This window comes from Prinia subflava, chromosome 3, assembly GCF_021018805.1.
Source record: "Prinia subflava isolate CZ2003 ecotype Zambia chromosome 3, Cam_Psub_1.2, whole genome shotgun sequence".
In the NCBI taxonomy this organism is placed as follows: Eukaryota; Metazoa; Chordata; class Aves; order Passeriformes; family Cisticolidae; genus Prinia; species Prinia subflava.
In genome coordinates this window covers 43,851,345-43,923,433 of record NC_086249.1, presented here as the reverse complement: position 1 = coordinate 43,923,433, position 72,089 = coordinate 43,851,345, and the positions used below count along the sequence as shown (strand labels likewise).

The 72,089-nt window shown below is 40.1% G+C and overlaps 1 protein-coding gene across 4 annotated transcripts; it reads left to right on the top strand.

Moving 5' to 3' along the window:
• The first annotated feature begins 24,753 nt into the window (after nucleotides 1-24,753).
• RNASEH2B (ribonuclease H2 subunit B) lies at nucleotides 24,754-68,191 on the top strand. 4 transcript variants are annotated; one of them, XM_063392049.1, is made up of 11 exons: nucleotides 24,754-24,927; nucleotides 35,983-36,054; nucleotides 38,944-39,051; nucleotides 41,350-41,426; nucleotides 43,961-44,078; nucleotides 50,481-50,545; nucleotides 51,765-51,870; nucleotides 54,969-55,047; nucleotides 55,840-55,882; nucleotides 60,864-60,944; nucleotides 62,902-63,801. In XM_063392049.1, exons 1-11 carry the CDS (start codon nucleotides 24,846-24,848, stop codon nucleotides 63,007-63,009), a joined length of 939 nt encoding a protein of 312 aa, XP_063248119.1. In that variant the 5' UTR covers nucleotides 24,754-24,845; the 3' UTR covers nucleotides 63,010-63,801. The 4 variants fall into 4 exon arrangements, with proteins under 4 accessions (XP_063248119.1, XP_063248121.1, XP_063248120.1 ...); XM_063392048.1 differs by having other exon boundaries at nucleotides 24,755-24,927; nucleotides 43,958-44,078; nucleotides 62,902-63,791; XM_063392051.1 differs by lacking the exons at nucleotides 60,864-60,944; nucleotides 62,902-63,801 and adding an exon at nucleotides 66,215-68,191 and having other exon boundaries at nucleotides 43,958-44,078.
• The last annotated feature ends 3,898 nt before the right edge of the window (nucleotides 68,192-72,089 follow it).

The window sequence follows — 72,089 nt, the reverse complement described above, 5'->3', positions numbered from 1 at the left end:
ACTGATGGACGTGATACCCCGGTGGATAACTTCCTCCCCCCACCTGCAATCACAGTTTGAGGTACATGGTGAATTGCTGTGTCCCTCCACCCCTGCTCCTGCTGCTGGAGAGCCTCTCAGCTGGGAGGGCAGCACAGGGCACTCAGTGGGCAGTACAAACTCCCTTCACACCTGTGTACAAGCAGCACAGCTTAAATCCAGCACTGATGTGGAACATGTGGCCCAATGTGGCTTAAAGGCAGACTGTCCTTGCCTGCTGATATTAATTGCAGGCAGCATACGCAGCTATACAAAGCCACTTTTGAGTATTTCTGTGGTGCCAAGGAAAGGAGAACCAGGAATAAATTCCACTACTGGATCCTTTATTTACCCACACTGCTTACTGGTTTAGTTTCTCCTTGGCTTTATTTTGGACCCCAAATAGCTCTGTCCAAGATAGTGCCCAATCATGGTTTTAGTCAAGTCTGTGCCATCTTTTCTTCACCCCATTTATACCACTCCTTAATGCTATTCCAGCAGACTTTTCATTGTCAAACTCCCCCATATGCTTTTATCTCACAATCTAGGGCATAAAACCTGACCTCACAGTCTTGCTTTAAAAACATCACTTGCAGGCTTGGCCTGTACATTTTTGGAAAGGTTCAGCTGAAAATGTTACACAGAATAATACTGACACCTGAGGGCAAGGTGCGCTGCATGAGGTCTGCAAGAAATCCTGAGCCAAGGTGGCATGGATGCAGTTTGCTTGGGAGAAGGCTTGTCCCATGCAGTGTAGACTAAAGCCAGTTGGTGCTTGCTGAATGGACACTCTTAATCCTGTTTGACCTTTTTCTGGTGTCCAGATTAACAAAAACCAGAGATTCTATCTGCTGCAACTTTCACATGATGACCAGACTCCCCTTTAGCTTAAGGTGCTTTTCAAATGAACCCAAATTTTTCTTGGCGTAGTGGTTGATGTCACTGCCAGGAACATATCACAGACCCTACAGCTGGGGCCATGCTGGTACCTACACATGGGGTATGGAGATCCACAGCCCATTCTGGTGAAGCTCCAGAAAAGGCAGTCCCTAAATCCCCAGGCCTCACCATTGCTTAACCAGAGAAGAAGGAAGACTGCACCTTTTACAAAAGGCTGGAAGAATCCACGATGAAGTGACAAGGCAAAAATAGGGTCAGTCTGGAAGAAAAATCTTATATGTGCAGTTGCTTTTCAGTATAGGAAGAAGTGATGACAGCCTGTTTGCTTCCATCCAAATCCCTCTGTCATCTGGTCTTGGAGAGGACTACGGTCTCTACATGGGGCACACTATATTTTTAATCCAATTATATTATGGCTCAGTCCCTTTCCTACAGCTCAAGCTAAAGCACTAATACAATTAGACAGCAACTGAATTTAACAACCATAGCCATAAACTTGATGGTTTGCATAATTTAGTTGTGAGTTTCCTTGGAGATTTGCTGAAAATACTGAACTTTGGGTTTTGTTTTTCTTCCAAAGGTAAAAATGGAGACTATTACAAAGGCTATAAATACAAACCTAATTTCTCTAGAAAGAGGGGTCTGTGCAGTTCATGTTCATATTTTGTGAACATGGTCATGAACTGCTATTAAGTTCAGCGTGGCTTTGTGTCTTAGGTAAGAGCCTGCAGTTTGCAAGATTGGGCTTAGATCCATGGAAGTGCATGCCAACCCTTCCACAAATACAGCAGTATCTGTTTTCATATTGTATTTTTCAATCAGAGGTGTGACAATCAAATGTGCAATTTCTATAGACAAATTGAGGAATGTGAATAGAAAAGAAAAAAGAAAAGGGAATCCCCCCCAAAACAGAAGTCAGGGATGGGCTTACAACAAAAGGTGAAAATTGTATGGCTGTCCTGTTAACATTATCACCAGCCAGAGGAGTAACATGACATGGGAGCACCTGAGTAGCTCCATTGCAGCCCCCCCTCCCTGATCAGAGCTATAGCTGACCCTGAAAGTACCTCACAACATAGTCCGTGCAATAGGAGAAAACCACCTCAATTACTGGCAACATCCTGGTGTTTGCTTTAGGTGATTTGCTTTTCAATGTCATAAATTAGCATCCCATGACCATAATACAAAAACCAAACCAGATTTAATTTTATTTTTACTGTATTTTTAATTTAATGTAATATGGTTTGGACAGGTAAGCATTTAAAAATCATAATTGAATTAAATTGCCACTGCTAAGGTTTGTCCCTGACCCAAGAGCAGAGTTCCTTAGAGTGGAAATTTAGACAAAAAACAATGTCTCCTTTTTATTCTATTAAGGCAATGTGCCTAAAAGGGATCAGATTCTATTAGATGTGTTAACAGGATTGTAAAACAGATATGCATGTTTTGGTGCTGTTCATATAAGGCAAGATGCTGTCATTTTCTTGAATAGTTGGAGGAAGTGGTTAATTTTCTTGTGTAGATCTTCATTCATGCATGTTTGAAATCGTAATGGGCTATTGGACATTTTACAATGAATCACCTGTATCTTCACTCGCCTGAATGCCCCATGGTCATACTGAAAGTTAATTGGAAGATGTAAAAAGTCCAGGGGTATAATTTTCTAGTTTCCATTACAAACCAACAAAAGGGGTGGTGGGGGGGGCGGGAAAGAAAAAGAAGAAAACTTTAGGTTCTGGAAGACTTCATTTGAACCATTTCAAATTTTACTTACCTATAGATTCATACCATGTGGTGGGTTATTTAGAGTTTATATTATGGATGGTTATAGTTACTCAGTATAAAGAACATTTGTAAAAAAGACATGCACTGGATACAATACATACTCTATCTCTTCTCAAGTAGAAAAAACTTGCAGAAATCTTCTCCCTCACCCCTCCCAAAGGTCTGGGACTCTCTCCAGGTATCTGTCTGCTTTTTCTCTGCATTTTCTACCCAGAAATAAATTGTGAAATAAATGTAAAGCTATTTCTGTAGGTCATACTCATGGCAGAGCTAGAACCAGTTAAACAGGACTCTCAAACCAGACCTAGCAGTCTGCTCAGCAGGTGAGTGGGGAACCAGACAGAACAGCCAGATGGAGGTCAGATTTCTGTGACTTCATCTTTGGCTTCCACAGAACATGCACTGGTGAATGAGTTTCAGTTTTGGGCCTGAAAAAAGCAGCAAGGAAGAAATGGTCTGGGTCAGGTGCAGCCTCTAAGGAGAGTGGGGTGCTGTATAGGATCCAAAGACATCCCCAGAGGGCTGACAGATGAGACACAAGGCTGTGGCAGACCATCACCTCTAGGGCAGCTGCTGGAAAGCAGGAGAGGTACAGCAACACATCTCAGTCACTCTTGTATGGTGACCTCTAAGCAACAATGTACAGTCTTTAATGTTTTCTTACAGTGCCTTGCAATATGATATTTCAAGTGATTTTAAATAACTTTTAACTGGCTAAATAACCTCAAATGAAATATTTAATTAGATTTTTTCAAACAAAAACAACAAAAACTTTTTTTTTTCTTTAACTTCAACAAAACCAGTGCTTTCCAGGGTAGGTTTTTGAAGAGAGCACTGTTTCTTGTCTGGAAGGTCAGCCCAAACAAAAAATTTCCAACAAGCTCTATACTAAAAAAATGGTGGGGTTTTTTCAGCCTCTGAGACCCTAAAAATACAGTCAGAGCTGCTGTGGCTTTTCACAGCGTTTCATACTCGCTCATACACTTGTGTAGATAGGGAGATGCTAAGCAGTCTTTTCTTGACCTTCCCATCTCAGATGTCTGGGACACTTTTTGCTCCTTCATTTTGAAATCAGAGTGAAATAATCTTTTCTCCTCTCTTTTCTCTTTCTTTTCATCGTGCCAAAAGCTGTCTTGAATTATGCCGCTTTTTTAAAACTCCTTGAAATATGTTTATATAAGAACAAACCATAAAAATTGAAGTGAAAGGACCAAATCCTGTGCTGCACTTAGTCTCCATTGATGAGGTGCTCAGGGAAAGACTGAATGGCAGCATGTGAAAAAGGGCAGAAGAGAGATTAAATTATACTCTAGGGGAGATGAGGCACCATGGGCAGGCAGTGCAGATTCCGAACATACTCCCAAGGGATCGCATATGTAAAGGTGGGCGGTTCATTCACGACACTGACACAAAATAGAGTTTCTTACCCACTTTGCATGGCAATCTCATGAGGTAGCTGACAGCTCTTTCTGTGGCAACCATACATGGGAAGTTTGTACACTGCCAAAGAAAACACAGCTCGTCTTCTCTTTTAACTGGTTTCCTCGTGGCTGGTGCATTGGTACTGCCCAGCATGGCATGCGTGCTGGGCCATGGCTGGGGAAGGCACTGTGTGAGAGAACGGTCCCCAGGCTCTGTGGCCCCCAACATAGGAAAGATGTGGACCTGCTGGAGTGGGTGACAGGACGGCCACGAAGATGATCAGAGAGCTGAAGCACCTCTCTTACAAACACAGACTGAGAAAGTGGGGGAATGTTCAGCCTGGAGAAATCTTCGAGGAGACCTTACACCTCCCTTCCAATACCTAAAAGGGGGCTCAGGAAACCTGGAAAAGGACTTTTACAAGGAAGTGTAGTGCTAGGACAAGGGAGAATGGCCTTAAATTGAAATAGAGTAGGTTTAGATTAGATATTATGAAGAAACTCTTTACTGTGAGGGTGGTACGGCCGTGGCACAGGTTGCCCAGAGAGAAACTGTGGATGCCCCATCCCTGGAAATGTTTAAGGCCAGGCTTGATGGGGCTTTGAGCAACCTGATCTAGTGAAAAGTGTCCTTGCCCATGGCATAGGAGCTGGAACTAGATGATCATTTCCAACCAAACCATCCTATGACTCTATGATTCTTTATCCTCCTGGCAGAGAAGTTTGCAGGCTTACAAATGTCCTCCACAACTATGTCTTGAAGGCCACACTCTCTGGCAATGTAATTGCCAACCAAGTTATAATCATATTTTAATGGTGTTTTTGTTTTTTTTTAACTAAGGTGAAATTACTAGAATTGACCTATTACAATAGTTCAAATAGTACAAATATTACAAACACTGCTTTCTGACCAGTCCCCGAGCCCCCTCCTCTTTTGCCAGTGAATGGATACAGAGTTTCTAGGTGTTGAAAACATATCAACTCCAGCGACTTAGGATCTCTCCAGAGAATACAGATAATCTAATTGTTCAAAAATTAAAACTTATGCTTTAAATTGCCAGGAGCAGAACCACAATTTATGGAAGCAAATGTGCTTGCATAGGCATCTGCGAGAATTCATACCAGAGGAGGAACTGGGTCTAGAATTTGATTCATTTTTAAAAGCTCCTTAACAAAACAGATCTCAGTTTATGCTTCTGGGCAAGAAAAAACATATACATTTAATTTTAAAAATGCATTTAATTTATTATCATATCAGAAGTAAGCCAGTAGCATTTTTGGGGGGTGGGTTTTTAGTCATATTCATTCTGTTTATTCCAAAGAAACTGTGAGGTCACCTTTGTAGGAGACCTCTACTGGAAAGCATAAATATGCCACAGCAGAAGTCATGAAGTTAAATTAGCCCATCCTCTGATTCTCCCCACTGAAATGACAGCTCAGTCATACCATTTACAGTACTCTGAGAGTGTCCAGGCATTTTGAAGCAAGACACAACTCTGTGTCTCACTTGAATTTACTGCCCAAAATAAATCACAATGACCAAATCTCTGTGTTCCCACTCCACGTGGCAGCTGTCCTGTTGAGGAGACCGAAGAACTAGCTGGCTCTAAGAGCCTCCCTTGTAGCAAGCATGAAGGGTACCTGGGAGACACAGCATTCCCACACCTGGCTGCTCTTAATCACTCCCACCCCAAAGCCACTCTACGGGGACTCTAAGGGACCTCAGCCTTCTGCTGGGGAAGAGACTGGAGCAGAAAAGGATTTCATGACTTTCTTGTGCTCCCACGATCTGCTCACCCCCACCATGTCACTACAATACCTTACCAGCACAGGACTGACCCTGTCTGGAACACCCCCCCTCCTGCCCAGGGCTGCTCTGTGAAGTGATAAGAAGCTTCCCTACCCTTTACTGCCTTGTAAACACAGGATAATGCTTGGCTTTATGCATGTAACTTTGCCTGATTTTTGATATACTGACACAATGCATATTTGCAAAGACTGTTCCTTCCTCTGGCCATCTGAGCACAGTGTTTGAGAGAGTATTTATGTTTATATGTGAGATCAAAGACTTAAGCAAACAAAGGCTTCAACAGAAAAATAACAAATAGAAGACACTTGTAAGAGCTGAACACAGTTGAAAGCACAATGAATATGAGGATAAATACAGGTTCCTGTGCAGCTGTATGCTTGAAAGAGGAGATCAGCTACAGACACAAGTCAGGCACAAAGACAGAGTGCTACAAAGTGTTTACAAAATCATGTTTGCCATGGAGTGCCTGAACTAGGATCTGAATGGGGTACTGGGAAAATCTGTGCATAGATGATCTCAGCCAGCACCAGAAAAGGCAATGACCATTCCCACTGAGGTCTGGAAGGACCTAGAACAAGCCCCAGGGATTGTATTTTCCCAACCTGTCAGAGCACAGAGTTGGCAGCTGTGTTTTGCCAGTGTGCTGGCCAGCACAGCCTTCCCCCTTCTGGTACCAGGGGACTGTTACTTTTCAACCTGCTTCTGGCTGACAGGCAAGAGATTTCAAAGGACCACTTTTCTGCAAGACAAAAGGGCACATGGAGGTACTGAGAGATGATGTCGGTGGATTTGCAGCTAATACTTGCATGCTGTCTTTTCCCCATGGTAGCTTACCTCTGTCCCAGCGGAGTCTAGCTGCAAGAAAAAGTCACAATACAATTAAATCACTTAGGGGAGAAATCTCCCCCAGACCCCTACACAGGCTACAGTGGCCCTCAGCTACCTCTCAACATAGATTCTATTGTTTCATTCTTTCTGAAAAAAATAGCCTAGCAGTTTGATTCTTACATTTTGTTTCCTGCCAAACCTTCCAATTCATTTGCCCAGAAAGAAAAGAAAAGGAAAAAAACCCCAACAAAACCAACCAACCAACCAACAAACAAACAAAAAACACCACAAATAAAACAAAACCCAAAAAAAAAAAAAACAAAAAACAAAACAAAAAAAAACCCCAAACAAACAAAAACTAGCAAAGAAAACTTCTTTCCTTTAGATCTAAGTAAATATTTTGGAACTACATGCACCCTAAACCTGTTCTCTGAGTTCTCTGCTGGCATAAGTACTGGTAAGATGTAGAGTATGGCATAATTTGGTAATAAATTAGAAAGACATGTAGATAAATGCCTCACTTTGTGCACTTTTAAGCTCATAAAGATCAGAGATGGACAATTCTACCAGAACTCATGTTGCAAACAGCAGTAACTGTGTCCACAGAACAAAACAGTGGAAATAAAGGGAAAAGGCACACACACATGCTGAGAAATCATTGCTGAAAACAATGCTGAACACAGCAAATTAGGCATCTTCAAGTAAGACACACAGAAAAATTGAAATTAGCAGAAAACAGAGGAACTGACATATTTCAGGAATTGTATATTTTTCCCATGCAGGTCACATACCTAGGAGCTATGTGCTTTACAGGAATCTGTCAGTTTAGTGCCTTGATGCTGATGGTTCTTATCTACACACTGCCCAAAGGTCTGGTGGTTCTGGTTTGCAGTTCATAAAAGCAGTTATTCTGAGACCAACATTTTATTTGTGACCCATTGTGTGACCCATTGTGTTTCCAATTTCCATTGTTTTCCCACTGAAAACCCCTAAAAATACATTACGTCATTTTTTTGAGGGTGAAACTGTAATAGCTCATCTTTTTTTATGCATGTTCACTATCTTTTCTTATTGTTTCTCTCAGGGGTCTTCTGTTAAATGAAAAATAACAACATAATACAATTGAATAGATACTATTAAATGCTTTTTACTAAATACTCAAATTTTTACATTCAAGTGTTAGCACAAAAACCTTGCAGAATATGTGAGAGAAGCAAGGATGGTTTAGTGCATACACTTACACAGCATGGCCTCCTCAGTATTTCATTTAGAACACAAAGGACATGGAATATGTACTTCCACAATGAAGATGGTTGATGAACATATTGTTCTTCAAAACAGGGTCCAAAATTCTCCTTCCAGAAACCTCCTACTTTGCCACTCTAGGTAGGATCTGGATATTTATCTGTGAGCATGTTGTGTAAGCTCCCGATGCAGTGAGCTGAAATCAATTTACTACTGACAATGGAGTTCCTAAAAATAGGTGTCTAGTTGAGATTCCCTGGTTCCATAAAGAGGCATCTATACAGGCTGGCAGATGTGACAGAGAATTAGGATAGGAATTTTGGCAAATCAGAACCCTGCAGCAGCAGCAGGATGCTACAAAGATACCCTTTACTATCTGACTCTTGACTGTGTTTCGACAACTCTGTGAAACCCAGTAACTTCTGGTTTTGGCTTTATTGTGACCATAATAATTGCACTTTTTAATGTATTGTGCCTTTACTGAGTGACCTGGTCCTGATCCTGACATGCAGGACAATTCTGAAGAAGCTATACATGACAGTTTCAATGGGTAATGATACCCTATGATGCACAGCAATGAAAAAAATTCCCAACATACTTTCAGACTAAGGGCTGCTCTAGCACTGGTGGCAATCCTGCTTTGGGAGGAGGCTACACCTCATGACCAGGAAATCTTTAGGCATCTCTTCCAACCAACATATCTATGAGGATACAGGCCTGGCTTACTCATTTCTACAAAAGAGAACACCTTCATAATCTCCTCATGAGATCTGTTCCTTTCTTGAGTGGAACCTGAAATCAGTATTTACATTTTTCATTACTTTTTTTTGAGTCTGAGTTGGTTCAACAATTCCCCTGCCCATGGGCTGTGACTCTACGTTTGTAAAGGGTCTAGCACACCCTCTGTCATGCAAATAATAGTGTCTCAAGATACTGCAAGTATTCTTCAACTAATTGTCTAATTATATGGAGGCCTTACATGGAGAAATACCTCACCAACTTAAGGAAAAGCTAAATATATGATCATCTTTAACTTCATACTTAAGTGGTTTTCAGAACACAGGTAATCAAGAAAATAGCAAGAATTGATTTTAGCCAGACACACTCTTGTTCCATGAGCAGCAAATTCTTCCCAATTGTGACAACTCATTTTATTTATATGATCTTTTGACAAGTTTGAGCTGTTAGGAAGTGTGAAGGTGTGCTGCCACAAATGGAAGGAGATAAAGCTGACCTTGAGCACAAGGTCCAGTTGTCCCCACTTCTTTATTGTTAGCTCCTTTTCTGCCTTAGCTCCAAATAGTTCTCCCCAAAGCAAACATAAGAGAGAGAGGAGCTGTAAGCAGGGTAAATGGGGGCACTGATTGCTTCTAACCCTCTTTTATTTTGTAGTAGAAGCAGCACTGTTGAGACAAGCCTGGAGCAGCTTGGGCTTAGAGATTTCACAGATTTACCCAGAAACTGCAGGCAGCAGGGGAAAGGGGGAAGGAAGGGTGGATAACACCAGTACAGTATCAGATAATATCAGGTGTGTTAGTTAGAAAGCACCTCAGGGCTCTCCAGCTTTGGGGGGCTCTATTGCACAGTGTCGTGGTGAGTACTCGTGCAGTTAGAACAGCTGCATCCGCAGTAATGCAACAAAAAGGCCCAGAATAGGACATTTATACTACACTTATCCTTTTCACCTAAGAAACTGATTTCAGAACAGAATGAAATAGCTAGATGTAATTGAACAGACACCCAGCTTAATACTTGTGTTTGTAACATTTGATAACTATGTATTTTTTTGGAGAATATGGCGTTGGATTCTCAGTTGAATCATTCATTGTGCAAGTATCCACTAGATTTCCAACCACTGAGATTTATTTCTTTTCATTAAAAGTACACATTATTATTTATATGGTCAAGAACATAAGTAATGTTGGAAAAAATAAATATTAAAGTCTAAGAAAAAATATTCAAATCAATAATAACAGAAGAAAAGAAAAATATGTAGTACATATTAAAAATGAAAACAATTGTTATAAATATAATGGCCTTAAATGTTTGCTTTTATGTGACAGATGTTTTTAACAAAATGTCTATGTTGGCAGTTTGAGCACACTTATGATTTTAATTTGTGTAATATTCCCTTTTAGTATTGATGTCTATTTACAACATCTGTGAAGGGTCTGTAACCTGAATGTGACAGGGAAAAACTAACAGACTGCTATTGGAATCTTTCCACTGGGTCCATGTAACAGACTATTAACAAAAATCTTAAATAGCTATTCTAATCATCAACAGCAATCTTACACAAATTATATCAGACCCAAAGGACCCGATTAACTTTAAAATGCCTTACAGACCTGAAACATAAATTTTGCTCCTCCTACCTTCCTCTGTAGAGTAAAATCAGATCATATCACAGGCACTGGTTTTAGCTAGGCACACACAAAATCAGTTTGCAAGGCAGGCTGCAGACACACAGGCAGGGTTCCACTTTCATGACAAGGAAAGCACATTTCTGAGTATTAAAATTAAATGTAATCCTCTTTTTTTTTCCTGTTGCTATTCTATAAATCTCCAACTGGAATTCCCATTCTGTAACAACTCTTTCAAACAGCTGGAACTTGGACAACATCCTGGCATGGGGAGACATTAATATGTCATTGAAGTGATACCACTGATAGAGGCAGATACAGGATTTCTGCTGGAGGAAAGCCAAGTCTTACCAAGATGATTTTACATAATAGGAAAGTGTAAATGAAAGAACATGAGTTGGATTTTTTTACTAATTATTTCTTAATATTTGCACCAAAATTTGAAATGCTAACTGTTATTGTTATGTCCCAGAGGTCTTTTCCACAGAGTTCATGCTTGTTCATGCCTTCTAAGTCAGGAGCCAAGATTCCCCCAACTTTTGCCACTTAGGCCCTCTCTTTCCCTCCCCTCCCACACATACCCTTTGTTTGACCCCATCTATACTACAATAACTATTTAATTAACAACAGTTGTTAAATTTGTTTATGGCCTGACCTTGTAAGTTTGGCTGGCCAGTTAAGATGGAGCCAAACTGTTTTATATCTCGGTTACAAAAAAAAAGCCTAGGTAGAGACCTCAGCTAAAGAGCTTTTTTTAAATAAAAACTTAAAATCAAAATGCAGTGAAAGAAGGTCATTCCATTTGTATCTCCCGTTGGCCTCATCCACCGTGGCTGTCCAAGCTGCATTATAACCAAGTCCTTGACAAAAGAGCCCAACAGCCACTGACTGCTAAAGTTTTCTATTTCTCATGCAGTAGAGGAGAAGGGGGGCAGTTCTTTGAAAGTTTTTATTTAAGGCAAAAAGGTTTTCTTCATCTCTAACCCTGTTTTGCTTGGCATTTGGAAGTTGGGTCTAGTTTCTGTCAAGACAGCCCTAGGGTCTCTGACAAATCTGGGTCTCTGCTGAGCACAGCAGCTTCTGTCTGAGCTGCTGATATGCTCCCATGGGTAGGAAATTTCTGGTGTTCCCTGCAGTTATTCCTTTCTCTCTCACTAGACATATTTCACCTCTCTGTTTCTATCTTTTTATCCTTCTTTGCCAAAATCCTCCTTATTTCTTGTGGGTTTATTTACAATTGCTCTTTCCTTTTTCTTCTTTTTGTACCTCAGAATTTCCACATTAAATCATGTAAGAGTTGAGCATAGAAGTCTTAGTTTAACCAAAAAAAAAAAAAAAAAAAGGTGTTAGCTTTGGTTTACCTTTCTGCTCCTAAGTGTATTAAATGTGGAAATCCTGCAAGGCAGAACTGAGATAGACCCCAAGGACTTATAGTGTCCTTGATGTGTTCTATGTAATTCATAAATTATATATTGCACAAATAAACCCAGTGAGTTTTTCTATATTTCTTAGACTTTTTTCTTGTTCCGAAATATTTAGATAATAGTTTTAGCACTTTTGTATTTTTAATACCTCAGTGGAAATACCTCTCCCTGAGTCCAAAATGGTTCCCCAAGCATTCTGCTGCTTAAGCAAAACTGACTTGTAAAATTTTATTTCAGCTCTGTGAAAAAAAATGTGACTGCAGATGGGTCTAGGGCCAGACCATAGAAGGCTTAGAGAGTATTTGCATGGTGCAGAAGAAAAGAAGCAAAGCCTGGCTGCAAGTGAAGGAAATCACTCATTTGTCCTCTGAAGGCGGGCTGGTTGTTGGTGCCAAGGAGAACTGCTCTTCCTTGTGCCAATGTCACTGCTCACAGAAGAGTACACAGCCCTCCTGTGGGTGCTGTCTATGAAACAAAGCCAGCCCAGGTGATCAGAGATTTATTAGCGCTTTTCATGAATGCATACCTTGGCCAAACTGGCACTTAATTAAAAAAAAACAACAAAAAAACAAACAACCAAAAAAAAACCCAAAAAAACAAACCACCATGGGTGGACATTCCATACTGTGAATGTCAAGGTCGTACAGTAAAGTCTTCAGGCACTCACTGAAGAAAACTAGATATTCTTACTGCTAAACAGCTCAATTCTTCTGTTGTGCAACTGAAAACAGGTTTCCTGTGAGACCTCATCTACTTCCCAGTCACACTTGTGGCTGAGCTAAGACAGTAGAACTGCCATCAGAGTATCTCCTCTGCCATCAGAGTATCTCCTCACTCTGGCCCTCACTTCACCCCAAGAGGACAAGAAGGCACAAACCTTCATTTTATAGTGTGTTCTTTGTTATCCAAATGTGCAAAAGATTTCAGCTTTAAATCAGTCATTTCAAATTCTGTTACTATCCCTTTGAATCAGCAGTTCTCCTGCTCTTTTTGTGTAATGAGCTGTACATGTTCCAAAACAGTCGAAGAGAATTAAATCATAAAACAGCAGATCTCTGATCCACCTGAGTGTAAAGGAAAAATTAAAAACATATTTTGGAGAAAGATTAAGGAATCACATCATCCACTGGTCTGGGTACTTTCAGAAGACACAGGTATATCAGAAAAGCTGAGTTCAGCTGGTGATGCATGGCTTTTCTACAGGAGTTTTCATTGTCTTTTCAACTCATTAACAATGTATGTTGCAGAATCAGTCTCCTTACCTGAAATGAAATTTTGGACTGAACTCTTCTACATTTTTGAATTAAATTGTTCCAGATAGATACAAGATTTGGACTTGTATTCAACTATTGAAAAGAAATTTTAATGAAATTAATGAAAGTTTATTCTATTTTTGTAGTATTTTTCTACATTATCTAGAGCAATATTAAAGCACATAAACCACTTTATTAAATACACATGCCTCCTAATTGCTATTACTTTTAGCATAGTTTCTCATAATTCCCACAATGGGGTAATCTGTCTGTCTTCCTCTGCTGACCTCCATGGCCAGTTTCAATCATATTAAAAAAAAAAAGGCTCAAATTGGAGTCTTACCTTAGGTTTTTAACTCGACCAAACATTTCAGAAAACTGAAGAATAAGCTCTCCTGGAGCAAAGTTTCCCTCTACAGTCAGCAGAGACAGGTGAATACCTTTAGAACTCTCTGAAGGCAGACCTTGTCTGCAAAAATTAGATGCCTTGTCTCAGAAAGGCAGGGCTGATTTATTGTTGCTTTGGTAGGGCAGAAACACTGAAATAAGGCTGTCTCTCTGGCTTTCTCGAATTTAAGCTCAAGTTAGGTCCCTCAGTTTGGCAGGCTGGAAGCCCTCTCAGGCATCTATAAAATGAAGTTTTTCTGGAGGGCAGAGGTCCCCAGACAACCTGCCCTCCCTGAGACAGAGACACTGAGCTCAGCTATGGCAGGGCCTGGGGGCCAACAGCACACCCCAGCTGTGAGTAAGCTGCAGCATGTGATGAGTCTCAGCTGGCTCAAAAAGTGCAGAGGACCTGGGCAGGGGAGCTGGGGTTATGATGAGGGAGGCTGAGGAACAAAGACAGAATTCCATAAGGAACAATTTGTTCCTTTTAGAATTTGTTTGCATTCATTAGTTCTGCTGCGCACAAAACAACTTATTCAAGTGTGTCAGTTGCTTTTGTTTACTCTCATAAATGCCAAATGCATTCCAAATTCAACTGTTGGAGTAATGGGTAAGCCTGTCCTTACCGTATCAATTGCTTTTCCAGGACATCAAATGAAAATCCTCTGTTGTAGGAATATATCTTTTGTGGGTGGATTTGCTGATATTGCAGTCCAAATGCCTAACTCTTACAGGAACAACCATTGCACTGACTCTTGCTTACATTTTTAATCTTTCTTTGGCCCCTGGCCATGTTCTAAATAAATGAAACATGCCTGTATTGTTCCATCCAGCAGACAGATGATAAAAGGTCTGTTTCAGACTATGGGCAAGCCAGTCTTCAGCCAGTCAATTCTAAAGATATGGAACAAGTACAGCAGTCTTTAGGTTTAATACAACCCTTTCACGTTTTAAATCAATTTACAATCTTTCTTTGTAATCAGTTTGGTTACTTCCCAAATCCAGTACAGGGGATGTTTTATTGCCAATTCTTCATTTCTGGTATGATGTTCTTGATAAGGGTTATGTCAAAGACAACAATTCTTGATTTGTACAGAATCTTTGAAACAGCATCTCACACAGGACCTTTGTTTCAATAAAGCTATGTATGGTACATAAACCTTAAGTTATTCTTCTATTTATCTGCCTTGAAGGTCACAAAATACTGTTAATGATGTTCCAAGTAACAAGGACCCTTTGCCTCCTAGAATTTCCCTTGAGAACATACTTGGCTGAAACTAAATTTTATGTATATTAACAATATAATCTTTTTGCAGCGCTCACAAAATAAGACTTACTTGCATAAGAGAAGACACAACACTTCATAAGCCAATGTATAATTCAACTGAGAATACTGATTTTCAGTCTGAATTAAAAGTAACCTGATAGTATAGCTAGTTTCAATATGATTAACACATGCAGCAAGCTAAGAATTCACCAAATACCTAATAACGAGTAAGACTTATTTTGCACATTAATTCAGGAGACCTTTAAAAGATAAATGAAAAACTGTGGTGAAGTGAAAAGTTTTATATGGTATAGGAGCTAAAACCATTACCTCAGAAACAACTGAAAATCCTAAATTCTTCAATATATCTTCACATTTCCACAGAAAAGACTCCTTTTTCTTCCTGAAAATTTCTACTGTCAGAAAAAAAAAAACATGGTCAAGGATTCCTGCATGTCTGGCTGTCCATTTGGAGCCATGGCAATCACTTTGCCTGGGTTGGTAGTTCTGGGTAAATGAATACTGTGCATGCACCAGTACCTGCACTGATCTGCAGTCATTATACAGTCTATTTCACACAGATGCAGATCTACAGGAAGTTTTCTTCATGTGCAGTAAGTCTTACACTTCCAGAAAAAGCTCACAGTGCATGAACTAGCCATGCCTATGAAATCTTCACCCACAACTCACAGAAACAGGTGAGCCTTACAAGATTTATTTGGCTACTGACCTCTTGTGCCTGCTTGCAGTGGTCTTGTTTGGCAAAAATTCTCACAGGGCATGTCATGAGCCACATTGAAGCATGGCTGTGTCTAAACTAGTAAATACAACAACCCAGAGTGCCTTCCATGGACCCACGGGAAGAACCATGATGCTGACACTGTACTCTTCCCCCAAAACAGGGTGGCCCTGTGTGACCCTGGTTGAATGCCAGATGTCCACCAAAGCCACTTTGTCACTCCCCTCGTCACCTGGGCAGAGGAAAGCAAATATAAGAAAAGACTTGTGGATAGAGATAGGGGCATGGAAAAATCTCTCAACAATTACTGTCATGAGCGAAACAGATTCACCTTGGGGGAATTAATTTATTGCAAATCAAAACAGAGCAGGGTAATGAGAAATAAACACGAATCTTAAAACACACTCTCCTCGCCCTCCCTTCTGCCAGGCAGGGCTCAACTTCACTCGCAGTCTCTCTACCTCTGCACTGCCAGTGGTGCAGGGGGATGGTGAATGGGGGCTGCGGTCAGTTCATCACACATTGTCATCACACATCCTCAGCAGGATGACTCACTCTTTCCCTGCTCCAGCACAATGTCCCTCCCACAGGAAACAGTCCTTCACAAACTTCTTCAACATGAATCCTTCCCACAGGCTGCAGCTCTTTCTTCACAAATTGTTCCTGTGTGAGTCCTTTTCATGGGATGCAGTCCTTCAGGAACAGGCTGCTCCAGTGTGAGTCCCCACGGAGGCACAGGTTCTGCCAGGAGCCTGCTGTGGCTCAAGCTTCTCGTGCAGTAACAGCCTCCTTCGGGGCATCCACCTGCTCTGGGTGCGGTCCTTCACAGGCTGAGATGGATCTCTGCATCCCCATGAACATCCACAGGCCACAGGGGCACAGTTGCCTCACCATGGGCTGCACCAGGGGCTGCAGGGGAATCCCAGCTCTGGTGCCTGGAGCACCTCCTGCCTCTCCTGCACTGACCTTGGTGTCTGTGGGGCTGTTGTTCTCACGTAGTCTCACTCCTCTTTCTGTCTGCAATGGTGCAGACAAGTTTTCTCCCCCTTCTTAACTGTGCTATCCCAGAGGCACTACCACTGTCACTGCTGGGCTCAGCCTTGGCTAGCAGGGGGTCTGTCCTGAAGCCAGCTGGCATTGGATCTCTCAGATATGGGGAAAGCTTCTGGCAGCTTCTCACAAGAGTGACCCCTGTAGCCCCTCCTGCTACCTTGCCATGCAAACCCAGCTCATACTGCTCACATTACTTACTGGGCAAAGTCTTGCTGTCCCTGGCATTGTGTTGGTGCAGTGTCTGGGAAGTTTACTACTTGGCACAGGACTAAGCCTGGAGTTGCTACCAATTAGAGAGTACAGATGGTTTCTGGACAGTGTTTGAGGCCGTGCTCTAACCCAGTTTATTTTACTTCTCCTGATATCACTCACAGTTACTGTAAAGAAGCCACAACCAGGAATAATGCAAAAAGCAGGAGAAGTCATCTGTGTTCTGTGGGAACTTCCACTCTAACAGTGGAAGAACCAAACACTTGTCTTAAATACCTTTCTTCATCTGTGACGACAGTGTTTGTATTCTGTGTTAAATGAGGCTTCTTGGACTTAAAACTCAGGTGTCTCAAACTGCTCTAGACCTGCCTGTTCTTTCTAACCCCACCTGTACCTTCGGCTTACAGCTCACCCTGCTTTCACTTTTAGGCAAAGTTCAGTTCTCACACACCCGCTACGCAGCCCACGTGGAGGGATTTCTGTGCATGACCACAGACGGGCATAGGCAGATAACCCCTACTAACATCTTTGGGGTTTAGAATAACATCAGCAAAACACTGTTCCGAATTCACCAGTGAAGCTCATTTTCTAATGAATTTGAGTTCTATAGGTGATTGAATTTTCCTTTGAACTGTGGCATAAGCTCAAGTTCTTGTTAGACATCACATAAGCCATGCACATGTTGGCCATTTTACAAATGCTATTATTCAAAGCTGGGAAGCCTTCAGGAATATTCACACCTACATGTGCTGTGGTTTAACCCCAGCTGGCAGCTGAGCACCATTGCAGCTGCTCACCCACTCCCACCCCCCCCTGGTCAGGAGGAGAATCAGAAAATCTTCAGCCTCGTGGGCTAAGGTGGCAACAGTTTAAAAATTCAAACAAAATAAAATATGTTAATAATACTAATAGTATTAATTATAATAATAACAATATTCATAATGAAAAAGGAGAGGGAAAGAAATAACCCCCCCCAAAACTCAAGCAATGCTCAACACATTTGCTCACCACACACTGACTGATGCCCAGCGTGTCCTCAGGGAGTGATCTGCCTCTTCTGGCCAACTCCCCACGGTTTAAACACTGGCCATGATGTTCTCCAGTATGGAATACCCCTTTGGCCAGTTTAGATCAGCTGTCCTGACCATGTTTCCTCCCAGGTTCTTGTGCAGCTGCTGGCTGACAGAGCATGGGAAACTGAAAAGCCCTTGATTCAGAGTAAGCACTACTTAGCAACAACTAAAACGTCAATGTGTTGTCAGCATTGAGATATATTCTCATACCAACTTCAAAACACATCACTGTACCAGCTACTCAGAAGAAAATTAACTCTATCCCAGCTGAAAGCGTGACAACAAAAAGAAATAATTAAGAGAGAGAAGTCTTGGCTATGATACTGATACTCAATTGCCCTACAGCATTTGAATATCAAAATAGTCACGACTAAGGCATTTAGATTTTGTGGTTCTTTATCTCACAATCCTCTTCTTCCCTAGAAAGGTCACTAATGTTTCCTGAGATACCCTAAGGCATCTGACACAAGTACATGCAACTAGAGGTTATAAAAAAGACCCATGGGAGACAGTGTCCTACTGGACCAGAAGTGGTTGGCCAGGTGTTCCCACTTTGCAACCAAATTGAGCCTACAGTCAACAACTGGCATGGGTTTTAGAAAGCTGATGGGCTGTCCAGAGATGGGCATCTGTTTTAGGGGGAGCTGAATGTCACCTGAAAGATGTTTCTTTCCTCAGCCTGGGTGTGCACTCTCATAAAATATGAACCTCCATCAAATGTGTCTGAAGTCAGTGACCACTTACTGAGGGAGGACTCAGACATTAATAAAAACAAACAATGTTCCCCCCTAAGCCCTACTTCCTTAGGAGACTGGGCTATAAACACTGCTCAGAGTTTCCATAATTATTTTACATTTGCTGTTGATTCTCTGTCCTACTCTATTGATGGTAGAGAACGAGACATTTTATGGCAGCCCAAATGACAGAAATTCAGTGGGTCTGCTGCAAGACTAAGTCTGGGTTTGAAGTGCTCAAATGACCATCATTGGTGCACAAATTGCCCATCATTTGTGCTTCCCAGATTGGCACACAGTATTTGCTAGAAATGAAATTAAGTCTGCATGGAATTATCTGTCTGAAGACAGCATTACAAACAGTTCTCTTCTTTGAGACTCCACCTGGTGGGTTTTCTGCAAGAGCATAAATGTGTTCATTTAGGCTTGTATGTCTGAAATCAGAAGTTAACTATTTTAAATTTCTTAATTAACCATAAGGGATCTCTGTAATGCTGTCTTAGTTGTTGCTGGATAAAACAATTATGAACGTGTTACGTTAACAATAGAATTGTTGTTAGTATACAGCAGGGAGGGGAAAATGGCAGAAATAAAACTATTAATCACATGGTGGTTGTTCAGAAAGAATTCCCCAGTGAGAAGAAATAGGAATGCCACATATCAACAGAAATTATAGATGTTTAAATATGTTTGAGGAGAACAAGTGGCATTTTCTGAACTATATGGATAGTATCTTAGGATACGTAGGATACTCTAGCATAAATAGTATTCTCACAAATGTCTGAAAAACACTTTTGTTCCTCAGTATCAAAGGAATGACGCCTCAATAGAACAACACACAAACATATGCATATTCATATTTTATATGAAATATATATTTAAATGGTTGTGTCAGTATACACAGATACACGTACAGTGTATGTATCCATGTATATACCCTATGGTGGAAAGGTATTGCTAACATTTTTTTTTACATTATTTTATTTACATATGTTACAGATATTACATTTCTAACCATTGATACTCTGGAAGCAAAATTGCAGCATCAAGACTGTCAAAGTACTTTTGGCTAATAATAATAACAACAACAATGATAACACCAGCAAAAATAACAATAATAATGCCATCACAAGGCACTTACAAGGTTACTGTAACATTCAATCTCAAGTGTTACCTTCTTTCTTACCAACATGGACAGTTTATTTCAGAGCTTTCATGTTCTGCTTTTCAAGTGAACATTTGCTTCCTGAGAATGTCCTAATGGGGCTGAGAAATCTGTTGAAATACATAGTAAAGGAAGGCAGGGTTAATATGGCTACTATAATGCTTTTGATGCAACTTTTAATCTGAAAATATTAAAAAAGCCTCATATGTTTGGCGATTTTAAAAAAAATATATTTCAGGGGCTTTGTAGGCTTTTAGGGGGTTTTTTTGAATGTGGGTTTTGTTTGTTTGTTTGTTTGTTTGTTTTTTTGTTGGTTGGTTAGTTTGGGGAGGGGGTCTTGTTTTTGGTTTGGGAATTTTTTGTGTGTGTGTGTTTTGAGTTTTTTTCCCAGTGTCTGAGTCATAATGAGGATATTTTGCATAACTTACTGCTGAGGATAAATGTACCAAGCACATTAAAAAAAGTGTTGCTACTGTTCATTTCAAGCCAGCTCACAATCTGTATACTCATTCAACTTTTTTCTCTAAACAGTATACATCATTCTGAGCAGCTTCTATAAACAGACCAAGGTCTGCTTGCTATAGCAACACACCTCCAATAAGTGAATTTTCTGGTTGATTAAACGGGGGAACAATAACATTTCTTAGATCCAGCATACTTGTGTCAATAAATATCCGCTTGTGCTAACCCCACAATAAGGTCCTCATCCATTCTTAAGGTGCAATGGATGCACCAGTAACAGGGGGAAAGGAAGATGATAACAATGATCACCACTTATGTAAACTGGGGCCTCTCCCAGAGCAGACAAAAAAAACCAAAAACAAAAACAAAAACAAACAAACAAACAAACAAAAAACCCAAAAAAAACCCCCACCAAAACAAACCAACCAACCAAAAAAACCCCCCAACCCCTCCACACACAAAAAAAATTCATCTGAGGTATCTTCAGTTTGGATATCTACCTCTAGATAGGTGGGCTAACTCTGACATAAGCGTATGAAGTGGGCCAGATGGAATGGATGCCACTCTGTTTCTCTGCATTTAGTATAAAAAGACACCATATAATCAGATGAAAACTACACATTTACAGTATAAAATTAGGCAATATGAATCCCATGGTTTCTGTGGGTGTGCCTACATCTTCCCATCTAATTCTGCTTTCTTCCTTTTCTTGCTCTTACTGTTATTTGACCTGACATATTGGCAAACTTTGGAACTCAGTAGGTTATTTCTATTAAGGCAAAAAACTATTATTGTTAGCTATAGGTGCACAAGGTGATGCAACCTTGTTTAGTGCAAAGGACAAGATGATTTCTGCTCAGAGCTGATTAGAATATTTTTCACCATTGCTTGAGTGCTTTTAAATAATTTTTTTCCCATAAAATGGACTATTTTCAATAAGAGAAGCACTTGCTTAGACAAATGTTGTCATGAACAACCATTTAAAATAATTATTTTTCATCTTGACAGATCGACTTGAAATTTCAGTTCGAAATTCAAATTATGTTTTACAGTTTTGCAATGCCAGTATCTGTTCTTTCAGGTCAATGCCATCTCTGTGTCTGGCCTCCACATTTTCAATTTGTTTCACTACCACACATGCTTTGTTTTTGATAAAAACAAACAAAATAGTCATTTGGCCTGTGATTAACTTAGAACAGTATTTTAAACTAGATAACATCAGCTAAAGTTACATGTATCACTAGACCTTTTACTGGGTTTAAATGTAACCCTTGCATCCCTATTGGTGACACTTAAATGTGCTGAGCAATGGATTTAAAGAAATGCATGTAAATGCCTGAACCACTGAAGCATAAAGTAGATAAACTTGGCCCATATTTGTTGATACAGTGTAAAATGAAACATAATTGTGGTAATATTTTTTTCTTTTAAACAAGAATCTTTACTTAACAGTGAATCACACTTTTTTCTATACAGTCTTCTGTTTCTTGCTCTGAACAAAGTTTAAAACTGCCTTCACTTAAAACTACTGTAGGGGAGGAGGGAGGAGTACATTCTGCAGCTGAAGGTGGACAAGAGGTAACATTTCTTTGGCATCAAAAGTAAGTAACTTTTGTTTGGCAAAAAGGGATGCTTACATTTGCACAAATATTTGCATTATAAGAAGCAGGCCTAGGAAAAATGAATGAAAAGACAGCATGCAGGTGAAGTCTGAATGTAAATCAAATGGCTCTGAAATGTGGAAACCAACTGTCCTCAGATTGGGTTAGGGTTAGTCCCATACTGGATGTATTTAACTTTCTGGACTTAATGAGTCATATGGACCCAAATGAGAATACCCATGTGCATGAACTTAAGATTTGAGTATTTAAAATGATACCACCACTGCAGTTCAGATCAGTCTGGTGTTTTAAATGTCAGCATTTCCTTTCAGGGAGACACCACTACAGTTTAAAAGTGTTGGCAAGCCTGAAGGTAAAGTATTTAATTCTTAAGCAAATAAGATTTTAGTATCATCAGCTCTTGACAGAAATCCCTAATTAGTTTATCTTTTGCTTATAATGATATAGTATATCCTCTCTTTATAAAGGGAAATAGTATATATCAAGCGTGCATGAGTAACAACAGAAAGTTTTAAATATTTAATATGTATAAATTACTGCATTATTTTTATTCCAAAACTGATGTCATTCTAGAGCCTTGTCCAGGCCTATTTGAGAATTTCCGTTTGGGGCATTTCAAAGTATCTGAAAAAAACATTTCTATCTGAAAGTTCCTGGAAAAGGACATTATAGATCCCAGGGTCAATATACATGTAGAGATTGTGGGAGATGCCCGTAAATCAAAAGAAATGAGCAGCTGTAATGTCCATTCTGCTCAGTTGATGGTAGGAGTACTCAGCACCTCTGAAAATTAGCTTGCTTACCAGGTGCCTAAATAAGGATGGATTGGTGCTTTGAAAAATGTGAGCTTAATAAGTCAGTTTTGTAAACATACAGCAATGTTTGCTACAACACATCCATCACACCTGACAGCCAGGCAAGAAATAGGAGCTCTGGAAAAACAGCAGCTTATGCTTCTAGACTTGATCCTGATACATGTTGTATCTGGAAGCTTGCAGACTTGGATTCCTGACTTTTCCAGAGCTTTGCTAAGCTCAGTGGGGTACAACATGCTAAGACTCATCATTTTCATGACTAGAAGCCAAATCTTACAGAGAACCCTTTTATTCCACATAGAAGGCTTTCCTTCTAGGAAGGTTTCAAACACAGCAATCAGCTCTGTTCTGTTCTTCCACTGGTATTGTACAAATTACAGTGGAACTGGTGAGCTTCTCTCTCTCTTTGCTAGCACAAATAGTGAGGAGAGTTTTACAAGACCCATCAATGAGTCTTGCAGTCCAGACATACACCACGGCAAATTGCAATCACTCTGAGAGCAAGTGATTTCTCTGGGGACTTCAAAACACATGGTGCAGTGCAGTCTTTGGCACTTAAATCTTGCCTTACTTCAAATCAGTGGAAAAAAGTCAGAAAAATGAAAATAAAACAAATTTAGATTAATGTAATCTCAGTGATGAAGGTATATGATCAAACTTCAGGAAATTAATTTTTTCAGCCTTACATCAGCTCAGCTGTTTTGCATATGCTGGCTTTGGTTGGTTCTGCTCTGTTTTGGGGAATAGATGCTAGTATGTTTTCAATATTTGTTTCATATCTCTGAGATTTACAATTGATATGTATACTTTAATACTTTTGATAACATAATATTTATTCCTAAATCTCTGGGAAGGTGGCCATCAATCCAGTCTTGTGTGGGTAAAGCCCATTTTACGTACATATATATACATGCACATGAAAATATGCGTTTTGTGTTGTGGCTACGGCTCCTCAGTGCTATCTGGAGGCAAAGAACCCACTTAGCAGGATCATGTACACTGGGTAGGAGGACAGCTAGGAGAGAACTGTGGCTCTGCCCCTGACCAGCCTTGTAGGACTGAGGTTCCATTGAATGGCCAAGGCTGGCAGGCTCCTCTGGAGAGGGTCTAGTCCAGCCACCTTCTCAGGGCTGGGCCAGCTACAGCAGCTGCTCAGAGCAACACCCAGCCTGGTGTTGCTCTTTTAATACCTCCACTGATAGAGACGCCACGGTCATTCATGACAATCTGCTCCACTATAGACACATTTTCTTATGTTCAAATGGAATTTCCTTCAGTTTGCACCACTTGTGTCGAGCCCTGTCACATTGTTAGAAAGATCTACTACAGTACTGACATGTCATGACATAGAACAAGATGTGGCTGGACAAGGGGGCCATGCAGAGGTAGGGCAGCGCTTTTCCTGCACCAAGGCCCTTGTTCTAGTTCCTGGAGATGAGAACACAGTTATAGTACATATATAACATAGTACAGTTTAAGCAGGGGTATGATGGAGTCAGGAAGTGGGCATGGACTGTAAAGGGGGATCAAGACCACCCAAGCCCCCCAAAGCTCTCCAACCCATTTCCAGAAAGATCTGAAAGATCGGACTGCGCTTGGTAACTAATTTACATGGAAAGTGAGAAACCTGTCTTCAGGGTGAAGAAAACCTACCCATAGCAAGGTACCCCTCCGAAACCTGGGAACCCCCTAGGACCATGAGCTGGATCAGTGCTGGAATCAGGACTAGTGATCTCTTTTCCTCTTTCTTCCTCTCTCTCATTCTCTGTTCTCCTCTTTAACTCGTCTCTTCCTTTCTCTTTTCCCTTTCACCCTACCCTATATCCAAAACCCACTGCCATGTGCTTTACATAGTAGGTCAGGGACTAACAGAACAATTTCCACGCCAAGTGTGCAAATCACTAATAAAACTTTCTGATAGATTGCGGACCCTGTGGCTTTTGTCGCTCCTTTGGACCACCAGCCTTTAAGAACCTCGGGCGCCCCCTTCTCCCTGCTGGTGGGACATCCCGCCCCGTGGGCCGGGGACAGGAGAGGCTTCGCCGCCGGCGCTCCCGCCCGCCGCGGCTGCAACGCCGCTCGCCGCGGGCGCCGGGAAGGGGAAGAGGTGGAGCGGGGGCGCACTCCGAGCGATCGCGGTGCAGCCCGAGCCATCGCCGCGCCCCGCTCCGCCCGGCCCCTTCCCTTCCCTCACGGCCCGCCCCCCCGCCATGTTGCGGCGGCGGCGGGAGCGGGAGCGGCGGGATCTCGGCACCGCGGGGCGCTCGGAGCATGCGGGGCGCACGGAGCGGGCCGGGCGCGGAGCGGCGTCCCGCGGGCGCGGCCCCCGCGCAGTGGGTGCTCATTGCCCCAGGTAACGCGGCGGGGCCGCTCCGCGGACGGGCGGCTCTGCCGCAGCGCCGGGCTCGCCCGCCCCGGCCGGCTCGGGCACAGGCGGGCGCTCGGCCCCGGGGGCTGGGGCGGCTGCCGGGGCTGCTGCGTGCGGCCCGCCCCGCCCGGCTGTGCTGAGGCCGGGTTGAGACACGGCCCCCGCACCAGGCCCCGCTCGGTACCCGCCCTCCCCTCTCCGGGACCCCGTTTCCCTCGCTGGATCAGTGCGTTTAATTTATGTGTGGCATTAGGGGCTTGCCAAGGGCTCTTGCCACCGATGTCCCTGGTGGGGTCTCGCTGTCCCTCCCCGGAGCTGGCGGCCCGCTTTGCCTCCGTCCCCGCAGTCCCTTCCTGTGTTTTTTGAAGGAACCGGTTTAGCGCCCTAAGCCACAGCTGTCAAACAGACTCCAGTCCTAAGCCGGAGTGAGAACTCCTCAGCTCTTGATTCTGAAGCGGCAGAGCTCCGCACGGCAGCTCTGCAGGTGCAATATCCACTGTGTTCGGGAGGCTTACTCTCTCCCGTGCAGCCCTGGATCAATGGAAGGATGCCTTTGCACCATTACATGTATTTCTGCCTGGTATCAGGTTTAAACAAAGAGATCACAGAATGTTTTGCTGTTAAAGAGGCTGACTGAAACAGGATGTGTTCAAATGCCAAGACATTAAGAGGAAGGAGACATAACTGTCTTTTTCTAGTTTGATTTTTATGGAAATGCGACTTCCGTGATTATCCGTGGGCCAGCTTTGTACTGTGGCTATTTCTTCGCTCGCCCATAGCTGAAAAGTGTTAATAACCAAACCTGATAAAAAGGAGGAGTTCTTTGGAGTAGTTTCCTGGGCTTTGCCTGTGATGATGTGAGAAATGCTGTAAATGGCACCACTGAGGGAAAAGTATAGCAAGAGCTTTTTTTAGCAAAGGTTGAAAGTACGGCAGGAGCTCAATCTTGAGACATGCACCCATAAAGAAACCAGGCTTCTCTAGTTACATAAGAGACAGAACGAATTGTTATGATTTCACTGATTCCTCTCTTCCTCTAGTTTTAAATTTCGGTTCCACTCTTTGGTATCTGACATCCTTGATGCCTAAGAAAGGAATTTATAAAGTGAGGAATTCCTTTTTTTAATATTGACTCTAGGCAGACTAGGATTTGAAGCTGAATCTTGTATTAGATGACTGGCTATGCCAACAGATGTCCATACTGTGCAAATATTTACAAATATGCTTAGCTTATGCATGAGTAGTCAGTTCTGTGCAGTAAGTTAAATTCTTCAGTAAGTGTTTGCAGGATTGGAGCCAGAGCTTGTAACTTCATGAAGCCAGACAGTTTGTATTACCAGTTATGCCAGCACAGCTCTGACAAAATTTATATAGTACTCCAGACCTGTAAGAAAGTTTATTAAGCCTTAGTTGAACTTCAAAGCACATAGTGATTTTTAACAAAAGTCTGTGGCTGATAAATTCAAAACTCCACAGCTGATGAGACTTGCCAGCCAAATGAAGCATTTCACGATTTTAGTTTTGTTTTAGCTTTATTTTCAGAAAAGCTTTTTTAAGTTAATGTGTTGCCGTTTTTCAGAATTTTGCATTTCATAACTGCTCTGTTGAATGAATTGCAGAAGTTTTTCATTGGCTGTTTAGTAGAATGTGTAGTAGGAAGACCTGATTACTTTAAGAAATGAGGATGGCTGCAGTTGGGTGTATGTATCATAATGCCATACATAAAACCAACTGGTGCAGATAAGTACAGGATCTGTTTTTGGATGTGAGTTCAATGCCATTTGTTCCTGAGTCTACTAAAAAAAAGCTTGTCTGATTTAGTATTTAAGGTTATGAAATTACTGCTAACTTCCTTGTTTAAGTACACATTCATATTCTGTTACTTTGCGTGGACAATAAATCGCTGCTCTGCCATGCAGAGCATGTGAGATGGCTGAGGAGACAAATTTCAGTTTTATTTCTTATTTCGTAGTTTTTATATTGGTTTCAGTGTTCTGGAAACAGTTCAGAAACAAGAATTCTCTTCTGTCAGGTAGAACTGCGCATGTTCTTTGTTGAGATCATGATTCTGGCTAGAGGAATGCAGTCAGAGTGGATTTTTTACCAATGGTGTGGACTGGTTTTAGAGGGACAGACTGTCACTTTCTGTAGCAAGTGATTAATTCTGCCCTGTTTCCAGTACTGTAAAAGTTTGGTGATTAGTGGTCCTCTCGTGCCTGTGTATCACAGGACAGAGCTACAAACCAAATGCTCAGCAGTTACTTTGCATGGTTTGTAGAGGTGGGTGAAGGTGGGGAGGGGAAGCACAGTTGACGGAGGCAGTCTTTACCCTCACCAGCCCTTCTGCCACACCAAGACACTCGGGCTGTTTGGCATGGGAGAATTGCACAAAGGGAAGTCTGAGAAGGAAGGGAAAAGGAGAGCCTCAGACAGCTGTATCTGAGCTGACTGCTAAGCAACTTCTGGTTGAGATAGCAAATTTTACCTTTGGAGATGGTAGCCTGCCCTTGGCCTGGAGACAGGTCTTGTGATGGTGGTTTTTTTCCATAAAGATAGGACAATTTGACATGCAAATACAATCATTTTTTTGTTTTTATAAGTGTAATGGTTCCCTGGTTAGGGATTGAATCACCAAGGGCAGGACTAAGAGGGAAGCCAGAACTGGTGGGAGGGGAATTAGGACGTGCTGCTCAGGCAAGGTGAGAAGAGGGTGGTAACCATGTTAATCACTCCAGAAAGGCTGGAAGTTGCTGATGTGCACTGTGCAGCCTTACTGGGGATGTGTAGTGAGAGGCTGAGAAATGGATGTGGGTGGCCAGGAGAGAAAACAATGAACAAACAGTAAGAGGATAGATGGAGGGACTGGTTGTTGTGGAGGAAGGTGAAAGGACAGAAAACTTGGTGATGTTGGTGGCGGTAGAGCTGTGCATGCTGGGCTGGAAACAGAGTCAACCCTTTGGGCCATTTCTGCAGTTGCAGATTAACTGTGCAGTGGATATACAGGCACCAGATTTAGCCTGGGGCAGGCTCGGCTCAGAACTAGCAGTTTATTAGTTCAAGTGCTGTGCCATGTTAACACATCTCTGCTGTTTCCAGAACCAGCTTTGCAGTGCAGCTGCTTTCAGACAGTGTCTGAACTAATAAGTCCTGATGGACCAAGCTGGCTCTGTGTAAACCCACTTGGGTGTTTCTGTGCTGTGCTCTATGTTCCAGGGGATTTTATTAGCTTGGCTGGGAACCTGGGTCTGAGCTTGCTTTGTGCAGAGTAGTTGACGTCGATGGTTAAGAAGACCTCCCAAATCTGGAGCTCTGGAGGAGTCACGGTGCAGAGACACCAAAGTGCAAACAAGGCCTGAAGGACCACACAGGCTTCATTGGTGATGGCTGAGTTTCCAGATAGTGCTTTCCTGCATTTCTAGTGGTAGTTGGGTAATTAAGGCTATTACATTGCACATGTATCCAAGCTCTTTACCTGTGAGGATGTAGAAATTCCTGTACTGGCGTTCTGTTGTTGGTCTAGCTACTGAACAGGTACAAGAGAAAAGTAGTAGCTCTTAGGGATTAAACCTTGGTTCTCTCACGGCTACAAAGTTACTGTAGATGTGCTTTAATAGAGCAGATTCTGTCTGTATTTACTGAGTATCCATGTACTTAAAAAAAAATCCTGCTACTTTTTAATGTGAATGTAGCAAATTCGACCTACCTTTTGAGCTGAGAAATCCTGCTGAGACCCAGCAGTATTTTAAGACTATCTAAACCTAAAGGCAGGGCTTTGGAAAACTCTCAAATACTGTGGTAAAGTCACAATGTCTGACATAGATGTGATCTGGGCTCTCTATAACAAATAAACATTCTTACGTAATGGCTTCGAACTGGTCTTCTCAAAATCACACTATCTGCTTAACAGGAATGGTGTGAAGGACAGTCTCTTTTTCAGTATTCCTCAGGGACAGGTGTTATGTCAGAACTGGAACTATTTATATCCTTCACTGGTTTTAGCAAAGAGGTCAGGAATTGAAGGCAGTTTTCTAAGTGTGGTGTTCCACTCTACACCCAAAGTTAAGACTGATGTATTTAATATGTTCTGTCTTTGTCTGTGTTAGGAAAATAAGTAGGGGTTAGCTGCATGCTGAAAATTATTCTCAACTTTTAATTTTCTGAGCTAAACAAGTTTAGCTGAGCATATTTTTTCAGTCTGCTGTTTTCTTAAACAGTACATTGATTAGCTCTTTCATTGTTTTATGGGAACTGCCATATGAATAGAACTGGAAGGGTTGCAGTGGGGGAGGGAAGTTTAACAATCCTATTATTTTTAGGAATTACTTATTCAAAAATAAAAGGAGCAGTTTCACATTAGACTTGGCAAATTGTTTGAACAAATCTCACGTATGCCAAAAGTCAAATGGAGGCAGAAATAAATGGACTGTGATGCTAAACCGTGGGGCATCAGCACACATTAAATTAATCCTCCATCCTTTCAATTGAGACTGAGGAACTTTTGTCTCCGTGCAGTAACCGAGGAAGTATTTGACTTGAAAATTTTGAGTCATAGTGAGAGAAGGTGTCATAGCAAAAGAAGCTGTAGAATACTTAATTCGTAAGAGTAGTTGGCTTTAAAAACAGAAGTAGGCAGGTTTTGCATTAATTTTTTTCCATCCTTGCACTTTGATACGTGCTTTCATTTAGTGTTTTAAAAAAAGTTCAGTTTATCTGCTACTAAATAGATCACACTGCTAGACTGTTAGGGTGCTTGAATCAAAAATTGTAATGAGTGTCAAAATTGAGCAGAATAATCGAACATTCATACTTCCCAGAATAATCTAGGTAAAGAACTTGGAAATAGTGTTTGCAATAAACAAATATGTATTTTTTTAACAGCTGAGTGAAAACATCAGAAAGCCTATATAAAATATGTGCACATGTTTATATACCTTTTTAATAAGGTGAATGTGAACATGCTTATTTTAGAAGTTAGCACTCTGTGGGCATATTTTACTAAACCTCCCCTTAAACTGGCATTTGCATCTCCTGAACAAAGCCTTTTGCCTGCAGGTAATTTGCACTATTTCTTACATGTCATCTCCTGAAAGGCATACTGAGCTCTGCTGTGAATAAAGCAGATATAACGGGCAAGTGAAGGAGCCAGAAGGAAGCATAGCAAATAAAATAACTGAAAAGAGATGTTTTAATGTGTAACACCATCTCCCACTTCTGCTTTCTGCCATCTGGCTTGGAAGAGACCAACTTATGCCAACTTAGGCCTCTCTGCATATGGGAATAGGGCTGATTCAGCCATTAATACAGCTGCACCAGCACTGACCCTATAAATATTGAGAAGGGAAGTCTGTAGTTTTTATCCTTTCAAGTGATAACCAGTTCTTGAACTTCTCAGGACTGACCTCCCTCAAACTACTAATGTTCTGCCAAGCATCTAAACTTCAGTAATGGATGAATTAGTACTGTCCAAAAACATGAACATGGGGGTTTTTTTGGCTAAGAAGTGAATTGTGCCAGCATAAGAGGAAGCCAAAAGATGCGCTCAGGCTTAAGTCTTAAAATTGAGCTGTATTGCCTAGCTGTGTCCAGGAGAAAAAGACCATTCAAACTGTCAAGTAGCATTTCTTTATGAAGGTGTGGTCAAGGTAGTAGACAGTATTTAGACATTTTTAGATATTGTGTTTTATTGTAGAATGTTCTAAATTATGTCACATTGAACATTGTTGCCTTAGAGCACCAAACAATAAATGCCACGATTACCAAGCTGATAATCCTTCTGTCTTTTACAGTAGGCTTGACAAAAGACCCCTTATTGAAGTAAGTACTATGTACAGTCAAAGGAGTAAGGTGGGGAGGTAACATCAAGTTTACGTAACTGAACAACAATTAAGATTATTTCCAAAAATCAAGTGTGGGCAAGTACATACCCATACCCTCTGTGTAAGCACCTGCAAAATATTGCCTGTTTAAGAGATGAATCGAGCTGTGTTCTGTCAATGCTCCCCAGAATATTGTGAGCCAAGGAAACAACAATGTAGACCTGTGGCTTATCTCCTGCTTTCTCAACTCTGTAAATTCATGTATGATCTGATTTTCTAATTTGTGTGCAGTTGTCAAAGACACCTGTGTCACATGTGGAGTAGGATGTATTCCATACCATGTGCTCCTGACGTGGGTGCTGTCTCTTGTTCCAGTGGGCTTACTGGTGGGATTGAAAGTTACTTACTTCTTCATAGTGGCTGGTTACTTCTCAGCTGAGTGAGTGAACTGAGCTGCCTTGCTGTGAGGCCATGAGATTGCTAGTTTGGGTGGAAAAAAGCAGCAGAGATGCAAAACAAGAAGGGAGCAGAGGTGGAGACCCCTAGGACTGCACTTTTCTGTGGCCTGTGATCTTTGGTCATTTGAAGCTGTTTATGAAACTCTATCCTCAGTCTGTGCATACCTGAATTCATTTATTATTTGCCTGCAATTAATTACCATGTAACTTAGAAAAAAATATGAAAAAATTCAAATGATACAAAGTACTGGATTTATTAGTTATTTTTCCCTGGGCTTTTTTCAGGGCATGCTGCACAACAAAGGACATGGACACTGAATTAAAGCCAGTTTCATGAGGGTTGAGAGTCTAAAAAGAGCACAAATAAAATGTTTATTAGATCTAACCTATCTGTACCCTTAAGCTACATAGTTTAAAGTCTTCCATAAAATGTCTATTTAATGGGCTCCATCATAATGTCTCCATCTGACACACCTTTCATGCACAGTTAGAAGTTAAGAAGGCAATGGAAAAGACTTGTGTAGGTGACGTGTGGTTTAATATCTGTGTTTAAATGAAATCTTAACTTTATATTTCCAGACTTAAATAGTCCTTTTTCTTTGCAGGGTGGTGATGGTTGGGAAATTTGTGCTCTCAGAGGGTTTTTTCCTCTTACGCATTTGACAGATATTTACAGCCTTTTTGCTTGCTTGGCTGGCAGCTTTTTGCATGGGAATTCCATATAACTTGATATTAGTCTGTTATATACAGTATTCTATAAGCATTTGTTAAAAAAGGTGAACAGAGTTTGCATCATCCATATCAGTTTCATAGCTCTTAGTGGGAGTTTTACGCTGGTTTTCAATTTATTTATCTTGTTGTACCAGGTAATGCTTTTTTATGTTACTGACCAGATTCATTAGTGCCTCATCTCTATCCATTGTGGAAGAAATGATTGCTAGAAATCCTTTGAAAGCTGGTTCATTTTCACTTTGTTGTGTTTATCTGTTTTATGGATTTTCCTGGTTGTATGTCTGACTTCCATGAACCACAACAATCTTTTCTCCTTTTCTTCAGCTGCCTCCTGGAACTGTCTGTGTTCTGTCTTCCCAGACAGTTTAAAGAGTGGCTTGCTAGCTGAGATGCCTCCTTGAGACAGGATTAATTGAGCCCCTCTGTACCCTTCTATCAGTTTTTCTATATCACTTTCATGTATGTTGTCCTAGGAGGAAATCATGCTGTAATGACATGTGTTAGTAAGCTGACCTGACTGAGGGTCACTGTTGGCAGAGAGTGTACTGTTCAGAAAAGTCTTACCTTTCTCCCCCCAGGTATTCTTGTAGATGAACAAATTTCCCAGGGCTGAGCTATGGGAACTGTTACAATAAGCATGGTGGAAATAATCTGATGTTTTCCTTTAGAATTTCAAGAAACAGCTCTTCCTGTAATGTTACTTTTTTCTGTTTATTTTCTGTAAGGTGATTTATTATCTGGAGGTGAACCTTAAAATTGAAAAAAAAAATCCCAGCCTAGTTTAACTCTCAGTTTTGCTTGAAAATAGCTACAGTGCTGCTTTCTAAGAAGTCTGTATTTACTTAGCTATAAGAGATCCTTGCTGAAATACAAGGACTGATAAATGTAATGGCATTAAAGAAATCCAGTTACCTTTCCTGGCTAAAGTCCAGAACACAAATAAGTTAGGTTTGGACACCTAACATCAAAAATCCCTTGCTCAGCATTTTCCTAGTCCTGAAGTATTTAAATTCAGATAAATAGGGCCTTCTTTGCCCTTAAGGCCGTATTAATACTGCCTCCAGTTTTCCAAGCAGGCATTCTCCCAATTGCCTCTTTTTTTTGTCTGCCAACTTGACATATAGTAAAGCCAATCTATAACAAAAATATACTTCAGATGCCCCTGGAAATGGAGTGGAATATTGCCTGCATTTCGAGGAAATTGAATGTTAAAGAAACTCAAAGAAACCACTTTTGCCTTTGCCCGGTCCTTCCCCTTCTCCTTGTGTGTGTGCATGTCCCTTCAGGCAAACTATTTTCCGTGGCAGCTGTGTGGAGAGTGTGATGTACACTCTGATCCCATCCCCATGAGATACTGGGACAGGAGCCTGCAACTCAGACTGCTTTGTTAGGGTTTGATCCCTGCTGCCCTCTGTGTGGGGGTGAACCCCTTGGAACCTGTGGAGCACCAAAGAACTCCGTGGGCAGAGCTGGGCTGCTCCTCGTGTGGGGAAGAGCTCCTGGCAGGGCCAGAGGGGTGGAGAAGAGGGTGCTGAGCCTGGGATAGCATGGGGCAGGCCTGGCTGGAGGAGGGTGGTTATCTGGGTTGGGAAGGTAGAGGATTGGTGAGGGAGAGAAGGGGCACGGTATCCCTTGGGTTTGTTAGTGCTCCCTACCTATAGGTGTCTCCCAGGCTTAGCAGAGATGGATAAATTCAGTGTGTTACTAGCAGGTTAGGAAGAGAACATCTCAACCCAGTAAAGATGCAAATGTCATTAAAAACAGCAAAAAATGAGGAAGGATTGTCGACTTCATTGCTGACAAGATGCAACTTCAGGCTCAGCTGGACTCGTTCCCAGGGTTCATCAGTCTATGCATGAAGAAAGCAGAGCAAGTGAGCGCTGAAAGTTCCTTTGGGGTTTTTTTGTTTTGCTTTTTGTTTTAAATTTTGAAACTCACATTTACTGTGTATATTTTAACATGTTCATGTGAAACACATCAAAGTAAACACATGCAGTGTGTTTCTTTCACTATCATTAATCACTTCAGTGTTTTAAAAAGTAACAAAAAATACACTAATGTTAAACTGTGGTCAAGAATTGAAATATACACAGCTCTAGAAACTGGAATGTTGCCTTTGCCAGGGCAAATGTAGCTTGACAACCACGCGTTCATGTATCAGCATATGAGGCAAGTCTGGTTAGCAAATACGGACTTTTTCCATTTAAAGCCTTCAACTTATATTGAAACTTTTTGAAGCACTTTTTCAAGCCACCTGAAGACTCAGTTAAGTATTAAAAGGAAGAAAATGACTTACAATTCTCTGAACATCTCTGAGAATTATTACCCTCCCACACTTCTATCACTAAACACAGTTGTTTTTTGTGTCCTGCATATGTTTTTAACTGGGCAACCTCTGTTGGTGACACAACTGAATAACAAGGAGTGGATATGAAGGTTGAGAGTTATTTGGGCCTTCTTTTTTCTTTTTTCTTTTTTCTTTTTTCTTTTTTCTTTTTTCTTTTTTCTTTTTTCTTTTTTCTTTTTTCTTTTTTCTTTTTTCTTTTTTCTTTTTTCTTTTTTCTTTTTTCTTTTTTCTTTTTTCTTTTTTCTTTTTTCTTTTTTCTTTTTTCTTTTTTCTTTTTTCTTTTTTCTTTTTTCTTTTTTCTTTTTTCTTTTTTCTTTTTCCTTTTTCCTTTTTCCTTTTTTCTTTTTCCTTTTTCCTTTTTTCTTTTTTCTTTTCTTTTTTTCTTTTTTTCTTTTTTTTTTTTGCCCACGAGGTGTTAGTGAACAAGCCAAGTGTGAGAAGTCACTTGTCCTTTAAAGATATGTTGGGCTTTCAGCCAGAGTGGAGGACAGCTAGTTTTAGTTGTTCCTACTTCCCTGTTTGCCAAAGAATTGTGCCAGCTCCCTCTTCCCAAACCTGCTGGATGTTACTGAAAGGGGAAGGACAATATGGCACTTATGCTTCTTTGAATAATCATGCAGTCTGCCTCTACTGCTCCTCTCTGCTTTCCTCAGCAGCACCATAACACAAACGTCAGCCTGATCTCTCTCAGTCCATCCTCTGGGGTCTGGATACTCATTATATATGTGAAATGTTTTAGTAATTTTCCTTGTTCTGATGTGTGCCTGTATGAAAGGAATTGGGGCAGAACTGGCAGTGTGCAGGCTAAGAAAGATGATGCTGTCATGGTGCTCTTTACTGAGATGTGGGAAGTTGTTTTCATAAATATAAGTTAGACTTCCCCTACAAAGAGAAGTTGGCTAGAATATAATTAACTGGGGATACTTATAGAAGTGGTTTTTTTGTACTTGAGTCAGCATCCTTGTGGTAGCTGTTTCCTTACTTTTTCAGTTTCACAGAAAAAATTATACTTTTGTGGCTCTGCTTTTTGTCTTCTGTTTGTTCAAAGATACAGGAAAGAGAATAACTGTAAGGGACTTCAGCCAGAGGTGCTGCATTCTCTCAGCTTTTTTTTCTTGTGAGGGGAATTAAAAGCAGTCTTTATTTTTCAGGTTTATACATAACAGATAAATAAGTGTGCATGTTTTTTGCAGATGTAAGAACTAGAATAGGCTAATTCCTGCATAATCTGACTTTGTGAAAGCTCTAAAGGATAGTTCTTCCCACGTTCGTTTTACCTTTTGCAATTTCTTAATGTCCATGTTGTGCTTGGCCTAACTAACCAAAGCATTCTCATTGTCTTTGTGACTAATCAGGGCAGCATATCAGTTCATCTTACTTAACTGGGATGTCAAATTTAGGAGCTCTCTTGCCTGAAGGCTCTCTAGGGGGAAGTGGTTTTCAAAATCTAAATATCCCCAGGTGCATATCTTTCCTGTGACAGATAGAGAGTGCCAGGAAGTCTGGAATCATAATTTAAGTGCCTCGATCAGGTACAATGAATTTGGGCTGAGGCATATAATTTCTAGGCAGATGTGTGTGTGTTTTCAAAAAGTGTCAATCCAATTAATTCTGAATGTCTTGGAGAAGCAGATGTGAAATACTTCACAGTTTTACCAGTTTGTAACTTTTTCCTCTCCCCCTGCAGAGGCTGCTATTGACCCCCCCAAGACACCTGACAGCGAACCCGTGTTTACAAAACTGCGCAACCCAAGCACAGGCAAGTTCTGGAGCTGTGACATGAGCCTCCAAAAATTCTGGTTGATTTTTCTCCACCACCAAAAGATTCATATTTCGCAAAGCTGAAATAATGATGATAGGTACAAGTTTTAAGTGCCAACGAGACTGCTGGTTTGGCCAGATGGTTAATGCTGTGTGAACATTTAGGATTTCTTTTATAATTTTAATTGGTTGAACTGTTTATTCATCAGGAATATTGGCAGCACAAAAAAGGGGTGTAATTTGAATTCTGTTTTTAAGTGCATTCGTTTTGGGGAGCTTACAGTGTTGGGTGTTGAGTTCAAGTTTTTTTTAAATCCAAATTTAGGCTTCTTAGCATTCATCTTATGCTATAAAATAAATAGAGTTAGAAGAAGTGATTCAGTTGTACTTACCAAGCTTTTTGGGTCTTTTCAGTTTTAAATCTAATTTTCTTTTCCTGGCCCAGATCGAGGTGTCTCTTTTGTTCCTAACAGAGGATGAGGCACTTTGAATTCAAAATACATTGGAAAGACCAGCAAATGCTGGCAATACAATGATACCACTATCCCATGGCTTCTTTCTTCTAGTCAGATTGTTCTTTTTGTCGAGGATTTGTAATTGTTCTATGATTAATTGATACTTGGAATATGTAATACTGCAACAGAAACTTGCAGTAAGCCTTTATTAGGGTTAACATTCTGTTTGAAAAACATTTTTCATGCTGGTTTTTTTCTTTGCGTAAGCTTGTTTCTCTTCCATAGATTACAGTTTTATAGTTTTGGTCTGAAATTGACTGTTTGTATTTATATATATTTACATATATGTGTGTATCTGAGTCTTCAGATGCGTTTTAGTGTCACAATATAGGAACCGTACTTGTTCTTGAAAGAGGGAAATGGTCAAAAATAATAATACAGAATGTAAAATCACTTACTCATCATGTTACCTGTTTCTTGATGGCTCAGTTTTACAGTGGGAATATAAAGCCAAATGTATTTTCCTCCTGTGTTATTATTTCCTGCTGTAGCATATTGACTTTGTAGTTTGTTATGTTTTTAAAAGCATAGATGTTAATTTGTTTTTCTCTGTGTAAGAAGAGATCTGTTTACCTTGTAGAAGCAGAGATCTTGGGAAAGTTTGCTGGGGAAAACCTAAAGTGCAATGATTGCCTGGGTGTGTTCCTGTAGAATTTACTGGACCTTATTTATAGGCCTGCATAGACTTTCAGTTATGTAGCCTGTTATAAATACAAAGTCTGAAAATGGAAGAACTGAGAACACACTATTAATGTATTTTCCTTACCTTTGGGTCTAACAGATGAATTGTTGATGCCAGATGCTGTGTAAGTAGGCACTGAAGGACTCAGCACACTATAGAATTCATACTAATCACTTTATTGAATAAAAGCATGCTTCATCCTTTATATAGACAGGTGAAAAGGACAAAATTTCTATCCCTTACAAAGACTATAAAGTAGGATCAGGCTGCAATTCGGAAGCATCGGTGAGCAAAGCTGCCTGGGTTCTCTCTCCATCTCCTGGAGTTCCTGTGTCACATTACTGTAGGGAACCTGTGGTGACTGTCCTATAGCATAATGACATAAATTAAGGAGCTGTACTTAGGTAATAAGAAGAGTCCTTTTCCCAGGATTTCGTGGCTCACCACTGGATTTGGCTACCACACTCACTGGTAGGAGTCTTGAGTTTTTCAGTCAGCACTTCTGTGAGTAGTTTGATATGGTGCTGATCAAACTGTGGTGTAGACCCTTGTTGAGGGTGCACATGGTAATGGTTTAAACCTCTGCTCCCCCTTATGACTACTCGTTGCTCCTCTCCTCCCCTACCCAAAAGGAAAATTATCATAGTACTGAAATTATATCCTTAAGTGAGCTTAAACATCTGGTCAGCCTTTTGGATAAAGGGGAAAAAATGCATTATCAGTCATTTTTGGGAATTCGTGTGTCTGCCCATTTTCGCTGACCTCCCTCCACACCTGGGGGTGTCTGCAGACTGAGAAGAGCAGTGCTGATGTCAGCTTTCAGGGCTTACACTGAGGCTTCTCTGAGCCAGCCCATGATCTGCAAGTCACTGCAGCTTTACAATTTATGTGCTCTGAGCAGGCAGCCCTCCTGTAGCTGCTCTTGTTTCTTGAAGATGGATTGATAACCAAGATAGAAGCTGTCCAACCAACAGACTCAGCTGACCACATTTCAGTGGCCCCTTCTGCAGCTGTGGCAACTTCCCATTTCAGATGTGGAAAATGCCAGTCCTGTTTGCAATGTGTTTGTCACCCTTTCATTGTAACCCAAAACTAATGTGAAATGGTAGAGCTGTGTTATGGGATGACGTAAAATAAAGCTTTCCTTTTCTTTCCCAACTATTAAGGTTCTGATGGGCACTTCAAACCAACTTCTTCTACCTTCCTTGTTTACTTCATGTGTCTTCCCATACAGAGTCATCACAATTCCTTTTGGTGCATAAAAAAAAGAGTATTTCAGATTCTCCATGAAAGGTTTGAGACTTTTGTTCCCGTAACCCAGATATCCTCAAGACAAACATGATGGAAGGAGAGGGAATTCTCTTGTTTTCCACCTTCCCCCTTCACTGCAGAAAAAAGCTGATTTCTTGAGTGATTTTGATTTGGGTTTGGATCAAAGGCTTTGTGTTGTAAGATGAACTATTCACACATCTTATTTATTGATTCAAATTCAGTTTAGTTTATAGAGCTGGTAAATGAACATCTGTATATAATAGTGTTTTTTGTCTGAGCTCTCTTTGTAGTGAGTTTATGTAGACTGTGTGTATGTTTGTGTGTCTGTATGTATATAAGGCACATTCTTCAAACATATTGGGTATTCTTTTGATTTTTCTGAAAGCTTACAAACACAAACCAGATTTCTTTTCAACAGGGGAAGCAACCCTTTACTTATTCAATAGTGGTGCACAGCAGCTGTTTGAAGTAAAAGCTTTTCACGAGGAACGTCGTTCCTGGTTTATAGGTCAGACTGTTCAACAAGGTGAGTTGGATAATGTGTCTTTCCCCTATCTTTAACCAATGTTTGTGTACACACCTTCCCTCTCTCTTCTAGTAAATTTGCAGGTGTTTTTCTTAGTTGTTTTGAGACATGCTGCATCATATCCCCACCTTCTGATAGACTCATTTGCCATATGGATTTAGCCAGGGCTGGAGGCTTTGTTATTTCTCTTTAAAAGGTTGCCTTTGGCAGCCTCAATTAGACAGATGTTCATTTGTCATTTTTTGAAGGGGGAAGGAGGGGTAAGTAATTCAATTGTGTTTAAACTGAAGTGCCATAAAATAGTTAGCTTTCCTTGTCAATCACACCAGCAAGTCCTCTGTGTACGTTAATATGTATTATCCTGAGGGAAGGAAAGAAAGGGCTGGAGGGCCCTAGCTAGCTGAGCAAAGTGGTGTTAGAGCTCCAAGCACTGGAATGTACGGCCTTGCGTTCTTTACATTACCTCTGCAGGCCCCAGCCCAAGTGCTGGGTTCTCAGGAGAGGCCTGCTCTCTGGAGCTGCCATTTCAGTGTTTTCCCCTAAGGGAGCTGGTCTGTACTACCCTGGACATTCCCTGATCCTGCTCACCTTTCTGATAGTGAGGAGGAGACTTGTGTAACTTGCTTGTGACGGCTTTCACAATCCCTTTTCAGTAAGGATGGTTTTGTAGCAGTGTTTCTCTGCCAGCATGTCCACAGACCAGTCCATATCCATAAGTATTAATTCAGGAGATTAAGGTATATTTATTTTATTCCTTTTCATTAGAGAAAAGTCCATTTATAGTAATAAATAAAAGCAGCCCTTCCAGACATATGCCTTCTTTAACAGTAATATCCCAAAGTGTGTGCTAACTTTTAAACATCCTCTGCAGGCACATAAAGCAATGCAAGCAGTATGTCTCTGAGCTTTTCCCTGCTCTGTCTTGGGGGTGAGCCAACAGCCTGGGTCTGCTCCCTGCTCCCAATTAGGTCCACGTTGTATTCTCTCTCTCCCTTTCTAACCTTTATTTTGCCCCTTGGAAAACAGTTGCCTTAAGAAATCATACCCTCAGTTTTCTTTAAAAAATACGGTGGAAAAATGGTTCCTAAATGTTAGGGCTGCTGTATCTCTGAACTGGTCAGAAGAAGAACAACACAAAAAAAATCCGTGTGTTTGCAGTTAAAACAAATTACCTAGTTATCTGCAGAGAGGCGCAGAGGTCTTTATACACCTCTGCTGAGTCTGAATCTTTATAACAAACAAAAACAAACCTCCTGGAGATTTGGTGGAAAGCATTTAAAGGGAAGCTTTGGGAAAGTGACTAGTGGGTTTTTTTCCCTTCCGATTTCAGTTTCAAAGCTTTTGTGTTTGTAAGTAGTCCTGATGCTTGCTTTGCCTCACAAGGGAGCATCATGTTGGTAATACACATGGTAGGTTGCATATCAGCTCTGCCCAAACCACATTCTTCTCACATGATCTTTTGTTAGTTTTAGGGCCATCATAATAGGATTTACTTTTCTTTAATTATCTTAATCATGTGATTTAAAACAAAAAAACCTACATTTATTTGCTTTTGGTTTGCTAATTACTGTCAAATTGTCATCAATTATTTGGTCTCATTAGTGAATTTCCTTGATGTTACATTGTTTCCAATTATGTGCAGTTATACAAAAAGCCTGACTAAGCCATTGTCCTTACAATGAACTCCAGATGGGCAGAGGTGTCTGTTTCAATGGGAGACCAAGTTTTTCCTTTGTGTGTAACCTTGAATGCAACACACCGAGCCATGTTTTCTGATCTAAGTTTATTTTGTTCCATTAGGAGACTGCATCAGATTCTCCCTTCACAGATGAAGGCAGCTCTCACTTAACTGGCCCTTGAAATTCTTTCTTGTCCTGCCTATGGCTTCTGCCAGCTCAGTGTTGCCTTGCCCAGTGTTAGAGGTGGAGTATTGCTGAGAGGTTTAGATTTAGATTGCTGATACTAGGGATCTGGGATCTCTAGTATCCCAAACCAAATTCTGTTGCCCCCAAATCTGCCAATAGAGGGCACCTTCAATTTTGCTGGTTTTAATACAATCCAGAAAAAAGGCAAAACTCAAGAGTACATGAAGCAGAGGTCCTGAAGTGGGGCTTGTGCTTTGGTTTGGCAGGGTATAGAGAACTGAGTTATCTCTGTATTTTTAATATAAAATTACAAATACAATTTTTCTGTTTGTTTTATTAAAACATTGGGATATTTAAAAAAATTGTTCACACTCCTAAAGCCCCCAAAAGTCAGTATATTGTGTAAGCTTACTTTTGCATGTCTGTCACCTAGATGGGCGCCTGCTGTTCGTTACACCAATGGACCCCTTATTTCTGATACTTTACTACCTCATAAAGGCAGACAAAGAGGTAAGCCTGCTTTATTTTTTCCTCTGGAATTCTCAGGAGAAAACATTTCTGACTTCCGTTCTGCAGAAGTTATGTTAATTTTACAAAGAGTGGCTTCCATAATAGTGGAAATTTAATTTGCATTTAAAGCAGAGTTGTCTTAATACCTAGAAGTATTTTTGTTTGCATCAAGGTTTTTGGTCGGTAAATTATGTTACAAGAGTCAGCTTTCAATCTCAACAAGCACTAATCACCTACTTTTTTACAAGAAGAGAATCTCTTCTGTCTTTTTGTGAGAGCCTGTCCCAGAACTATTGAATTTAAAATGCTGTCATGTTATCAGATCAAAACAAACTAGTGCCCTTTCTGAGGCATCAGTAAAATGGTTATTTTGGGAAAGAAGGGAAAAAGAGAGAAAAATTTAGATGCTAGGGAGGAGGAAGGAGAAACATTTCTGTGGCAGTTTGAACTTGAAAGGAAACAACATTTGTAGAAATGCCATATCATAGAACAGCAATGGGATGATCAAGTAGCCAAGAGCTGTGTAATTTAAAAATGGTTTCATTAATTTATTGTGGGTATAGCAAAACCTCACCTAAATTTCTGAAATATGTCAAAAGTCATAGGCAAATTTACTGATTTTTTTATAAGCAGCCTGTGAAAAAAGGGGCACAAAATAAAATGGAAATGTTGGGGGATTTTGGGGGGTTTTTTTGCTTGCTTTTTTGTTTTTTTGGAGAAAATGGTTTCACTTTATGCATCCTGGGAATTTTTGTTTTAAAAGAATTTCTACAAGGTTGCTTGCTATTTTCTGGTTTGCACTGCACGTGGAGAATGCAAGAGAACAATTTTCTTATTGTGAAGAAATAAAGTCTTCCTATAACTTTGTAATAATTACTTACTGTTCTGTAATGATTTTTTAACTATTTAAGGTATAGGATGTGCAGATGTATTCTGTATTTCTGTAGTCAGGATGGTCCATCAGAAGAGGTCATTCCACAAGCAGTTCAGCTTGTTCCCTGGGCACTGCACTCTGAATTCATCATCCCTTTGAAAGCTTTATACCAAACTTAAATTAGGGAAGTAGTAAATCTCCTCTCTTTATGTGGAGGGGTGTTGAGGTAGCCTGAGTAAAGGACAGGTACTGCTGCTGTTTCTGTGCTTGGGAAGAGTCCTGTGCTGCCCTTCACTTTTTTGGTACATTGTTTTCTGGTTTTCTAGGCCAGGCATGATGTCAGATAACTGCAGTTCTGGGTCCTAAAAAAGGGCAAATGTATTCCTGGAGGGTCTTGCCTAAGTTAGTGTATTCTACAGTCTTGTGGCAAGGTTAGCCTGAATGCAGCACAATCACTTCCAGCTTGAACTCATGGACATCACTGGATATCACAGAATCATCCTTTGCTCTGTCCTTTGGTTTTGCCAGTGTGATGCAGGATTGCTTGGCGTGTCTCTGAGCACAGCCATCTCCTATACAGCACCTTGCTTGGCTTAAGCTCTGTGCCCGTGCATCATGTAAATGTAGCTGTAGGGACACAAGCAGGTAAATTATCTATAAGAAAGAGCTTATTGCAGTTTTATTTTTGTGTCTCCTAACTTCTTTTTGCCACAGTTATTGTGCCTTTTCCCTTTTAAGGAGAAAAAACCCTCCCAATACTTTCTTGGTTCTGCTTTTTGTGTGTTTGTTTGGGATTCTTTTCTTGTTTTTCTTGTGATTTAACAATAGATGGTTACTTTTATTAAGCCTTTGAGCGTCTAGCAAGAGAATTAATTAATGATGAAAGCAGTGTACCCCAAGTGGGTTTTTTCATGCTGACCAGTATAATGAGTTCAGCCTTGGCTCCAGAGACCACGCACTCTCTAAGCATGAGAAGTTCACAGAGTCTTTGTACTGATGCACTAAAAGATCTTTCCAAAGGGAAGGTTGCCAGTTGTGCCAAACCATGCTGAATGATTATGCATTGTTTGGCAATGGCAAAATTTGTTTGATGGTTCTGTCATGTGTGGGGCTATTTAAGTAGTGCCAAAATCACTTTATATCCCTACTCTGGCCAAACTGGAATTGACTTTGCAGAGGTGAAAGGTTAATACTGTGTTCCAGAAGCTGCCCTGCTCCTTCGAGATTTATCTTCGTGGAAGGAAAACCAAAATTTGAATGGAAGTTATGACACTGGGTTTAATCCAACAGGTTTTGGTCTAAAACACTATTGGCACACACTGACTGCTGTGTCTTATGTCATCTTCCAAAAAATCCCGCTGTACTTCACATTAGTTTCTCCCCATGTTGTTTTAAATTTGGCTTTTTAAGTGCTGTGTTTGAAGAGTTCAGCATTTTGCAGGTATTTACTGGTCTGAAATAAATATTTATAGCTTGCTTTGTAATCAGTTTCTGAATGTGTCATGTGTTACCATTCAAAATACGATCTTCTTTAAATCCTTTATTTTAAAACTATGGCTGTTGCATGCATATATATTTATATACATATGTGTAGTGTGTATTATATGTGTCTTAACATTTTAGTAATGCTTTTGTAATCCCTTTGATGTATTTTCAGCAGCAAGGAAAGTTCCAGCCACTTGATCAAGTTGTGCTAGACTCAGAATACCCTAACTGCCCATTGCTGCTGAAGTGTGCAGATGTTAAACAGTATATACAGCACGTAACAGAAGAAAAAGGTGAAAAAAAGGGGCGGGGGGCAGGGAGGACTCAAAAAAGACTCAATTTGTTAGTGTCACCTCATTACAAGATAGATTTAAATATTGTTCTTTGCTTTACCAAACAACCAAAGTGCTGGACACAGCTGTACTTCAAAAACAGAAGCTCAGGCTTAGAGCTTGTCATTGCGGTCTTGTGAATAGAAATGTGTGGATCTCAGATTATCTGCTGCAACTCTGAAAAACTCATGCAGTCTTGTTGCTAGGTGTCATACAAATGATAAGCCAATCAGAGGTTCTTGACATTATTGGATGTGTTGTGAACTCTCTTTGACTTGGATCAGAATTTTACATCTCTCTAAATTCTTTATTTAGTGTAGGATGGTCTGGTGTGGAAGTGGTCCATTTTACTTTTTTTCATCCTATATCACAAAGCGTTGAAAAAAAGAGTAGAAAAAAGCTGGAGAAGAATGAATATGCTGCTGAGAAAGGAGAATACAAATTTTCTGGCTTTTCATAATTTAGTGTTGTAGCTTAAAGCTAAAGACTTAATTGTTTTAAAAGACAAAAATTGGGATGCATAAGTATATGAGAGAGAAAATCTAAATGGAAAAAGTTACTAAGCTGTCAATTCTGTACATAGTTTCCTCAACCTTTTCTCAAAATTCCCTTTGGTGTGGGGGCTTTCATTTTATTTGAGGACAATATATGCTTTCTAGGGAAGGGACAGGAGCATAACATTACTTTTGCATGTTTGCAGATATGCAAAATGTGCAAGACCTCAATTTTTATTGTTGATCCTTTAAATAGCATTCTACTTAGGCTTCCTAATTCCCTGATAGAGAAGGGAAATATCCCTAAATGCACATGGAGATCTTCAGGAGAACATACAGGAATCTTTTGCACCACCAAGTGCAAAACTAGTAAGCTGTCTGATTCTTATGCACTAGAGCTCCTCCAAATGTTGAGAGTAAAATTAAAAGATAGATTGAAAGCTACAAACATTAAGAGTTTGCTTTCACAAAGCAAGCTGATCCTTTTCATTGATGTGTATGTGTGAAGAAATACTTTGATGAGCTACAGATAATTGGGAAGTGGCTAAGGAAAGGTGATGAAAAAATAAAGTCTGCTAAGTAAAAGACCAGGCCTCCTCCTAGCTGTATAGAACATTAAGGTGTTTGTGGGGGGCGAGTCTGTAAGTTAATTTAAGTGCACAAATTTAAGTATTTTGGGCTTGATATGGTGCATGTGCAGTAAAGTAGGGAAGTTGCATTTGAACTTCAAGGCAGGACATGTTTTCATTGAAAATGCTCACTTTCACAAGGGAGCAGAAAATCTCGGTAGGAAGGCTGTTGTCGCATTCTGTTTGGGACTGGGGTAGTTGGAATTATGTGCTTCCATAAACACATAATTGTGGAGGAATATTACTATTCCTCCTGTATTTCCAGAACCTACAGAAACATTTAGCTACATTTTATATCATGTAGACCAAACAATCTTGTTCTTCAGGTGAGTTCTGACTTTTGAGAAGGCTTCTCTGGGACAGGTGCATGTGAAATGCAAAACTCCTTTTGCCTTCTCAGGAAGTGACAAGTATTTCCATTAAAAAGTATTTTTAAGCTTTCAGGCAGTTGCTCTGCCCTACAACTTGTCTAACATGGGATAAGTACCCAGGGTGAGAGAAGAGCTGTTAAACTTTAGTGTACAGAATGACACAATCATCCAGGTTGGGAGAAACCTTCAGGACGGTTTAGTCCAAGTGGCAACCCAGCAGTACATAATCACTCCTAAACCATATTTCCAAGTGCCACATCCAGACTCCTCGTGAACATGTCCAGACACTGTGATTTCACCACTGACCTGGGCACTTTTATTCCAAGGCCTGACCACCCTTTCAGAGAACAAATTTTTCTAGTATCTAATGTGAAGATCTCCTGGTGCAACTTAGGGCCATTTCCTTTTGTCCTTTTACTTGAGACATGGCAGAAGAGACTGACCCCCACTTCAGTGCAACTTCTTTGTGTTTCTGGTAGGTGTAGAGAGCAGCAAGGACCCCCCTGAGCCTCAATGAGAGTAAACACCCCCAGCACCTTCAGCTGCTCTTCGTCAGACTTGTGCTCCAGACCCTTCCCCAGCTCTGTTTCCCTTCTCTGGACGTGCTCCAGCCCCTCAATGTCCTTCTTGTAGTGAGGGATCCAGAACTGGATGCAGGATTTGAGGTGTGGCCTCATCAGTGCAGATGGGACAATCCCTGCCCTGGTCCTCCTGGCCACACTGTACCTAGTACAGGCCAGGAAGCCATTGGCCATCTTGGCCATCTGGGCACACTCTGGGTCATGTTCAGCCACTGTCAACCAGCACCTCCAGATTCCTTTCTGCTGAGCATTATTTCAGCCACTCTGCCCCCAGCCTGTAGTGCTGCAGAGGTTTGTTGTTTGTTGACCCAAGTGAGGACCTGGCATTTGTCCATGTTGAACCTCATGCTGTTGGGTCTCAGCTCATCAATTCAACCTTTCCAGATCCCTCTGCAGAGCCTTCCTACCCTGCCACAGATCAACACTCCTGCCCAACATGCTGTCATCTGTGAACTGACTGAGGGTACACTCAATCCCCCCATAGATCATTGATAAAGATATTAGATAAAGAATTGCCCCTGGGGTCACCAGTGGCTGGCTGCCAACTGGATGTAACATAGTTCTCTGGGTCCGGCCATCCAGACTGTTTTTTACCCAGTGTAGAGTGTATCTGTCCAAGCCATGGACTGCCAGCTTCTGTAGGACAGTGCTGTGGGAGACAGTGTCAAAGGCTTTCCAGAAGTCTAGATAGACAACATCACAGCCTTTCCCTTCTCCACTAAGTGGATCACATTGTCATAATGGAGGTCAGGTTGGTGACCCATCTGAGAAGGTAAAAAATGGTGCCACATCCTTTTGGCTGTCAAACCTAAGTCTGCACAGGAATTTAGAACAAGGTCTGGATTTTTTTTTTGAAGGGGCAATTCCTCCAAATAACAGTACAGCCTTTTAGCAGTATTTATGTTCCCCAAACAAAACTTTTTTAAAAAAAGTATTTGCTATAGACAAGATCTTGTGTCTTGATCTAACTTCTGTATCATTCTGATACTGTATTTGCAGTTATCCGTTGGAGCATCCTCCCATAAACTGTATTCTGTTAGACAGTAGTGAAGATGCTTCACCACTTGTTTTTTTTTCCATATTAACACCTATAAGTTTGTGTCATTTTGCCAACAAATTATTTTAGCTGTTGAAGTGTGTTCATTTCCTGGGTTTTGTTTTGAAATGTGAGGTGAACGATGTTTTTGTTATAAAAGCTCTACACACACGCACACATCAGCTTTATGTGATGTTCTTGGATTTTCCCTCCATATACATGCTACTTCTTTTCTTGTTCAGGTTTGGATTGGGTTACAGTGGGGCTTGTTCTTAGGATTTCTTTCTTTTTTTAGAACACCAAGAGCACTGTTATGCAACAAAGCCATTGGCACTTGCTTGCCTGTCATGCACACGTCACCTTTCTGTTTAATCCACTTCTATGTGTTTCATATTCTCATGTATTTTATTGCTTGTAAAAAATTCCAGCATTATGACTTCAGGTACTCATTCTTTTTTGGCTCTTAGGACCTGTTGTCCATTTTGTAGCCTTTCTCATTTAAGGAGTAGAGCATTAGGGCAAGAAATACCAGTTGTGTTAAGGCTTCTGCAGCTCTGTTCTGCTTGACAGAACTTAACGACATAATTATTTCACTCTTCATTTAGTCTTAAGATATTTAACATCTGTCTAACAAATTCTTACCCCAGAGCACTCACAGTTTACACTTACTGAATTAGCAGAAAATCCACCTTCCCTGGCCTCATTCTTGAAGGGCACTGAAAATTCATTTAGCTGAATTGAATTCTGAATTACTTGCTTTAGTAGTTGTGGGAAGGGTGTGTTACAGCTCACTAAGTCTGGGTGAGTCAGGTTGTTTGCTAATAAATTCCGACATTGGATTGAATGTACAGTAGAGAAGGTTTAAGAAAGGGTTATGAATTCCACTTTCTAGAGTGTTACTCTTTGTTTCATTTTGCAAGGCAAAAGCTGCACTGTGATCTTGTCTGATGTGATTAACATGAAGAGCCAAGAAAACTTACCTGATTAGAATAACTAAATAATATTGCCAAGCTTGTATTCCCAGAAGGTAGGAAAAAAGGGGCCATATAAGTTTCAGAGTTATGGAAAACACTGAGAAAATGGATTTTAAAATGTGCTTTAGGCAGTTTGCTCAACAATACATCAGGGAAACTTCCAAGTCTACATAGCGATTACCCGATCACTGAACATATTATTTAATTGTAGAACCACTTATATTCCATCTGTATTTCTCAAACCCAATCTTTCCAGATGTCTCAGACCAGTTTTATAGGCACCAGACACATTAGGGAACAAAAGGCTTTCCAATATATACTCATATTATCAAACGTAGTCACTAACTCTCACCAATATCAAATGTGCATCACATGTTAAATCCACGTTCCAATATTGAATCCTTTTGTCAGCAGTTTGTGACTTTCATAACTCACTTCAATTCTTCAGAGGTCTCAAATATTGTCAGTTTCTAGAGTTTAATAGTCAAAACTGTCAAGCACACAAAATATTTTCAAACAAAGTGATCTCTAAAGGGTTCAGTGTAATTATTTTTCACATGTTTTAATGAAAATGGCTTCACAGTTCTACATTTCCTTTCCCTGAGTCACTCTGATTCATGCTGTTGTGGGGGAGTCTGCCTGAGAATCCAGACTAGAATTACTTTTCAGCATGGCTTGGGGGATGGTGCCCAGAGGATGTCCCTTCCTCGAACTTTCTTAGATAAGAGAGGAATCCAAGAATTGCACTCACTGTATTTGAACCCAAATCACGTTAGCCCTTTGAGAAGCAGGTTCAAGTATCCAAAGTGTTTCTCCATTTTTTGCTTCTTTTCTTTCAGAGCCATTTAGAAGATTCTAAGTTCTGAAGCCTGCAGCCAACAATGTCACAGCTAATTGTTTTACCTGCAGCTCATCATAAAGCAAAGTGTATATTAGTGTATTTTTCGTTTTTGCTCTGAAGAATTTTTTTTTTATTTTGCTATTGTACAACTATTGAGACAGATTTAAACTTTTATCTTGCAAACAGCTTTCCTCGACCTCTCCATACCCCCTGCCATGCATACAGAAAGAGCACATAATAGTTCACTGTTTGTGTATAATTTGGAAGAGCCAAGATAAACCCTGAAGAAGGAAATGCTGAAGGAATCATAAATAATATGTTGTTGTTTGCCAGGGGAGAAGGAAAATCCATGAAATGAGTGTTGGAATATCACACTGTATCAGTAAATGACATGAAACAGATGTAGATATTTACGGGAATGGTATACAGGAGATTAAAACTTATTGAAATACCTGTTAAAGAAAAAGACTGAAGCAGCAGACTCCAAAATCTCCTGTTAAATCTTATTAGGCATCTGATTCTGTTTCCCAAATGTAGCTTTTTGTGAGTTAATACTGAATTTTTATACTGAAATTTCCCAGAGACTTCATAGTTTTTTCTTTTGCCTGGGTGTTTTGAACTCATGTATCTCTAGATAACTGATCACATGTGAATAGCAAGTGTTCATGATGCTCTCATTATCACAGGGCAAGCACTCTCTGAAATCCTATTATCATCAAGTTATTTTGTGTTGCTCCATAACTCATGAGTGAATCATAATTCCTCCCACAAGGAGTGAGTTTCGCTATTTTGGATTCTGTATTTTCTTTTAGCATTATATCGAATTATGTAAAAGAATAGATAGGATAGAAATAAAAATTGTGCTTTAGTCACTCTGACACGAGAGAGGAAAACAGATAGAGAAGGGGTTTACTGAAGAGGTGGATGGTTTAGCTTCAGTAACCAGCTCTCTGTCCTGGCCCCTTACTAGGTGCTGGAATTCAGTATATAAAGATTTAGGATAATCTGTTAAAAAAAAAAAAAAAAGAAAAGGAAAAAAAAAATCACGAAACAAACATTTTATGTTGTGAACTATGTAGTTAAAATCACCAGTCTGGTGACACAGGGCGGTGAAGGTGAAGTGAAACTACAAGGGCTTGAGAGGAGTCTTAGTGAATTAAGGAAACCCAAGATTACACATAAATAAATAAAATCTGTGCTTTGCTGGATTAGATCCTAAACAAAGAGCTATCAAATTGTTCAGACTTGTTCATATCAGATCAGTCTGTTTAGGTTTTTTATCTTCCCATGTTTTTGAAACTTATTGCCATGATATCAAACATGTGCAAGATGCAAATCAACTTTTATATTGTATCTACAAATTAGATGATTTTAAAGGTATTGAAAAAGTATTCCAAACCAGACATAACTTTTTTCCCCTTGCTTGTTTTTTCTTAGAGATTGGCAGTCAGAAATTCCACAAATACAGCCAAGAGAAGACACTGAAGTGGTTAAAGAAAAAGGTATTGTGTTTCTCCTTCGCTTTAAAAATCATTATGTGTTTAAAATGAAAATGCTTATTAGTTTGTCTTTGTTTGTATTGGAGCCATGTGCTGTGCCTCAGTTCAAGGTATGTGTCCTGTCCAAGAAGGACAGACATCACAGTGAAATTGCTCCACTTGGGCATGTGATCAGGTGTTAGGAATATTAACAAGCTTGTTGCATTTCACTTTTTTATGGGACTAGCCATGAAAGGGGCTTATGGGGTGTGGGTTGGAAGAAGAAGCTGTCAGCTTATTGCTGTAGGCTTTGCATAAGGTGAGGATCTTGCTTTTGCTTTGTCCTTTTCCTAGATGGGCTAGAGGAGGGTTTTGATTGTTACAGCTTCTAAATTCTGCCATGCTTTGAAGCTGGACAGAACCACCTTGGTTTTGTGCTACAAATGTGTTTCCTGAAGTTTTGGCAGAGTCCACTCAGAATGGTTCTGGTTTGGTTGCTCTTATCCTGATCCAGTCATGCTGTTCAGGAGGTCTGTATAGTGTGCCAGAAATAAACTAGTGTGAAAGCTTGATGGAGTCTTCGTTTTGGTATAAAGAAGGTGAATTTCATTTTACTCATGCACAGTTGCCCTTAATATGATGCCATTCTATAGCAAAAGAAGGTATGCATCACATGATGAGGAGGCCTTGTCTTTTAAATTAATCAATACAAGCACAAAATCTGCTCCACTTTCTGCAGTGGTGAGGCATGGGAATGAATACCTATTTTGCAATGATTACCTGAATATTTACATGTGAACAGGTACCTGTTTGTGCTGTTGGAAATACCTTTTTCTGACCGTTCCCTCTCTGTTGGATCCAACACAGCAGTGCCCTGTAAAGTCCTTAATCTTTGATTTCCACCAAGGACTGCCTTTGCCATCCTGCTGAGCTCAGGCGTGTTCTCTGAGCAGGTGTATTTCTCACCTGTATAGTCATGGCTGTTGGGTCTGAGTAGCTCAGCTCATCTTAGGGTGCTGCAGAAGTGGTGCTGTGTTGCCAAGGCAACATGTTCAAAGACATGCTTGTTTCTTTGGGTTTTTTGAGCTCATCTGCTAGTCATTACAAATGTATATTAAATTTCACCACAGTCCATAACTTGAGTGTTTTATATGCTTGAAACAAAATTACAAGAGCTTTGTCACTGCATTAACATGTGCATAACAATACTGATACAGGCATTTCATTCCTGGGTTTTCTGCAGGTTAATCAAACAGTGAAAGCACTTAAAAGCAACAATATATCGGTAGGTGAAAGGGTGCTTGCAAGTACATTTATCAACAGTAAACAGATCACAGATGATCAGGAAGGTAAGAAAACTAAACATGGTAATGAATTCCATTTTTGTGAAGTCACATAAGTAGAGATAAAACACATGATTAGAAACTAAAATATATTGAAATTGGCCTTTGCAGTATATTTATTCCCTGTACAGAAAATTCCGTATAACTTGTGACTGTGTGCCTTGGCTTTTCCAAGTTCTTTGGTATCTTCATCAGATGACATTGTAATTAACAGTAGGTCTCAGCTGGGGTTCTCTTAACTTCTCCATAGTTCAAGGAGGAAACATTTTTCTCAGTGAAATATATGCTGAAGTTCTTTGCTGGACTGAGACTGTTAAAGAATAGGACACATATTTATAATATATATGAGTTCTCACCCAGTAAGTGTGTCTGTATTAGAATGTGCTTCTTTTCATTATTATTTTTATTAGGATGCATGCACTATCAGCATATTAGTATTCATAGAATTCTTCAAAATGGTGAAGGGATCTTAGGAAGATATGGTCACAGAGGAAAGGCTGCTGGTCCAAACATTACTTTATGCAGCAAGTGTATGAGTTGGATGATTTTTCTGGGTGCACTGGTGTTTTACCAGCCTCAACCCACTATAAATACACAAATGTGTAATTATTAAGGGCAGAATTTTGATAATATGTGTATTAAATTGTAACAATCCTGTTACCATAAAGCCTGGTGGGATCCTGTTTGTTCTATGCACCATTTTGCTGGGGAGGGCAATGCCCTGAATGTTACTGATGTAAAATTCTGTAGAGAAACCTGAAAATTGAATAAAATCTTCCAATGTGAATGGAAATTAAGAACAATTTAGAGCAAGATGAACCCAAGCAAATTGTTTCTTATTACACAGACATTCAGAAGTCTTCATGCTGTTGAAAATTAAGGAGAAACAAAGCAGCTTGCTGACAAAGTGGAAAATGAGCTACCAACTAATGATATCAAGGAAACAGTGTAAATAAGATTTAAGAGGCAAATAGACAGTTTTATAGAACAGAGATTGTAATATATTGTTCTTAAAAAGAGACAAAGTTGCAAAACTTGTGCCTTTAACTTCACAGTAGCTTTTCATCTTTTTTCAAACCCGTTTTTTTAAAAATGGGGAAAGTGTCCTGGCAACAACCATCTTGACTGTGCTTAAATATTTTTTCTCTGAAGTTTATAATTAAATATTTCATCTGCGGTGGGGTTTTTTCCACCTTGTTCCTTATTTATAGTGACGTGTTTATAATAGTCTTTTTAACAACCTTGAGGTTTCATATTTGAGAGAGCAGCATTGAAATTGGGAATACTGGGGTTTAAAGTAGGTGAGTTTTGGAGGTAGTCCCACTGTATGTGGCAAGGTGAATGACATGACAGGAAGTCAAATGGACACATTACTCAACACTTATTTCTAATAAGACTTATTTTCTTGTCCAATCCTTTCATTGCTGTGACAGTGCAATTTATTTCTGTAGAGAATTGCTTTCATAGGGGTATCAGGAAATTTCAGTACCTTCAAAAGAGGTGGGTATATGTAGTTAGCATCCACAGATGTTGTAGGGCAAAACTAGGGGAGGATATAATGAAAGCAAATAGGGCAGTAGGGGAGGGTTATCATATGAGACTTGAATATTTCATTCATAAGACAAAGAAAGGAGGTGTGCAGGTATTCCTGATGTTTGACAAAAGGTTAATAACAAAGCTAGGCTAGGGTGAGAACACAGACTTCCTGGGAGGCAAATAGTGGTATTTTTAAGTCGGTAAAGGAAGTCAGTGAAGATTGCTTCGAGTCAGAAGTGCAAAGGGAATGGATCTTTTCATTAGTATGAAATTATAGCAGTTGACTTGGACTCACCATTCAGTGTCTTAATGCAAAGAGTGAAATGATGGGAATATTTTTCTTGAGCAATAAATTGGATATATTAAGTGCTGAGATGAAGTTGTCTCAGGTTGGAATTATTTCTTGTTCTCTCCTGACCCTAAAGTGGGCTTAGAGAGTGAAAAATCTTTGATGAATCTAGGCAGTGAAGAAAGGAGAAGTGCAGATAGGTGATAGTAAGAATTTATGATCAGGGTAGTTGAAATGTGTATGCTGCTGTCAGTTTGTTAATGCTTTCACCTTCAGTGACAGTTTGCATTGGGCTTTTCAGGTTAAAAAAGAGAAAATGGGAAAGGAAAAAAAAAAGAGAAATTTATCTCTGGCACTAAAGAAATAGTTGATTGCCACCTTAAGGTTGATATAGCATGTGCTTCTGAGTGTGGAGGCACATGAGCAGATAAACTGGCCCGTTGGAGTTGGAATTTTGAAGTGAATTTCATTAATTACTGTCTGGCAAATGCTTCCTGTGCACGGGTGCAGCTACTCCTTAGCAGCCTCAACAACAGCAAGTTTAAAAAGACCAGCCCAGGATCAGTAAAGTGCTTGTGTAGAACGTGACCAGGAAAGATCTGGTTTAGGACTTAATGTTATAAAAAGGTCACTTTTTTCCCCCAGTGTCTCAGAAAAATATTTATAGCAGGAGTGCCCTGTACTGAAAACAGCTTCTAGTAGTTCATATTTCCACAGATAATTATCCTGTCTTGCCAGTGATGTTTAGATAGGCCTTGGCATTTTCTACAAAGTACTGAAAACTAAGTACAAGACTTTGAAATAGACTCATTGTCTCATCTAATTGTTTTCAGTTGAAGCCAGAAAATGTTCTTTAGTACTGAAGCCCTTGCCAAATAATTGTAAGATCCAGATGCTTTAAAATTAATGATTGCTTGTTCTGTTGAGTCAGCTTTTTACTTTTGCAGGTTTTTAAAATTTAATTTCTCCGGAAAAATACATGATCTCTAGTACTCTCAGAAAGCGAACAGCTTTCGTAAAGTACATGCAGCAGATATTAATAACATGTGCTGACAAAGTGAGTGTAGTAAGTCTTTACTTTTAAAATAAACCTACAAGTGTCATATAACATAAACTACTCGACACAGAGAAGCATCACAGTGTATCCATTAGGAGTCTGTTGCTATTGATTCAACCTTGTGCCTCATGGCAGCATATGAAACATGGCTAAAGCAACAGTGACTATGTAACATGAATATTCCTTTTCTTCTTCTTCCCATTCCCTGACCTCTTCCTGAAGACTATGTACGGTATGCCCATGGGTTAATATCAGAGTATATTCCTGAGGATCTGAGTAAGGAGTTGTTAAAATACTTGGGGTAAGTATTGTTCCAGCTAGCCTATAGCTTTACATGGCATGGATTAATGTCCATTTGGTCATTTCTGTTGAATACTGAGATGTTTTTCATCAAGGTTTCAGTGAATGACACAATGAGATTATATTTGCCACACTTCATATGTGATTTTTCAGTTGTAGATTATGGGGGGTGTTTTTTTGGCTTTCCTGTGGTGTTAAGGACTGTGAGGTGGGGGAGATGTAATATTAAAGTTGGATATGTCTGTTACCACCATTGTGTGATGAAACCCTGAGTAATGTATCTTATTTTAAAGCAAGTGGGAAGAAAATACAATAAAGCAGTTTGTCCAGAATTGTCAAGCACAAACAGCAGAGCCAGGAATTGAGTCTTCATCTCCAGTCCTCTTTCCTTGGCCCCACTCACTCAGTGCTGCTTGGGTCTGACTTACTTATCTCACCTGTGTTAGTTTGTATTTAAATCTGGAAGGTGAGCCAACATCCTCATCCTGGTGTTCCCTGCCAGCAGCAGACTTGGCTTGGATCATCACTGGGACTCTGCACCTACTCAGTTCAGTTCTGTTCAAAGGCTTCTGTTATGGTGGCCTTTGGAAAAGGGTGCAATTTGCACCTTCAAGCCCCATAGCTGAACAGTTTCATAAGTCAGAAATACAGTCCATGAACTGCTTGTTTTGCAAGTGCTTGCCATGTGTGAGCAGCTGATAACCAGAACAGTTTTCATTAAGAGGGATTTCCAAACTTTAGGTTGTGCAATTCATCTGTCTTAATTTTTAATTTAAAATCTTTTGTTCTTCAGGCTCCCAGAACTTAGAAGCCCAGCACCAGAGCCACCACTGAAGGTAGGAGAACATTAGGATATTGATAGATCTGTTGTGTTGTAAGTTAATTATTCTGAGTTATTATTGAAACTGGACCAGACCAAGCCCTGGGTACAATACATTAAGTAAGGCGGCCTTGTGAAAAGCCAGTCTAAAACAACCCAAGAAATTTACCAGGTAACTCAGATTTTTAATAAGGAATATTTGGTTGATTTTCCTATTTAAAAAAGGGGGAGGAAAAAGAGAGGCATATTTTATGGTTTTGGTCAACAGTCTTTTTCATGTGTTTTGCTTATTTAGTTTTATTGAGGTTGATGGGACAATATGACCTCATAGGTTTTCTTTCATATATTATTTATGAGGACCCTGAAAGGGACCTCCTGGGTCATGGATTCCCAGACAACCATGTTGGATAATCTCTCATACACTGACCATTCTTCACTGTAAGTCTCATTAGGAGTTTTTATTTCCATTACTTCTCTTGGAAGAGTGTTCTATAACCTCATTCCTCTGATGCTCAGAAACCTTTCTGTAAATTCCACCTTGAATTTATTCATGGCCAATTTATTCCCCTGCCCTTTTGTGCTAACTTTATCATTGTTTTTTGAAATTGAAATGGCTCCTTTCCCTCCCTAACATTAGCTCTCTCAATGTGTAAAGGGAAAACATATATGCTTTGTGTTTTCATTTTGAGAAGCCAGCTTGGTTGTGTAAGATGGGTTCTCCATTCCCTCATTGTGGAAACATTTCTTTACACCTGTTCCAAGATGAATTCAATTGTTTCAAAGCAGGTGAACAGAAAAATGTGTAATTATTTCTGATAAAAACTTAGACAATACGATGGCATTCTTCCCTTCTTGTCTTAACTAGAAATTTTCTCCCATTATGGGCTAGAATCCCATCTGCCTCTATTGATGAGTGCTCAGATAGCTCTCTGTCGTGCTGTGAATAGTTAAGACACACAGTTGATTTGGGTGTTTTTCCACTGCAGTTTTTACTTGATCAGTTCTCAGATTTACAAGAAACTCATGCAGTTAGTTTCTGTGTTCACTACCTTTTACTTATTCTGTACATTTAATCTGGTTTTAATGTTTCCAGTCTTGATGGTTCCCTGACTTTTTTTCACAGTGTTAAAAGCTCTTTAGGTGTTCATAATGCTACTCAGTGGTGTGCATTCAGCAAATGTTAGCATTCTATTATTTTTAATTAGTAATTAGCGATTAATCTCTGTCTGATCCAATGACATCCCTCTCTGCATTATTTGCCTTTGTTTCCCTCTTTCCCAGTTTCTCACCTGCTTTAACTTCTTAAGCAGTATTTGTTTTCTGTCATTTCAGCTGCTTAAGTGGCACCATGTCAAGTCCTCTGGCAATCCTTCTCATTCTATTGCCAGAAAATGTGTTATATTTGACAAAACAAAGACAAGTTAATAGGCATACCTTGTTTAGTTTTTAGGCTGAGACAGGCTGAGAGAGTTGGGGTAGTTCAGCCTGGAGAAGAGAAGGCTCCAGGGAGACCTTAGAGCATGTTCCAGTTCCTAAAAGAGGCTAAAGGAGAAGCTGGCAAGAAACTTTTTACAAGGCTGTGTAGTGACAGGACAAAGGGCAATGGCCTTGAGCTGAGAGAGAGGGTAGGTTTAGATTAGATGTGAAGGTGGTGAGGCAGGAACAGGTTGCCCAGAGATGTTGTGAATGCCCACGCCTGGCAGTGTTCAAGGCTAGGTTGGATGGGGCTCTGAGCCACTTGGCCTAGTGGAAGGTATTCCTGCCCAGGGCAGGAGGGTTGGAACTGGAGGATCTTTAAGGGCCCTTCAGACCCCAACCACTCCATGATTCTGTTTTTCATTTACTCTTTAATTATTCTTCCTTCTTTCACTTTTTTCCACTCTTCTCCTGAGTCTTACTATGGCATTTTCTTCCTTCTTACGTTAGAGATGGGTCGTTGGCTATTCTGCACTAATATGGTCCCTGCCTGATAGAACATATGCCAGGTTCTGCCTCTCAATTTCTGATACAGTCTTCCAGCTGGATCACCATATTGAGTTTTACTTCTATCTTGAATAGAGTGATTTCTGTTCTCTCTTCTATCCCTGTACTTGACCTCTTTATCTTTACTGAACATGATTTACTGAGGCAAAGAAGTTCTTCCATTTTGAGTCCACACATAGGTTGACTTTAATATCTCTCCAATCCCTTCACTTTCTCTTTTTTTAATTCCCTTTTTGCCTCTGTGGCTAAACCTTGTACTATTTATTTTAATTTCCTTTCCAAGGTCTAACTCAGCTTGACTTTTTGGCAGTTCTTGGTCCCAGTATTACCTGACCCCTAAACAGATCTTTTTTTGAAATATTTCTTTTCCCATAGTCTTTTTTCCCCCATCCATTGCAGAATTCTGCTTGCATCTAGTGTCGGTTGGATTTTTTGGGGATGGATGGGAGGTGGTGGAATGTGTGTGCATCTGAGCAAGCAAGGAGCCACATTTATTGTGTTTAGTCTGAGAATCTCTTTCCTCCAAGATTTTCACCTTGTTTGAATTAAAAGATCCCAAATCACTCTTTATTCTTTTTATTTCATCTTCCAAGTGTCTTCCTCACACATCAAGTCCCTTTGCTTTGCCTGAGACGCGTAAGGCATATGGTTTGCAAAGTTTGCCCTCCTGGAACCAATAACCACACTTTGATTATCCTTTCCATTTATTTCAACTGGGCAGCCTATGTCTACTGAAACAAGATTACATACCACATTGGCCTTTCCTGCAATGTCCCTGCTACTTACCGAAACAAAGTCTAAAATAACCTCATTTCTGGCTGGTTCAGTGACTGTTTAGCAGCATGTCAGCTAGCACATAGAGGAGTAATTGAGCCCTACTGTTATTAATAGCATTTGTTCTCCAATGGATATCCATAGATATGTTATTTCCATGTGGCTGGACAGTTGTTCTGGCTGCACAGTTACTTGGCCCTTTGATTCAGTTAAGAATTATCTTTATGCCTTGTAAGAAATATTAAGCACACATCAGGAGCCAACTGATAGTCATTAGCTATATAAGCATGTTAAAACAACTGTATTAAACTGCATCTGATGTACATTCCATATTGTGTACGAATAGCTTTTATACCATTGGGATAGTTCTGGGAATCTATTTTTAAAAACAGTTTTATTTCAGCAGTTTGGTTGCAGAGGAAATGAGGCTTAGAGCTGTTCAGTTGTTGGGCAGTGAGATCGTGCTGAGGATCTGATTCATTTCCAAAGCACTGACCAGGGTGTGTATGATGTTTCTGTGTTTAAGTCTTTGCAACTTCAGAGATTAAAACACTCCTTTATTTCCCAATCTCAGAGGAGCAAGGTAGACTTATACATGTAAACTTCTACTCTCCTTCAGACCATTTTTAATCACTTGTGTTGACATTTCTCTTCATGAGGGCAAGGTGTGTTAACAGACATAATACATGATTATTGCAAAATAAGAAGGTTCTAACATGCATTTCCTGTTTTGGAAAAGTAGCTGCATGTTTGGACATTACATTAAACTCTGAAGGGAGGAGAGATGTAGAAACTACAGTGATCAGCTGAAAAGCAACGACACATTCTCTTTCTTGAACAAGAACAAGCTGGGTACAGCCTGGACGTTGTGATTTGATGATTAAATCAAAATTGCATGTTCTTTGTATTAATTGTAAGCCGTTGATCTTGTGTTGTAATTATCGCACTGTCCGGTTTGTCAGCACAGGGAGTCTGGCCATTGGCAGATGATGAGAGGCATTTACAAAGAATATGTAGGCTTTGCTACAACTAAACAGCAAATGTTTTGCTGAAATGCAAACATTTTTGTTGTAAGTTTTAAAAACTTGTTTATCAGATTCCAAAAAGAGGAGAAAAATAATTCTTCATTAGATTGTCATTTGAAAATGTAATCACAGCACAGTAAACAGCCTCCTAAAGAGGCTGATCCAGATTCCATTGAAATCAAAAGAAAAGGCTGCAGTTGGATCTGGTTCTAAGAGCTGAGAAATCTAGGCTGCAGACCTAGCTTCTGTGCCAAAGAGAGAGAGGGAGGGGGAGAGAGAGAGATATCACAAGCACCATAAACACAATGAATAAAACAGGATCTTAAAATGTACGGTACCATCCAAGTTGCTTGCAAAATCACTTTCTTTGGCACAAAAGCTGGGAAGGCCACGGTCTAGATTTCACAGGATATTAAGGACAGGGTAGTAATATCAGATATATAATAATAATAAAAATACAGTGTTGTAAAATACTACATACTTTTTTTTTTTCCCTTTTGGAAACATACCAGAAAGTTTTCACCTTTAAACTAAACACATGCTCACAGTTTATGGAAAGAAATATTCATTTTTACAGCCTGATCATGTGAAGTGCCGAGAACCGTTCATGTGCGTTATTTCTGAAGTTAGAAGGCACACAGCTCATGCAGATTCAAACTCCTTAATACACTGTTGGATTCAAGTGATGAAGCAGTCAGTGGAGCTATGGCAGTGTTTCACTGTTGCCAGCCTCTAGAAATGAATTAATTCTAGAGGCTGTGAACAAACAGACAAGGAACTAGATGATGATCCACTTGTGCTGGCAGATAGCTACAGCACCGGAGTTGCTGCACAGGTCCATGACATCATGAGCACCACAGTTCCTTGACTGTCAGGCACTAAATTCCAACAGCTGCTCCACAAAGTTCTCGAAATAGACTGACACCAAAGTCACAATCATGGCTGATTTCTAAGAGTCATTCTTCAGAAGGGTAGGAAGAAAATGCTTCCCCTGACACTGAATGCTCTCTTCTGAAAGCTGTAAAGATGGTTTATATTCACATGTAGAGAAGACGATTGCAGACAGAAATCTTCCACTCTTGCTGCAGATTCTTCACTTGATTGCCAGTCCTGTTTTGGTGCTATGGTTACGTTTTAAAGCCAAAGCTTTGAACTTCCATGTGTATACATCATAAAAGTGGTTGACAGAGCAACTTCCTCACTCTAACATTTCAGAAAAGGAAATTGTCAGATGTCCCTGTGGAACCAGAAGAAGACTATACTAAATTTAACAGCGACAATCTGAAAACCAAAAAGGTAAGCAAGCCTTGCATTCATACATGTTTTGCTGAACTGTAGATTAATACCAAATACTAGCACAGAGTGCTTAACTTTCTCCTTCAAAACACACCACAAATACAAAACAAATACAAAATTGTCTGACATCTATAACTATATCTCTTTATACTTTTCTTTCAGATTTAATGTGACTTTGACAGTTTTAGTTTCCTATTCTGAACTGTTTTGTACTATTACTGCTGGGCTATATTTCACCAGTGAACATTCCAGTGAGCCTTGCAGACTCAGACACACGTTAAGGTGCTCAGCTAATGTTTGCAAAGCTCTTTGAGATCTTTAGATGAGAAATCCTATGGCTTAATGATAGCAACTGGTAAATTTCAGTTACTCGAAAAAGAAACAAAGATGGCAGCATTTGCTTAAATTCCAAGGGATGCTAGGACAGGCTTTATTTTTACCTAGAAATATTGCTTGTGCACTTACTTATGTCAACTTAATGAAGTTAAATCAACACAGAACTTACTGATTGCCAGCTCCAGCGCATGTTTGGAGGCCAATCCAAATCTGAGTCCAGCTTTGCCTGCCACTGTACTATTCCCAGGAGAGCAACAGAGATGTGAAAAGAAATAGATCCTCTCTGTCTCTGCCAAAGCTGCAAGGCTTGTACTGGCTTATTTCTCTGAACATTGAAAGAAAATGAATCTTCCTCCAATCCGTGGGGAACTGAAAAGGCCCGCTGTGCTGGTCTTGTGACCTTCAGTCTAATGCTGACTACTCGTTATCCCTTTGCAAAGAGAAGCAGCTGGTGACAGATACATTCCTTACTCCCCCCAAAATCCCAGATTTTTTTTTTTGTACTCATTGCACATTTTAGTTTGGAAGTAAGAGGATTGCCCCCTAAGTGAAGGTGATAAATAGTTTAAAATATGCATGTTTTCCCCCTCCCCACATTATATACTGTGGCTTTTGAACTTGGCATAAAGATAGAAATAAACTGAGGAGAGATAATTCATTTTAACATTAAATATTATTTACTTCTGAAATAATGAAGCACATTGATGAGAGAATCTGGGAAAGAAAAGATAGCCCTTGGACACTGTACAGTATACTACTCTTTTTAAAATACTTTGGCAGTAGTTTTGTTTGTAGAGTAACCCAGACAATCATATGGTTGTTGCCTATCTCCATCATATCCATAACCATCCAGCTGATCCCAAGTACTGTTATTGTGAAGTCCTGCAGACTGAGGAGGATCATAAAGAAAGGTCAATGCAAAGTTTTCTTAATAGGGAAAGCAGCTAGAGATTTAAACATAATGCTTTAAAATACAAGAAAGAAAAGAGGTCAGCTCTATGAAATGTGGTTCGTAAAATGTGTTTTAGGTGTAGAAGTCTGGGAATTTGTCCCAGTGGCCTCAAAAGTGCTTTGCAAACGTTAGTTACCTTCTTCATTCCTAGTTCTTCCATCTCTTTTCCCTTTATTTCACTATGCATAGAGTCTTTGATAGTAAATCAGTGTGAATTATTCATCATCCGTAATGCAGGTCTGTAATTCAGCCTGCTGACAGCATAATCATGAGATTGAGTCGGAGGGTACAGAATACATCTGTTCTATTGCATGCATTATTCCTCTTAATGTACACCCAGGGATTATCCCAAAGTAAACGTTTGATTTGGGATACCTCATTCTGCAGAAAGGAGAGATGTTTCACCTCCTTGTCCTTGTAGTTGGTTTTCTGTTTTTGTTTGACGTTAAGTAATTCATGACAAGTATTCTTCAGTTTGAATAATCTCAAATTTGTTTTTTTAATGTTCTTCTCCTACAGTTCAAAACCTGCATAACATTATTTTTACAGCTGTATACTAAAAAAGCAACTCAACTTATTGCTTGACTTCTGTATTAAGGAGTTTGTAGCATCTGTTTCCCCCCTATAGAGATGCTGTTTAACTGTTTCTGTTTATCATTTCACTCACAGGCAAACACCAAGATGTCTGCAGCACAGAAGGCTCTTGCCAAAGTTGATAAGAGTGGAATGAAATCCATTTCTGCTTTCTTCAGCTCCAAATCTAAAACATCAAAATAAAGACTTGTTCTTGAAAGAATTTTATACAGTGGTTATTTTTATATTAAACTGAAGATACCTTCTGGAGTTTTTTGTTAGTATAGTGTATGCAGGGCATGTCTGGGTGCATGGTGGAGTGTGATGGAGAGGTCTGTGAGCTGGCAGGGCACAGAGCTGTTGGCCTTAGTGGGACAAGGCAGTACCATGATACCAGATATTCCAGCCTGGATTGGGAGGATGGCTCAGCTGCATTAACAGTGTGCTGTGGGCTGAGAAGCAAGGCTTAGCAGGGTACCCTACTGTGCTACTGCTCCTTCTAGAGCAAGCCAAATCAAGCCCAGCACAGTTTTCTCCATTACACTTCACTCGAGGCTGAAAGCTTGCCCGCCTTTGATGATTTTTTTTTTTTTAATTCATAAGGAACATTATTTTTTTAGAACTTTTTGAAGTTTTTTACCCAGTATTACACCAGAGTAGGATGGCATCTTTGCATTTTTATTCTAACACAAATATAAGCACTGATGTAAGCATTGTCATTGGTGGCATTTTATGGAGGCAAAGATACTCTGTATTGGGATTTGGGTTCTTTTCAATATACTGGAAACAAATGGCAATGAATGTCAGTGTACATGTAATGCAATAAAGTGCTTTGTGTAACAAACTTGTGCTTGCTGTTTTGCTGTGTGCTTCAAGAGTTAGGTTCAGCACATTTTTAAATGCTTTTAGTATTTTCCTGTGTATATATTTTAATCCTTAAAGAGTTCTGGCATCTCTGACTTTATGTGATAAATCTCTTAGCACATAGCAATATAGAGGTATTTTTATGTTTAGTTCCAAGGTCAAGAGGTCCTTATGAAAATAATCAGGGAAAATTTGATTTAAAGGCAACAACGGGTGGGGCGTTTTTAAGAAGCCTGTTTGGTGTTGGACTCAAAAGCTTGAGTGTCTTAGGTAAGGTTTAGTTTTACAAAGTATTGCACAAGGTAGGACTGTTACTTAAAATGCACTACCCAGTCTTTTCTGTGTTCATTCATCATTAGAGAGTATTCCTGTGTATTTAGAGGGATAGCTGATGTTGCAGCTTCCCTCAATCACAGAATTGAAAGAGAAATGGAGTCACTGGCTCATTTGTACAGATCTAGCCAGTTCTGCACGATACTCAGTGTCATCCGCCAGTTCTTGTACAGAGTCATTACTGTGGCTCAACTACAATGTGTGTTTTTGAAAGATTCTTAAAACACATCACTCTTTGCTACTTCAGCTCAGTAGGGAATCTGCTTGTATCGCTTGACAACGTGAGTTTCAGAGAAATTAGGAATTCCCCCTTTTTGAGTAACTATGCCATTTTTCTGCTTCAAACTTACTTGCTGTCATTTACAACCCTTGGATTAGAATGGTGTCTGTTAGGTTAAAAAGCTCTGTGGCACTCTCTTCCAACCAGAAATGAAATAGAAGCTTTGCTGTGTGTTCTGTGCAGTTTTATAATTGTTGGGTTTTGTATCCCTTTCAAACTGGTGTTTTTTACAAAGTGTCAGATGTAGTTTGTAAATGCGTGGAGGGTCAGCATGGTTGGAATTCCAGATAGAGGAAAATACCTGGAAATCTACTGAATTATTATCTCTGATAATAAGTAGTGTTTGAATGAGCCCAGAATGAGAAATTGTGGTTTTGAACTGGAAGGGTTAAATTTTGGAAAACATTACCCTCCCAAATTCATGTTGAGTAGAAGGGATGCAGAAGTGATGGCTACTTTGAAAAACGCCTGTCAAAAATGCAGGACAATGCTATGGGAAAAAAAAAGAAAAAGGAAAAAGTAGGCACATTCTGTCGTGTTAATGAAGTACTGTGCAGTAAGCAACAAGTTAGGGAATGTTTTGGTAGAAAAAAGGAGTTGTGTATTAATTAATAGCCACCTCTGAGCATTAGAAGATGCTGAGAAAGCAGACAAGTATGGCATGGGTTGGAAAACCAAGAATGGGAGAGATTTATGTTAGAAACAGAAACTATGGGGCAGAACAGATGCATGGTAGAAGCTCTTTTGGATTTTTAAATATGCTAGTTTTAGGGGGTTGGGTTTTAACAATTCAAAAATTCTGTGAAATAAATTTTGCAAATGCACCTTTTCATTGACTGAACTGTTCAAGAACCTTCTACGAAAAGGTCCCACTTTCTCTGGTCAGAATTTGGGACAGAGAGAGAACAAATCTGATAGAGATAAGAGGCCTTTGTGCTGACTTCTGATCTGGGGTACCAGGTTTTTTTTTTCTTGCTCTATACATGCTTTTCACATCTGCTGCTGTGCTCAAGGACTAAGTCTACAGTTTTTCCTCTATGCAGGGATCCATTTTGCTTTAGTACCACATCTCAACTTCAGCTGTCAGCTATGCTGTAACTTACCACAATAATAATTTTATTAGTGACTGTGCTTTTGGTTGAGCAGGAATTCGTGCATGACAAAAAAATAAGCCATTTCCAAAAACCATTAGAGCTTTCACATGAAAACAAAAACTTTTCCCTTTAGGAAAGCATGAAATACATTTAGTAACTTTGAAACTTCCTCGACTTGTAGCTGTAAGAAGTTATGAAGAACATATGATGCCAAGTGCATAAAACAGTATTTCCTACCACAACAAGGATTTAAATATAGTTACCCTGCCTGGCCAGCAGTAGCAGTAGGTCATTATGAAGTGCTGCTTTGCTGTTTCTTCCTTGGTTAGCATATTATGGAGCAATATGCCAGCACTATTACAGAAATGTGGTCTTACTTTATTTCTGTTTCTGGGTTAACATGACATCTCTACATGTTCATTTAAATATCTGATGAGCTGTGATGCTTTTCAAGTTGTTTATCTGGGATTAAACAGCTCTTACATTTTCACTTTTTTTGACTTTGCATAGCAAATGTGTTGACACCAGTGGGCATGGAAAGCATGGAAATACAAGCACTGACTTAGGGATTTGTAAGGGTCAAACTAGCACATCATTTTCAGTCTTAAGTAATAAACTTAGTTCTATTTGCAGAAGTGATTGGTGATTTGAATATTTTCAGTGGAAGCGGTGGCGTAGTCAGCAGAATTTGCATTCACATCTGAAATCTGGAAGAGTGCAGTGCGTTTGTTTTCAGGTGTTCAGTTGCATCTGACGTGATGTTTATTGGAGCAAAATTAAATGCATGGATGGTTATTTGAATAATGGTTTTGACTAGGGTTTTCTCTTTCCTTTGTAGATGCCTGAGAAAAGACGTGCAAAGAAGAAATGAAAGGAGCATAAGGAGACTCACTTATATTATTTTAACTTGCCATAATCACAAAGCTGCTTTTGAGGGCTTTTTTTACACACTTTCTGAAAAAATAAATGCTTGACATCGGACATGCCCTGTTCCAAGAAAAAGCAAATCTCAGCAGATTAGCATTGTTAAATATGCGGTGTGTTAAACATACGCTGCTTCAAATTTTATAGCTTGCACACGATTGGTCTATCGGGCCCTTCCAGGAAAGCACTTACGAGCATGCCTAATGTTAAGCACATGAGCAGTGATCCTGAAGTCAGCCGTGTTGTTGGTGTGAGTAAGTGCTTTGCTGGATCCGTGCCTGAAGCCTTGTTAGGTGCTGAGCATCCTGATCCATATCCAGCAAAGCACTTATGTCCATGCTTATCTTGAAGTGGAAGACCCAGTCTAATATTTGTGCATTAGTGTTCACCATAAAATCTCTTGGCACAATGGCTCGTATGCTTAAAATTAAGCACCTGCCCAAGTATTTTGCAAGGTCAGACCAACTGCATCCTTGGGCAAGTCTTAAATACTTGATTTTCTATGATTTTTTTAACCTCGTTTTTGTAATAGAATGTATGCTTTTAGTGACCATAATTACAAGTTTTAGAAGCTGTATAGCAAAATATGTTTGTATATCGTGTTCTATGCAATTTTCTTCTTTCTCTTTAAAAATCTATCCAAATTCAGAAAAGTGGTCTTTTGGGATGGGAAGTCCAACGTTCAGTCATAAAATCAATCAAAATGGAAAAAAAAACCCCAGTGTTGACTCTTTTTAGGACATTTACATTTTTAAAAATAATTTCACTGAGTTTGATTTACACAATTTTGTCCAATGCTGACCTGTTTTACAGAAGGTGTCACCTAGCTCAAATTGTGTCAACAGTCTGACTCTTAAGTGCTAAAGCTTTGGGTAGGATGGTAATTCAGAAGGGCAGATGGAGAAGCTGTATTTTTTATTTTACTTCTTTTTTTCTAAGGGATTGAAGACTTTCAAACATGTATAAAATAACATGTACATTTTATGTTAAGAACTAAATCAAAACCTATGTAATTCTTCAGGTTAAAAAAAAAAAAAAGACCTAATTATCCTTTTTTTATTAATGTAAGTGACACTTTCTGTGGAGTGAGCTTCAACCAAAAAGTCAGCCTGAGTCTACATAAAACACGTAGAAAGTGGATACTAATGATATCCTGAAGAGATTTGTGTCATATGCAGTCTGATGTTCTTAAATACCTGGGTATCAGACTACTGTTAATATATAACTCTTTGCTGGAGAACTTTTTAAAGCTAATAATTGACAGGATTTTGAACAGCATGAATGTTTACTTCTGTAAATTCCAACTCTGAACCCAGTTCACAGATGCCTACAGCCAATGACCAAAATGCTTGGTAAAGCGTGAATGTATTTGGAGTGTTCTAGGTAAAATGTAAAGAAATATTTTTCATCAACTCTAGCAAATTTTGCCTAACTTTGAGTAAAGAAGAGTTGCAAGAAGAGTTTATTATGACCTCGCTGAAAACTAAATTCCAAGACAGAGGCAATAGCTTACTCAACTTTCTTTTCAATTGATTCTGTTCATCTCTGTTTCAGAATATGAAAAACCTGAACTGTTGACTATTTAGAAATCATATATGAAAGGAAATGCAATCTGAATGCCTATTTTAGGAATTTGCACTGAATTGTTTTTGTTACTCTGGCAAACCAATGTGCACTTCCCCTTTTTAAGGAAAAAAATATTTATTTTAACGTCGTTTTTAGGAATACTGAAGGAATATTACATGGGTCCAAAAAGAAATTTCTATTTTTCTAGCTTACATTAAAAAATGCTTGAATTAAGGTGATATATTTCAGTATGTGGTTCCATATTTTTGTAAGATTTTATTTTTAATTCATATACAAGAAAGAAATAAATGCCTTTGGAATAATTTGTTGATTATTTCTTCACTAGTATCACAGAGAAATGCAAAGAAAAATGCAGTGCAGTCAGGCTACTGGTGCTGTTACCCTCCACAGGGTAGTCAGTAATTCTTGGGCTCAGTTGGAGGAAATAATGAATCCTGATATAAATACGAACCTAAAAGTTCGTGAAGACAGATTCAGTGATGCAGTTAGGCTAATCCCTGAGAACCTTACTGTACAGGTGTTCTAAAGAGAACCCATCTCTGTGTACATACAGCTGCTGTCATACATACTCTGGATATTTTCATTTTCATGAACATTTTGGTGAATCTGTGAGTGATGATGGGATGAAGAGAGTGGAGGTGAAGAGAATGATGTGCCTATTTGTGTAACTTTTTACATATTTTGCATTCTTTGCCATCACATGTGTGATATATAGGTGCTCTATCACAGACTGACACAGAACTGATACTTCTTTTCCGTGTTTTTTAGTAGCACAAAGTTAATAAAGCACAGAGGAAAAGCTGTTCTTCTGCCAAAACATTATCCTGGTATCAACCTGATCCTGTAAGTGCTAACATGAGGCTTCAAGACTCTTAGGATAGTTACATCCATTTCATTTACAAAATCCAGACAACAAGGGGCAAATCGAAGGTGATGGGTATTTTATTTGGCTGTCAAGTTGATTTATTGGTATTAATGGAACCAAACAAGAAAAGAAGTAATGTTTGTACCATTTCATATGCCCATTATTCAGCAGCATTAATCTGAAGAAAAAAAAAGTACCAGTGCTAACAACAAAGCAATAGGGCAGCATCTATTTAAATATGAAGTAGCATTTACACTTCTTAGTTAAATGAAGTCATCTCACAAGGTGTTGTGAAGACTAAGGAAAATAGCACATTGCTTTACATTCCTGAAGAGCTTCTATAGCTCAAGTGCTCAAGCTGAACTCTCTAGTACCCTCTCTGTGCACAACTGTAGTCTTTTAGGGTCTGTCACATTACAAATTGCCCTAATTTTTCTAAAGCTCCCTTTTAAAATTCTTTGTGTACCCTGAGATAGTTGCAAAACAAGCAATGGTGTATCAAGTAAAGCAATGCCCAAGTGAAGCTCACAATTTTTAAAAGCGGAAGCTAATAGGAAGGTTAAAAGTTCTGGTTTAAAATTTGGCTTCTGATTTGGGATTATGGTCAAGATGACAGCAATGATGGCCAAATAAGAAAGATTATATGTAATTTCTCCTGAATTTCTCTACCTTTATTACACCAGTCACGTTATGGCCTTGCCAGGGATCTGGTGCCACCTGAGTGTGCACACTGGATACTGACTGCTGTTAGCAGCAGTGGGATTTGCTGCTTTCCTCCAGATGCAGATGCAGCAGCCCTGAACTCAATCCTGCTGTTTCTTCCATATGAGGTAGAACCTCAAATGTCGTACTCTTCGCAGAGCTCACATCATCCCCAGACAGCAGCAGATGGCACTGGCCGACTTGTGTGGTGTCTGCAATTCCTTACATGTGTTTCACCCTCCTCCTGACTTCAATTCCCTCCCCCAAGGTCATGTCCCATCACACCATCTCTTGATGGTGCAACCAGTGGACCATACCCTTTCTCATATCTTGGTGCCACCAGTGCCTGTAGGCTCCAAATGAGTGAGTACAGCTTGGATCCAGTTATTGGTGCTGCAGAGACACCTTCCCAAAAGAGGTGGCTCACAGGTCTCTTTGCCTTTGCCTGTGAGGTCCCTGGGACTTGTATCAGTCTCCAGATCTTGTATCAAACTTTTATTAAGGGCCCTAAGAGCATCCCCACAAGCACAGGGCTCAGCACCAGGAGAACCAATCCCATGTCCTTACAGGAGACATCCAGGAGCAAAGCATGCCTGGATATCATCATCCAGGTTTATTTTTGACAAGGGTTTGTGGGGGCTTTGTCCTGTTTTGTAAAGGGAAGGCCTGGGGGCCCATTCCAGAGTGGTGGGTCTGCATTTTGCCTGTGTCAGGGCTTTGGTTGCCCGGGACCCTTCTGAGGGGCTGAGCTGAAGGGGTGACAAAGGGCAGGACTGGCCTGGCTGTGCTGTCTCTGGTGTCTGTGACATCACAAGGGATGTCACAATGAGGGCTGCATAGAAACAGCAGCAGCAGGCAGCACTGCCACAGTCCAGCCTGGGTGAGCATTGAGTGCTCATGCAAGCCAGAATCTGGGCTGCACCAGAGCCAGAGCACAAACTCAGGCATTGAAGAGAGTGCTTTCCATCCTGCATCCAGGGCCCAGCCCCCTGCAGGAGCTCCTTCGACACAGCACAGGGTGGCCAGCAGCGCCTTTAGGCTCCTAATTAGTGAGTACCACTTGCATTAGCTACTGGTGCTGCAGAGACACCTTCCCAAAAAAGAATTGTGGCTCTCTTCCTGCGTAGTCGCATGGAAAAGGCAAGGAGCAAAAAGTATGTATTGCACTGGGAGATCTTTTGTCTTGACGTAAAAAGAAATTGTTTACACTAGGGACAATCATTCACTGCAACAACCTTTCATGGGTTGTTGTAGAGTCCCCATCACTGGAGGTTTTCAGGATGCAATTGGACAGGGTGCTAGACAATCTCATCTAGGCTCTTTTTCCGTGAATGTTTGGACCAGACGATGTTTTGAAGTCCAATCCAATGGGAGCTGTTCTATAATTCTCTGAAATCTGTAATGGATGTGCCACCACAGGACTGCAGCAAGAATGAGTGCTACATACCTTTTTCCTGGCCCATTGGCTAGAAAGTGCAGCTTTGGCAGAGAGGAGATCTCCAGGGAGGATTATTTGCTGTGGTTTTTGTTTCCAAAACAAATTGTCCCTGTATGCATATGCCTGACTTGAGCATTTCCCTTCCGGGACTATTGGTTAGTGACAAACAGCATGGGCCAAATGACCTACAGAGGTCAGAGTGTATTGCTCTTGGTTTGTTTGAGAGGGTTTTTTTGCAGGAAAATATGGGGGGGGGAAAAGGCTCAAAGGCTGACCAGGAAGTTTGTGGAGTCTCCTGCTCTGGAGATATTTGAAACCCACCTGGATGCACACCTGTGTAACCTGCTCCAAGTGACCCTGCCTGGGCAGGGAAGTTGGACTAAATGATCTCCAGAGGGCACTTCCAACTCCAACAATTCTGTCACTCTGATAAGACTGGAAATAAACAAGTAGAGGTAGGAAGGCCAGAGAGAAGAGAGAGCTTGGGTAGCACAAGGAAGCAAAGAGCACCATGGTTCAGCACTTTCCCATGCTCTCCATTTTTCTGGAAGTTGTGCTTTAAATGTTCTTCTTTACTTGTGCCAGTGGTATGTGTAAACCACTAGATAGCAGGCAACTACTAAAACACAGCAACTCGTTAGAATCAACATACTACTCCACGACAAGAAGAAAATGTTACTGGACCCTTTTAAGAGAAAACCACCATAGAAATGAGTTTGCCAGTAGCACTTGCAAGGATCAGAAAGATTCCTGGTGCAGTTTGCCAGGGCCTTTTTCAGCAGTTCTTCATAGAAAACTGTTTATTTTTACAGTGTACAAAAGAGTCCTACTTGGCTTTGAAGCCACTAAGAGATGAGGTATCTGTCCCAGTGGGCTTACAGAATAACTACAAACAGTGACATTCTCAGATGTCCTCATACTTGTGTCCATGCATTCTGTTCCATGTGTGTGAGTATTTTCAACTCTGCCAAAGTGTAACCATGTTGTAGTTTGGATTTGGGGGGGGGTCCCAGGGGAAGGTTCCCCGGGAGCCCCCTGGGTCTTAGGTTCATTGGTACTTGCATGCAGGCAGGCAAGGAGACTCCAGACAGCTGGTGAGGTGCTGATGAGATGAGGATTTATTTGGAGTTCGACCCCAGGAAGGCAACATGGTTACTGAGGGAGAGGGGAGATGAGGGAGAGGGAAGGGGAGAGGAG

What these genes read in the sequence shown, in the direction of transcription:
- RNASEH2B (XM_063392048.1), top strand. Translation starts at nt 24,846, where the DNA reads ATGCGGGGCGCACGGAGCGGGCCGGGCGCGGAGCGGCGTCCCGCGGGC. An exon ending in TCATAAAGGCAGACAAAGAG is followed by an intron (nt 41,427 to 43,957) that starts GTAAGCCTGCTT and finishes ATGTATTTTCAG; the next exon opens with CAGCAAGGAAAGTTCCAGCC. An exon ending in GCACGTAACAGAAGAAAAAG is followed by an intron (nt 44,079 to 50,480) that starts GTGAAAAAAAGG and finishes GTTTTTTCTTAG; the next exon opens with AGATTGGCAGTCAGAAATTC.